The sequence below is a fragment of the Podarcis tiliguerta genome (assembly GCF_965153285.1).
Source record: "Podarcis tiliguerta genome assembly, chromosome: 5".
Lineage (NCBI taxonomy): Eukaryota > Metazoa > Chordata > Lepidosauria > Squamata > Lacertidae > Podarcis > Podarcis tiliguerta.
Window position 1 is genome coordinate 85599460 of NC_139538.1, and position 57206 is coordinate 85656665.

At 46.6% G+C, this 57206-nt stretch overlaps 2 protein-coding genes across 3 annotated transcripts; both read left to right on the plus strand.

Moving 5' to 3' along the window:
• The first annotated feature begins 446 nt into the window (after positions 1–446).
• LOC310677416 (broad substrate specificity ATP-binding cassette transporter ABCG2-like) lies at positions 447–35540 on the plus strand. Its single transcript, XM_083440381.1, has 16 exons — positions 447–744; positions 3702–4001; positions 6954–7013; positions 9162–9276; positions 10597–10749; positions 11544–11701; positions 14666–14817; positions 20229–20357; positions 21068–21333; positions 22546–22628; positions 23862–23951; positions 30433–30557; positions 31394–31548; positions 32095–32184; positions 33536–33639; positions 34853–35540. The coding sequence occupies exons 2-16, from the start codon at positions 3712–3714 to the stop codon at positions 34998–35000; spliced, it is 2118 nt and encodes a 705-aa protein (XP_083296507.1). The 5' UTR covers positions 447–744; positions 3702–3711; the 3' UTR covers positions 35001–35540.
• Positions 35541–50745: 15205 nt separating this feature from the next.
• Positions 50746–55232, plus strand: BLOC1S2 (biogenesis of lysosomal organelles complex 1 subunit 2). 2 transcript variants are annotated; one of them, XM_083440656.1, is made up of 5 exons: positions 50746–50907; positions 51728–51844; positions 53511–53630; positions 53947–54051; positions 54743–55232. In XM_083440656.1, the coding sequence occupies exons 1-5, from the start codon at positions 50835–50837 to the stop codon at positions 54772–54774; spliced, it is 447 nt and encodes a 148-aa protein (XP_083296782.1). In that variant the 5' UTR covers positions 50746–50834; the 3' UTR covers positions 54775–55232. The 2 variants fall into 2 exon arrangements, with proteins under 2 accessions (XP_083296782.1, XP_083296783.1); XM_083440657.1 differs by lacking the exon at positions 50746–50907 and adding an exon at positions 50976–51064.
• Positions 55233–57206: the final 1974 nt, after the last annotated feature.

Below are 57206 nucleotides of genomic sequence, written 5' to 3' on the forward strand. Positions count from 1 at the left end.
ATTGAAGTGTCCCCGGATTCATTGAAAAAAATCTGGTAACCTTACGGCCTATTATGGAATAGGACATCTAGAGAGGAGGGTATGTTATTCTAGGGAGAGTGTGTCAAAACCTACCTGTACTTCACCGCTGGTTTACACTGCGAAGCAACGCAAAAAGAGATTGCAAGGGGAAAGGGTTTTTTATTTCTGCCCAATTTATAAATTGAGGCAAGAACAGGGCACAGGTTCAAACGGCAACCTGGAGAAGCAGGAGGAATTCCGGCAGTCATGTTCGCAACCTGCATGCAGTTTCCTACACGGCTTTTCAGGGATAAACGTGCAATCATCAGTGGGAGAAAGGGGACGTCTCCAAATTCAAAACCGGAAGATTCTTTTTCCTACATCTCCGACGATCTTCCGAAACCCCCCTATCTGCCAAAAGAAAAAGACAAAAAGCCAACCACAACAAAAATACAGCTAAAATTCTCTTTACAAAGGCAACGCTGACTCTTCGCTTGTGACTTCTCCTCCAGTGACCTCAGGGGAGATTGCGTGACAGCAGTAATTTGACACTCCCATCAGCATCAGAAGCTGCTAATGAGTGAGAGTTCCTCAAACAAAAGTTTATGTAAGTTGCCTTGAACTGAGTCAGCAGCAACCAGGGGATAGCGGTTTTCACCTTCAGTTCTGCTGGGGAGAAGAGACCTGTAGGCAGCTGAGCTGAATCGGACCGGGAGCTTTTGGGCAGCAAGCAGAACCAAAGAGGTACTGAACCGCTTGGGCATTGGAAGTAGAGAGGATGCTATGTAATGGCTAGCTTGCCTGTCACTCTTTTCGCCTCACTGCTATCTGCAATTTGTGTTTACTTACTTGGACTAAGTTTTCAGAGGACTGGGAGTCTGCCGAGAAAGCAGTACTCAACACTAATGTCTCACAACAAATGTAGCTGATTTGTAAGAAAGACCGTACAGCCTGAAAAAAGAGACAAGGCATGTGCTTTTGCAAACCAAGAAAATCTTTAATGGTTTTTTAAGAGCCCTTTTTGCCCCCCCCCCTTGGAATGGGCTAATGCAGAAGACACGGCTGATCATGAGTTCTTTGTTTGTAACTTGAATTTGCACTCGCATCAGTTTGCAGAGGATGATCCAGTTAAAGGTTTCTTTTTAATCATCTTGACTTCTGAAAGCCTGTCTGTGCTCCTCTCTGCTCTCCGAGTTTTCTTCATAAGTAAAGAAACAGAACGAGGGCAAAATAATATTCAGAATTAATAACAATTTGCAGATTTGTTGTTCCGTTAGCTCAGTCAGTAGAGCAGGAGACTTTTAATCTCAGGGTCGTGGATTTGAGCAAAAGATTCCTGGTTTGGATGAGATAATCTTTTTGGTCCCTTCCAACTCTACAATTCTATAATTCCCCAAAGAGTTGCGTCGGGCACCTTCATTGTCCAGCTTCCAGAAAATACTTAAGATGCTCCTAATTACCCTGGCTTTTGTTTTAGGACTCACCTTAATTTTGTGATTGTAAGCTTTCAGTATTGTGTTTTAACGCTGTAACCTGTTCTGGAACCTCAGGGTGAAAGACAGGTAATAATAAGAATATAGTTAACCTGTATTTTAGGGCCAGGGCCATGGCTCAGTGCTAGAGCATCTTCTTTCAATACGTGAGGGTCCAGGTTCGATCCCTGCTGTTTCCAGGTAGAGCCAGGACAGAAAGAACTCCTGCCTAAAATTCTGGAGAGCTCCGGCCAGTTATAGTGTGTAGACCAGCCTTTGGTCCCCAGGTGTTGTTGTACTACAACTCCCATCGTTCCAAGCCAGCATGCCTGGTGGTCAGGGGTGGTGGGAGTTTTAGTTCAAGAACATGGGATGGGGAAAGGTTGAGAAAGGCGCGGGGGGGGGGGGGGGGATATTCAGCTAGGTGGACCAATGAGCCAACTCAGTATAAGTCTGCTTCCAGTAAAGTAGGCTGATATTATCGCTAGACTGCGGTGTGGGATTGCGGCCACAGTGGCAGGATCGGAGGTGGATAGTGGCTTGTGTGAATTCGTATTGGAAGAATGAGTTGATCTGGGGATGTTCCGGCTTGCAGTAAAATTCTATACATGTCTGCTCAAAGGAAAGTCTCACTGAGTTCCGCAAACCTTATTCTGAATTCAGTGGGGCTTCTGGATAGACATATATTATTATTATTATTATTATTATTATTACGTAACAAATCCATTGAGCATTAAAACATCCCTAGTTAAATAGACAATTAAAAATGTGTAACAATTAAAAGAGTGAAAAAACAGCTGAAACAATAAAGCCAAAAGTTCAGTTCAGGGGAATCTGTGCTTTAACAGGTATGTCTACAGGAACCCGCAGAATGCCAATACTGATGGGACTCTTGTAATTATCTTATAGGATTGCACTGTCAGAAATGTAAACACTGACCACCGTTGTATTTCTTCCATTGTCTATTGTCTGTTGTGGAATGAATGGGAACCGCACAGAGGACTGTGCCCACTGTTTCATTCCTGTTTCAGTACTTATAACAAGCTCTCGAATTTCTAAATGAACACCTAGCTCCTATTAGAATACTACATACTGAGCAAAAATGAGGTCAGCTGGTTTGCTTATACAGTGGAATGAAGCTTGATTAGAATTATTCATAAATTTATATCTATACAACCATATCATAAAATATAGATGGCTCAGGTCCGGTTGTCTAGGGCAAAGAATTAGCTCTTATCTTCATGATCCCTGGTCTGTGAAACAGGAAGTGTAATCTCAGTTACAAAACTGCTGTAAGAGAGTACAGGTAACTCAAGCACATCTAACTTGAGCACATTCAGCTTTCCACCATGCTCAACGTTCATGGGGCATTGCAGCTAACACTGGGGCAGGTCACCAAGCTATTGCCCCCTCATTCCAGTCTGTAGGCAGGTGGTACTAAGGATACATGCCTTGCCCTGGGCACTGGCAACCCACGCTATGCCACTGGTTTTACGTGCTTAGCAAAAAAAAGGGGGGGTTAAGAAAAGGAAGGCATCTGGGGGAAAAGACTTTGGCAATCGCACCCGACATTGAACCCAATGTATTTTGACTATACACAATTTTGGCTTTACACGCTTTCTCCAGAGCGTAACCCCTTCATAAATTGAGAATTGCCTGTATCTCAGTGGGATAATGGGGCCCAATCCACCGGCAGAGAAAGAACCCAGCTGCCATTTGACTCCCCTCCTCCCTGAATGGTCTCCATCCAAGCAATAATTATAATAACTATGTCACCTTAAGAAATTGTGCCTGTGCTTGTTTATTTTCTTCTTCCAATCCCTTTTCCCTTTTGTGTTGTGTCTGTTATATTTGCAGAAAACCCTTAAGTAATCTTTCCGTAAAGCCTGGTAGATTTTAGGCATGTTATTTTGGGGATGACGATAATATGTGCCTTGAAAGTGCTGTAGAAATGACGGGATTCTTCACATTTCTTGGAATCCTCAAAGGCAGTGGCGTAGCGTGGGTTGTCAGCACCCGGGGCAAGGCAAGTAATTTGCGCCCCCTAACCCGTGGATTTTAGTAGGGGCAGAGAGCTGCGAGTGCGAGCGCCCCCCCCAGATGTTGCGCCCGGTGCGGCCGGCCCCCCCCTGCACCCCCCACGCTACGCCACTGCTCAAAGGGAGTGCTTCAAATCCACTGCAAGTCTTCTGTTCAAAAGCGAATTCAATGCATTTTAATATATTTCAGGCAGGGACAGATGGGAACCTTGGAGAAAATCGAAGACTCTGTCAGCGTTGGGCCGATAGAGTTCGACACATGCAGCAACGGTGCAGGAACAACCGCTGTGTCCAACCCTAGGAATGTATCTCCTGGGAATGAACCAGAACGAGGGGGTCCGTTCCTGCGTTCAGTCCCAACTAGAGAATCTCTCCGATCCCCTCGGGGGTCAGTGGTGAGTTTCCACGGCATCCAGTATTCCATCAAGCAGTCCCGGGGACCCCTGTGCAAACGGAAAGTGGTGGAAAAGAAAATCCTGCATAACGTCTAGTAAGTGCATGCAATATGTGTCTTAACAGAGAATTTTGGGGGAAGTAATAATAATAATAATAATAATAATAATAATATTTTATTTATACCCCGCCCACCCAGCTGCGTTTCCCCAGCCACTCTGGGCGGCTTCCAACACAATATTAAAATACAGTAATGCATCAAACATTACCGTATTTTTTGCTCTATAAGACTCACTTTTTCCCTCCTAAAAAGTAAGGGGAAATGTGTGTGCGTCTTATGGAGCGAATGCAGGCTGCGCAGCTATCCCAGAAGCCAGAACAGCAAGAGGGATCTCTGCTTTCGCTGCGCAGCGATCCCTCTTGCTGTTCTGGCTTCTGGGATTCAGAATATTTTTTTTCTTGTTTTCCTCCTCCAAAAACTAGGTGCGTCTTGTGGTCTGGTGCGTCTTATAGAGCGAAAAATACAGTACTTAAGGAGCTCGTCTTCCTGATTCATTGAGAGCTCAAGACAATAAATGTATTCAGATAGTAAATGGAATGGGTGGGCTGAAGTTTTAGGTATCATTTTTTTTGGGGGGGGGGAGTTCTCAATATCAATTGCTTAGTTAATGACACCATTCTGAAAGGATCACTGCGAATATCTTTGCTGAGATTTTGTGTGTGGAGAGAAAAGCCCAGCTTTAATGTGCTGGATCTGCCTTTGGGAGGTTCAGGTCTACAGCAAGTCAGCTGGGAAGCAGAGCGAAGAGACAATATGACATAAAGACAGGGAGAATACATTATTGAAGCAGGGCCCTCATGTGTGACAGAAACAGGCACCTGGAATAGGTCAAAAAGGAGCATCCAATCCCATTCTTCGGCTCTGCCTCAGTATGAGACACAAGCCCATCCTCCTCTGCCTATAAGCCTGTTGTGATTTAATTCTGTTGTTTTATTTGCTGGAGGAATGTGTACCACATGTTAGATATGTCATTTCCCTTGGGGAGACTTGAGCTTCCCATCAAGAGAATGGGTTTCTCCCTTCAGGATGCTTGTGCTGGTCCTAGGGGCTAACCAAGAGGCGAGGTCCGAGTCCAGTCCGAGGTCGAGGGTGCAGTATGGAGGCTGTCCGTCAAAGCTGTAGCTGGCTCCAAGGCAAGGAGTCGGGTGTGGTCTGGAACTCTGGCAGAAGAGCAGGACAGGGTGCAGGCAGGAACGGGCTACCAACAATGTTGCTCCCGCAACCTGGGACTGGGGCTGGCTGGCTTTTATCTGCCCTGAGGCATATGGCGGCCCCGGTCCACAGGTGACTTGCCTCTCCTGGCCTGGAGGCGAGCACTCCTCCTGCGGGAACTTAGTTCCCTCCGCCTCTCTGCCCTGAGCCTCTGCAGCTCAGGAGAGGCTGGAGGGTTACCGGACCCAGAGGCAACCTCAGCTTCCCCTGACGGGGCTGAGAGTGGAGCACCTGCAGGCAATGGGTCCTCCACCCCCTCAGGAGCCAGAGCAGACTCAGCTGGTGCCTGCACCTGAGGATCCAGCACAGGTGAGGACCCTTCAGGCTCAGGCCCCAGCCCCGGCTCAGCTGGTTCTGGAGGCGGGGACTCCTGTGCAGGCTGGGATTCCTCAGGTTCAGCTTCTGAGTCTGAAACCCAGGCCATCACAAGGCTGCTGCTGCTCAGAGCCACTAAATTACTCTGCAAGGTCCACATTATGCAAGTGCCAATCTGATAGCTCAAACAATTATATGGGCAGGCACATGAAAGAGCATCCAAATCTGGAAAACAATAGAGTGTTATGTGCACAAACTTCCTCAAGCCTTGAGAAATTCTAGGGGGATATCCTTCCTTTCATTTGACTTCCTTTTTAAAGTGAGAAGATTGGAAACTAATAATAATAATAATAATAATAATAATAATAATAATAATTTATTACTTATACCCCACCTATCTGGCCAGGTTTCCCCAGCCACTCTGGGCGGCTCCCAGCAGAGTATTAAAAACACAATAAAACATCAAACATTAAAAACTTCCCTAAACAGGGCTGCCTTCAGATGTCTTCTAAAAGTCAGATACCGTATTTTTCGCTCCATAAGATGAATTTGTTCCTCCTAAAAAGTAAGGGGAAATGTTTGTACGTCTTGTGGAGCAAATGCGTGGTCCCTGGAGCCGATTTGCCCAGGGGCGAAAAGGAGATTGTGCTTTGCTTTTTTTTTAGAAAGAGGGAAGCGGGTGTTGAAACAAAGCCACTGAGCAGCTGATCAGCAAGCGATCGGGAGGGGAGATAAGGGACTCTAGCGATAAAGGAGGCTGTCTGGGAGGGGGGAGGTAAAAGCACATGGATCCTCAGGATTTTTGCATTGAGTCACCCCAAATTCACCATCAGATCACATAGCATGTTCATGGCTACAGCCTGCACCAAAAAAATCACACATCCACTGTTTCGTGGGGCCACAATGGTGCAAAAACTTGGTTACAAAGCACAGATCCACATGGATCCTCAGGATTTTTGCATTGGGCTGCCCCAAACTCACCGCCAAATCACATATCATGTCTGTGGCCACAGCATGAACCACAAAAATCATACATCCACTGTTTCGTTCAGAATATTTTTTTTTCTTGTTTTCCTCCTCTAAAAACTAGGTGCGTCTTATGGAGTGAAAAATACGGTAAATCTGGCCCTGGGAAGGGCATAGGTTTCTTTCTATATTTCCATACATATGGGCCAGAAACTTGGTATTTTAAAATGGAAGAGGAGGTATTGAAGAATCCAGATTCAACACCAAATATAGGATTTCACAAACACCTGTGGGCAGGTGGAGGGATAAAATTATGAGCAGAATAATAGCAGGTGAACCATTTATATCACCAACAATTCCAGAATGGAAATTTCAGTAACAAAACGTTGGTGTGGCAGAAGACATGGGAAAAGGATCTGATGTCATTATGCCACATAGATCACGCAGAAAACAATTGATAAACTGAACCTTCTTTTTATTCATTTTTACTTCTAGTGGCATCATGAGACCAGGCATGAACGCTATCCTGGGACCAACAGGAAGCGGCAAATCTTCGTGAGTATATCTTAAGCCCAAATTCCAAGTGGGAAATCTGTTATCAGAAAGCTTTGGTTTTTGGAATTATTGTTATTTAATTAGGAGCTACTAGCACATGCTTTGAAGGTGGGTGAGGATTTTCCTTTCTCTGTCGAAACCGCTTGCCCAGAAGCCTGTCCCCACCCCCTGCTTATGGAACGGAGAACAGTTTTGGGGAAGAAGATTAAGAAAGAAGAAAGGTCCAGGAAAGAAAGGATTACAAATCTCCCTTCCAGACACACTTCCTCAGGTTTCAAAGCAAGCCTGTGAAGCTGTGAATTGGCTTTAAAATCCTAATTGCGTATAAATTGTGCTTGAAGAATGCTATTTGAAGTCACATGTAATTGGGGGTGTCATTTGAAAGGGGGGGTCAGGGTGCCTGTGCTTTAAACAACTGCATATCCTCCAACATTTCTCCAGTGAAGAAAGGGGTGCCCTATTCCATCAACCTCTCTGGGCAGCTTCCAACATATATAAAAACACAATTGAAATATACTCAGAGTCGCAAAGTGATTTCATGCTCTTTATTCAGCTCATAGTGGTGAGGAGGAATGAATAAAAGTCCCCTCAAAGTATCTGCCTTATATACATTATTTACACAATGGGCTGCACATGATTGGCTAATTCCGGAATTCTACTGTAGGCCAATCAGGTTGTGGATTCACTTCTATCTGGAGCATGATTGGGTGGTTCCTGCCAACCAATCATACTGCTGCATTGTTCTAGGACCAATCAGACTGCTGCATTCTGAATCCTATTGTTCTAGGACCAATCAGACTGCTGCCTTTTGGATCCTATTGTTCTAGGACCAATCAGACTGCTGCAGTTTGGATCCTATTCAACTCAGTACATAACAACAATAAAACATCTAACATTAAAAAAAGCTTCCCTATACAACGCTGCCTTCAAATGGCTCGGGGGTTGGATAACTCTATACCCTCCAACAGTTCTCCGATGAAAATAGGAGCGTCCTGAGGAAAAGCGGGACATTCCAGGATCAGATCAGAAATTGGGACGGCTTCTGTAAATCCAGGACTGTCCCTGGAAAATAGGGACAGCGGACAAAAAAAGGAAATGAGGCTTTTCTCAGTCTGCAGATACAGCGATGGCAGCACCAGCACAGCTGCTGAATTTCTTCTTGTCATGCAGTTATGGCGCAAAAGGAGCCCTGCCAGACCAAAGTATTGGCACCACTACTTATTCATAGCAATAATCCACTACAGTGGTACCTTGGTTTACAATCATAATCAGTTCCAGAGGTCCATTTGTAAACCAAAACAGGTTGTAACCCAAAGCGTGCTTTCGCCAATAGGGCCCAAAAAAATTGTTCATAATCAGAAAAAAATGGGTTGTAATGCAAAAAAAAGGTTGCAAACCGGGGCACGCATTTCCGGGTTTGACATGTTTGTAATCCAAAACGTATGCAAACCAAGACGTATGCAAACCAAGGTACCACTGTAATAACCTGTTTCTCCAATGTTCCATTTAAGAGCATCATTTGCTTGCTTTCCAATGGGCTTCCTTAGCACAAGATTTGAATTCCTCATTGGTTCGTTTCATATGATTATTATTTTTTTGCTTATCAGTGTTTTTAGAGTGAGAATGTCTCTTCCAGAGCTGGTTAGGAATAACACAGTCCTCAGAGTTTGGGTCCAGAAAAAGACCTCGCTGTGTTGTTCATTATTATCCCTGTTGGAAATCATAGTCTCAAAAGCAGGAGGACTTGACAGAACACTTTACCATCTCTAGCCTCCTAGAGACGCGGGTGGCGCTGTGGTCTAAACCACTGAGCCTTGGGCTTGCCGATCAGAAGGTTGGTGGTTCGAATCCCTGCGATGGGTTAGCTCCCATTGCTCGGTCCCAGCTCCTGCCAACCTAGCAGTTTGAAAGCATGCCAGTGCAAGTAGATAAATAGGTACCACTGTAGCGGGAAGGTAAACGGCGTTTCCGTGCGCTGCACTGGTTTCGGTGTTCCGTTGCGCCAGAAGCGGCTTAGTCATACTGGCCACATGACCCGGAAAAACTCTCTGTGGACAAATGCTGGTTCCCTCGGCCTGTAAAGTGAGATGAGCGTCGCAACCCCAGAGTCGTCTGCAACTGAACAACTGTCGCGTCCTTTACTTTTAGCCTCCTAGATGTTTTGGCTGCTCGAAAAGATCCTGCTGGCTTGTCGGGGGATGTTCTTATAGATGGTGTCCCACAACCTCCCAATTTCAAGTGCATCTCAGGATATGTAGTTCAGGTGAGTGTCTCAGACTTTGGGATTTTGCTTCTGCTATATCTGTTTCCCCCACCACCCCAGTTCTGCACGACACAGTCAAAGCACTATCATACCACATCAAATAGCCACGGCTTCCCCCCAAAGAATCCTGGGAACTAGAGTTGCTGAGAGCTGTGAGAGTCCTCTTCCCCCTCACAGAACTACAACTCCCAGCGTTCCCTTGGAAGAAGGACTGACTGTTAAACCACTTTGAGAACTGTAGCTCTGTGAGGGTAATAAGGGCCTCCTAACTGTCTTTGACTAAAGTCTTTGTGGGCAGAAACTGGAAAGTGCTAGAAAATTCTGGAAGATTCTAGAAGGTTTATTTCCAATGCAAATATTGTTTTGACTATCTCAAGGTCACACTGAGCCAGGAGAGAGAAATTCCTGCCCTCAGCGAACTGCTCTCTATCACTCTCTCTAACTTTCATTTGTACCTTGTGTGTCTGAAGTTTTTTGTAACAAGCCTTTGCCTTTTAGGACAGTGGTACCTTGGTTCTCAAGCTTAATCTGTTCCGGAGGTCCGTTCCAAAACCAAAGTGTTCCAAAACCAAGGCATGCTTTCCCATAGAAAGTAATGCAAAATGGATCAATCCGTTCCAGACTTTTAAAAACCACCCCTTAAACAGCAATTTAACATGAATTGTACTATCTAACAAGACCATTGTTCCATAAAATGAAAGCAATAAACAATGTACTGCAGTCACACAATCAACCAACCAGTAGCTGAATTGGGTCCCACACAGTCACCAAAAGAAAACAAAATGAGTCGTAAAAATACAAAATAAATAGCAAAACAGACAGACCTCAGCATAACACTGAAAACGGAAGTGTGGCACTCAAAACGGAGCATGTTCGGCTTTTGAAAAAAGTTTGCAAACCGGAACACTTGCTTCTAGGTTTGCAGTTTGGGTTCCAAGTTGTTTGAGTACCAAGGCGTTTGAGAACCAAGGTACCACTGTAAAAGTTTTTTCTTTTGGACCTTTGACTCTGCATGGTCTTTTTTTATTTACTGCAAGACTCTGTCTCTGTCAATAACAACTCTCAGCATCCTTAACAAACTAAAGCTCCCAGGATTCCTAGGGGGGAAGCCATGACTGTTTAAAATGGTATGATGCTGCTTTGAATTTATAGGGCAGATGGGGCCTAAACAGAGAGTAGACCCATTAAAATTAAGGGGCTTTCTTGAAGTAAGAGTCAGCTGCTAGTGCATTCAGTTTCTGCACCTGGAATGGCAGGGCAGAGGGAAGAAGGCTATTCCTTTGCATGTGCTCTCTTACAGTCAAAATATTCTGCTTTCAGGATGATGTTGTCATGGGAACAATGACAGTGAGGGAGAATCTGCTCTTCTCAGCAGCCTTGCGGCTTCCGAACTCTATCAGCTTTCAGGAGAAGGAAGAGCGTGTAGTCCAGATTATCAATGAGCTGGGGCTGAGCAAAGTGGCTGATACTAAGGTGAGCACATCTTGGGGGTAATTTAAAAGGTTTTGCTGATATTCCCATAGCTGTTAGCACAAACGTACCGTATTTTTTGCTCTATAAGACTCACTTTTTCCCTCCTAAAAATTAAGGGGAAATATCTGTGCGTCTTATGGAGCGAATGCAGGCTGCGCAGCTATCCCAGAAGCCAAAACAGCAAGAGGGATTGCTGCTTTCACTGCGTAGCAATCCTTCTTGCTGTTCTGGCTTCTGAGATTCAGAATATTTTTTTTCTTGTTTTCCTCCTCCAAAAACTAGGTGCATCTTGTGGTCTGGTGCGTCTTATAGAGCAAAAAATACGGTATTGTTAATAGTGTGACCCTACCCACCTCATGTTAGAGAGATAAGTTTGGAAGAAAGATCTTTACTCTCTTGTAGCAGAGGGGTGATTGCTCAAAGCACCTTAAAACTTGGTTAGATTTACTTATGCCTTCACCCACCTTTAAACAACTGTTGCCCACAAAATACTTAGGCTAGAATAAATCACAGACACTTAGCTTTCCAAATAAGTGAAGCTTTATATTCGCAGAGTTTTTGCAGAAGTTACAGCAAACAAGTCTCTATCTGCCCTCTATCCACAGGGCTTCTTGCTTGTTCCAGGAAGCACAAAGAAAAAGGGGTTGGGACAGAGGCTGTTTTCGTGCACACAGAAGTGTCAGTCAGTAACTGTATAGCTTTCTAACTTCTCAGCTTGAATACCATAACACCACTTACAGGTGTTTTTCCAGTGTCTGATGCACACTTGGTATGCCTAAATTAATTTTTTGCAGGTAGGAACTGAACTGATTCGAGGCGTGTCTGGGGGAGAACGGAAGAGGACTAATATAGCAATGGAACTGATCACTGAACCGCCAGTGCTATTCCTAGATGAACCCACCACAGGCCTCGATGCCAGCACTGCCAACGCTGTTCTCCTCCTGCTAAAGAGGTAAGAAGCACTATCCCTTCTGGAAACTCTTGGAAGTGCTTAAGGATAATAATAATAATACAGTGGTACCTCGGGTACTTAATCCGTTCCGGAGGTCCGTACTTAACCTGAAACTGTTCTTAACCTGAAGCACCACTTTAGCTAATGAGGCCTCCTGCTGCCGCTGTGCCGCCGGAGCACAATTTCTGTTCTCATTCTGAAGCAAAGTTCTTAACCTGAAGCACTATTTCTGGGTTAGCGGAGTCTGTAACCTGAAGCGTATGTAACCTGAAGCGTATGTAACCCGAGGTACCAGTGTAATAATTATACAGTCATACCTCAGGTTACAGATGCTTCAGGTTGTGTTTTTTCGGGTTACAGACCCACCGAAACCCGGAAGTACCAGAACGGGTTACTTCCAGGTTTTGGCGGTCGCACATGTGCAGAAGTGCTAAATCGTGCTTTGCGCATGTGCAGAAGCACAACCCGTGCGTGCACAGACGTGGTGCTGTGGGTTGCGAACATGCCTCCCGCACAGATCACATTTGCAACCCGAGTGTCCACCGTAGTTTTGATTATGAAACAATTTTTCAAAATTGTTTTTGCGGGTCTTTGGGCCATAATAAAGAATGTGTGATAATAATAATAATAATAATAATAATAATAATAGCAATGCCATATATATATATATATATATATATATATATATATATAGGAGGGTATGGTAGGACATATATATATATATGTATATGTATATATGTGTGTGTGTGTGTGTCCTACCATACCCTACAAAATTTCTCCAATGAAAATAGGGACTCCCAGTGCTGTTTTTCTAGAAAAAGAGGTGCCGGAACTGTTCTCTTAGAGTGTTCTCTTAGAGTGGCAATGGCGCTCACCTGAGAGGTGCCAGAACTGTGTTCTGGTGACTCCCAGCTGGGGGAAAAATCCCTGGGGAATCCTACTCCATACCTTCCGACATTTCTCCAATGAAAATAGGAACATCCTAAGGAAAAGAGGGCATTCCGGGAACAAATCGGACACCAGGACGGCTTCTGCAAATCTGTGACTGTCTCTGGGAAATAGGGACACCTGGAGGGTCTGCAATGATGGACCAATATATAGATATATTTATTTCTACCCTGCCTTTCTGCCATCATTGTCCTCAGATTCACAGAGGATAAAGGCCATCTGTGGCACCAAGCATGATGCATATTTTCTACCCTCCACTGTCAGAATACCAGCTGCTGGAGAGGAGAAAGAGATTGTGCTCAGGTCCTGGTCATGGACTCCCCATAGACACCTGGTTGGCCACTGTAAGAAGAGGATTCTGGACCAGATGGGTGTTTGGTCTAATGCAGCAGTGATTTCCTTCTGATCTTAAGGCTCTGTACATAGGGTCCCCTAGGTTAGGCATCCCCAAACTTGGCCTTCAAAATGTTTGGGGACTACAATTCCCACCATCCCTGACCACTGGTCCTGTAATAATAATAATAATAATAATAATAATAATAATAATAATAATAATAAATTTATTATTTATACCCCGCCCATCTGGCTGAGTTTCCCCAGCCACTCTGGGCAACTTCCAATCAAGTGTTAAAAACAATACAGCACCAAATATTAAAAAGTTCCCTAAACAGGGCTGCCTTCAGGTGTCTTTTAAAAAAAGATAGCTGCTTATTTCGTTCACATCGTTTCACAGGGTGGGCGCCACTACCGAGAAGGCCCTCTGTCTGGTTCCCTGTAACCTCGCTTCTCGCAATGAGGGAACCGCCAGAAGGCCCTCGGTGCCGGATCTCAGTGTCCAGGCTGAACGATGGGGGTGGAGACGCTCCTTCAGGTATACAGGACCGAGGCCATTTAGGGCTTTAAAGGTCAGCACCAACACTTTGAATTGTGCTCGGAAACGTACTGGGAGCCAATGCAGATCTATCAGGACCGTGTTATGTGGTCCCGGCGGCCACTCCCAGTCACCAGTCTAGCTGCCGCATTCTGGATTAATTGCAGTTTCCGGTTCACCTTCAAAGGTAGCCCCACGTAGAGCGCGTTGCAGTAGTCCAAGCAGGAGATAACTAGAGCATGCACCACTCTGGCGAGACAGTCCACAGGCAGGTAGGGTCTTAGCCTGCATACCAGGTGGAGCTGGTGGACAGCCGCCCTGGACACAGAATTAACCTGCGCCTCCATGGACAGCTGTGAGTCCAAAACGACTCCCAGGCTGCGCACCTAGTCCTTCAGGGGCACAGTTACCTCATTCAGGACCAGGGAATCCCCCACATCCGCCCGCCCCCTGTCCCCCCAAAACAGTACTTCAGTCTTGTCAGGATTCAACCTCAATCTGTTAGCCGCCATCCATCCACCAACCGCCTCCAGGCACTCACACAGGACCTTCACCGCCTTCACTGGTTCTGATTTAAAAGAGAGATAGAGCTGGGTATCTAGGGATGATGGGAGTTGTAGTCCCAAAACATCTGGAGGGCCGAGTTTGGGGATGTTGCCCTAGGTGCAGTGGCGTAGCGTGGGTTGTCAGCACCTGGGGCAAGGCAAGTAATTTGCCCCCCCCCCCGCTGCACTGTCCCTCCCCCAGATAGTCCCTCGCTCTCCGCACCGCACCACACGCCTGGCACCCTCCCCTCCACAGTGGGCGGCGACCCGGCGGCTCGGATCAGATTCGCACAGCCAGCACTGCAGTGAGAGAGAGTGAGTGAGCCAGGTAGGGGCAGAGAGCTGCGAGTGCGAGCGCCCCCCCCCAGATGTTGCGCCTGGTGCGGCCGGCCCCCCCTGCACCCCCCATGCTACGCCACTGCCTAGGTGGTCAGCCATCCAGGCATTGAGAAACCCAACCTTGCTTAGCTTTAGAAAGGCGGCAGCATCCTGTTTGTAAATTTAAGGCCTGGGGGCAGACTTGCGCGGTTTTTGCATTTTTGCCATCGTCCTACCTCATCAAGAGAGCTAAAACTTAAAAGGTGCGGCTTTTCATCCTAGGCTCTCCAGAAGAGGTAGAACCATCATTTTCTCCATCCACCAACCTCGCTATTCCATCTTCAAGCTGTTCGATAGCTTGACGTTACTGGCTTTGGGGAAGGTACTCTATCATGGACCCGCAAAGGAAGCCCTTGGATATTTCCAGTCTATTGGTAAGTTTGCTCTTGTTATTGTTAGTTTCTGTTTCTCACTAGGCAGCTGCTGGGAGTCACAGGACTCTGTTTACATTCCAGAGACCTTGCAGTCTCACGGAAAAGGGAGACGGGATGTGACGTTAGTGGTTTCCTGTTTCCTTTTTTCCTTTGTTCAGTTGCTCTCTGCTTTCGAAGAGAGAGGATGTATATTTCTTAGCTGTCTGCATAGTAAGAAATAAAACTCTACACAATGTAGCCAAACCTCTCGTCTCTTCCCTGTGCTGGGAACCCTGCTGGATCGAATGTGCTTGAGGCCTTATCAAAGGCTCAGGCCATTAAACATGTCGGAGGCGATTTCAAAGGCTCAGCTCGGAGGAAGATGAGGCCTTATCGGCTTGGCCGAGTGGAGATTCCGACAGTTATTATAAGAGTTTGTAGGCGCGAGAATGTCAGCAAGACTCACCAGAGCAGGGATTAGAAAACTCAAGGGGTTCACTGAAGCTTTTGTAGACAACTGAGAGCTGCCAATGGCACGCAGATTTCATGTCAACATCAAGATTCGCCTCGGAGACCCTAGCAGAGAGACTTCTGGGACTGTCTCTCTCTCTCTCTTTTTTTAAATAATTTTTATTGATTTTAACATATAAATTATAAAATGTAGCACAAAACTTATCACTAATACAATATTTTTAGACTTCCATCAGCACCTCTGATGATCCACCGTTTTAACCACTTCTTATGCATTTCTTAACTTTATATTGCCTTTACATCTCTTAACAAATCATCCTTCCCCTTCTCCATTTTTGCAATACTTCCAATAATACTCCTCACAAAACTTCTTGCAAACCTACAAACGTCGTCTGATCTTCGCAAATACTTTTCAAATAGTCCGTAAATTTACTCCAGTCTTCCGTGAATTTCCAGTCCCGCCGGTTTCAAATCCTTCCTGTTAGTTTATCTAGTTCTGCATAGTCCATTAACTTCATCCTCCATTCTTCAATCGTCGGTAATTCTTCTTGCTTCCATTTTTGGGCCAGTAATATTCTTGCTGCATATAAAAAGAGCTTACATTCCTTTCTATTTATACCACTCCCCACAATGCCCAGTAAAAATGTTTCTGGTTTCTTTATAAATGTATATTTCAACATTTTTTTCATCTCATTATATATCAGGGACTGTCTCTGTCTCAGCTGCTTGGGCTGACAGTGGGCGCTTCCAGACAAGCCTTTTAATGGCCAATTGCCATGTCTCCTTTACATAATTGTATGGGGATTCCAGGAAACAGCACGAGCCAGTTGGGATTCTTCCATTCTCTCCTTCCCCCCACTGCTTCCTCCATCTTTCTTCTTGCCACAAAAAAACCCCTGAAGGAGGGAAAGAGCACGATAGCAGTGACATCTCTCTGCAGGTGTGAACAAGATAAATTATGATGAAGGCATAGTGAGATTTGCCCCTAGGGAAGAAGGCTGTCGTGTTGGGGATTGCCCTCTCTGTTGTTAGTACAGTGGTACCTCAGGTTAAGTACTTAATTCGTTCCGGAGGTCTGTTCTTAACCTGAAACTGTTCTTAACCTGAAGCACCACTTTAGCTAATGGGGCCTCCTGCTGCCATCGCGCCACCAGAGCACGATTTCTGTTCTTATCCTGAAGCAAAGTTCTTAACCTGAAGCACTATTTCTGGATTAGCGGAGTCTGTAACTTGAAGCATATGTAACCTGAAGCATATGTAACCCGAGGTACCACTGTACAGTCATACCTCAGGTTACAGATGCTTCAGGTTGCATTTTTTTGAGTTGCAGACCGCCGAAACCCGGAAGTACTGGAACGGGTTACTTCCGGGTTTCGGTGGTTGCACATGCGCAGAAGCGCTAAATTGCGCTTTGTGCATGCGCAGAAGTGCCGAATCACAACCCGTGCGCAGACGCGCAGCTGCAGGTTGCGAACGCGGAGGGTTGCGAACGTGCATCCCGCACGGATCACGTTCACAACCCAATCGTCCACTGTAGTGCTGAACACACACACACACACTTTGAATCCAAATGTACAGGATTGCTTCACCTTGCTTTTGTTCCTCTGGTGTCAAAATTAAGCATAGAATCATAGAGTTGTAGAGTTGGAAGGGACCCCTAGGGCATTGATGGCGAACCTTTTAGAGACCAAGTGCCCAAACTGCAACCCCAAACCCACTTATTTATCGCAAAGTGCCAACAAGGCAATTTCACCTGAATTGGTGCTTAATCTGCAGTAGCTTCCACTACTCTGACTCCTATTTAGCCCTTAAGAAAAAAGGACCTGGTTACCATATTGCATTGTATCTGGGGAATTTGTGTGAAGTCTAGACAAGCTCTCTGCATTGAAAGAGAAGATGCATATAGATCTTTTTGCCGTTCATTAACCCAACAATTAGAGGGATGCGGGTGGCGCTGTGGTCTAAACCACAGAACCTAGGGCTTGCCAATCGGAAGGTCGGCGGTTCGAATCCCCGCGACGGGGTGAGCTCCCATTGCTCGGTCCCAGCTCCTGCCAACCTAGCAGTTCAAAAGCACCTCAAAGTGCAAGTAGATAAATAGGTACCACTCCAGGCTTCAGCGAAAGCCTGTGTTCGCCCCATAGGACGCACCCACATTTCCCCTTCATTTTTGGAGGGGAAAAAGTGCGTCCTACAGGGCGAAAAATACGGTACTTAGTTCCTGAGCCAGGTCACAGGTTGACACCCTATTCATATCTTAAATGTGCCCTTGAGACAGGATTTGTGAAGGAAAAGACAATGGGGAGGCTTTCCATTTCCTTTGACTTTGCATAGAAAACATCTGGTCAGTTTGGGAATCCAAAATGGTTTCAGGTCGGTCTTCCTGTGCTGATCTATGTACGTGCTTTGTTGGTACACTTATGAACATTTAACATATATCTAAGACCTCAAAATTCCTATCACAGGATAAATAATCATAGAAAAAGAGGCCCGCACACGTCAGCTTCCATAGCACACTTAGATATCGAGCCTCCCTTGTGTGTTAAGGTGTGGTTTATATGGGTTGAAGACAACTCCCTATTCCATTCTTAAGTAAAGAAGTTGGGTTTCCAGCATACAAGTCTGGGGCTTAAGAGTTGTGGCATTGTTTCTCAGCTCTGAGTAACAGTTTTTATTTATTTATTCATTATTAGAACTACAATTTATTACCTGTTGTTTACTCCAAGGTTCCGGGGCAGGTAACAAGGGAAACATATGGTGTTAGTCTCGTTCATACCTGTGTTTAAAACCAATTTGCTTAGAATTTGTTACATAAATGTGCTCTGGAACGCAGCTGTGGTGACTCACGTCGTCACCTGTGTTGTTGGGGAAATACCACTCCCATTGAGGTAAAATACCGTATTTTTCGCTCTATAAGACGCACCAGACCACAAGTCGCACCTAGTTTTTGGAGGAGGAAAACAAGAAAAAAAATATTCTGAATCTCAGAAGCCAGAACAGGAAGAGGGATCGCTGCACAGTGAAAGCAGGAATCCCTCTTGCTGTTCTGGCTTCTGGGATAGCTGCGCAGCCTGCATTCGCTCCATAAGACGCACACACATTTCCCCTTACTTTTTAGGAGGGAAAAGGTGAGTCTTATAGAGCAAAAATACGGTAGGTGCTAGCAGTGGGGAAGTACAACTTCCACAAAAGTTTTTATTTGACATAACTTACTTGATTGATTGATTGATTTCTTGTTTTTCACTGCTGCTTTTCCTTCAAATGAATCTCAAAGCAGCTTACCAACAATAAATAACAATATAATAGGTAGAGCATGAGACTCTTAATCTCAGGATCCTGGGTTCGAATCCCATGTTGGCTGAAGGATTCCTGCATTATAGAGGGTTGGACTAGATCAGGGGTCAGCAAACTTTGCCTGTCCCTCAGACCTTGTGGGGGGCCAGACTATATTTTGAAGAAGAAGAAAATGAACGAATTCCTATGCCCCACAAATAACCCAGAGATGCATTTTAAATAAAAGCACACCTTCTACTCATGGAAAAACACCAGGCAGGCCCCACAAATAACCCAGAGATGCATTTTAAATAAAAGGACACATTCTACTCTCGTAAAAACACGCTGATTCCCAGACCGTCCGCGGGCCGGATTTAGAAGGCGATTGGGCCAGATCCAGCCCCCGGGCCTTAGTTTGCCTACCCATGGACTAGATGATCCTTGTGGTCCCATCCAACTCCATTATTCTATGATTCCATGATCACAAATGCAGGATAAATCATATAAAATAATTAGCAAATGAACACAATTTTCCTCCCTCTATTCACTAAACATTTTTCTTTAAACGTAAGTTGTTCTTGTTCTCTTATTCTATATGTTAGGTCCGCAAGCTGCTCATATTCCATCAATTTAAGTTGCCAATCTTCCTTAGTTGGGACTTCGCTCGTTTTCCATTTTGGGGCTAACAAAACATGAGCCCATAGAGTGGCATACATAAATAACCTTTTCCAGCACCTGGGAATTTCCGTCTGAGTTATTCCGAACAAAAGGAACTCTGGTTTGTTTGTTTTTTAAAGTACTTAAAACCATTTCCCCCCATTAATTATGAATTATTTCCCAATATAGCCATACCTTGGTTTTCGAACAGCTTAGTTCTCGAACGTTCTGGCACCCAATCGCCGCAAACACGGAAGTCAATGTTCCGGTTTGCGAACCGTTTTTGGAAGCCGAACGTCTGACGGGCCTTCCGCGGCTTCCGATTGGCTGCAGGAGCTTCCTACAGCCAATCAGAAGCCGCGCTTTTGTTTCCAAATGTTTTGGAAGTCGAACGGTACGACTGTACTCTTTTACCCTTTTCCAGGTCCACCACATATGAAAGAATGTACCCTCAGTCTCATTAGCATAGAATCATAGAGTTGGAAGAGACCACAAGGGCCATCGAGTCCAACCCCCTGCCAAGCAGGAAACACCATCAGAGCACTCCTGACATATGGTTGTCAAGTCTCTGCTTAAAGACCTCCAAAGAAGGAGACTCCATCACACTCCTTGGCAGCAAATTCCACTGTTGAACAGCTCTTACTGTCAGGAAGTTCTTCCTAATGTTTAGGTGGAATCTTCTTTCTTGTAGTTTGGATCCATTGCTCCGTGTCCGCTTCTCTGGAGCAGCAGAAAACAACCTTTCTCCCTCCTCTATGTGACATCCTTTTATATATTTGAACATGGCTATCATATCACCCCTTAACCTCCTCTTCTCCAGGCTAAACATGCCCAGCTCCCTTAGCCGTTCCTCATAAGGCATCGTTTCCAGGCCTTTGACCATTTTGGTTGCCCTCCTCTGGACACGTTCCAGTTTGTCAGTGTCCTTCTTGAACTGTGGTGCCCAGAACTGGACACAGTACTCCAGGTGAGGTCTGACCAGAGCAGAATACATTACATCTCCGACGCTTACTCTCTTTCTGTCTTTACAGGGTATGAGTGCGAGCCTTTCAATAACCCAGCTGACTTTTTCCTGGACATAATCAATGGTGACTCCACGGCTGTAGCTGCAAGCAAATGTGGTCAGAAACTTAAGAAAACCGACGATCAGGAGCACGTAGGTAAGAAGCTGACATCGGGGGAGGTTCTTGATCACCACTGGGGATCCAGAACAGTGGTACCTCCAGTTTTGAATGAGATCCGTTCCGGAGGTCCAGCCACATACAGAGGAATTCACAACCGGAGGACTGTTTCTGCACATGCGCGCACAGAGCACTTCTGTGCATGTGCGAGCGGCGAAACCTGGAAAAATACTTCTGGGTTTGCCGCTTTCACAACCCAAAGTTTACGTTATCCAAGGCTAACGTAAGCAGAGGGACCACTGTACTATATTTCTGAAAAGCATTCTATTATATAGTCCTAAAAAACGGGGGAGATGTGAGTGGCGCTGTGGTCTAAACCACAGAGCCTAAGGCTTGCCGATCTGAAGGTCGGTGGTTCGAATCCCCGCGACAGGGTGACCTCCCGTTGTTCGGTCCCTGCTCCTGCCTACCTAGCTGTTTGAAAGCATGTCAAAGTGCAAGTAGATAAATCGGTACCGTTCTGGTGGGAAGGTAAAGGCGTTTCCGTGTGCTGCTCTGGTTTGCCAGAAGTGGCTTAGTCATGCTGGCCACATGACCCGGAAGGTGTCTGCGGACAAACACGGGCTCCCTCTGCCTATAGAGCGAGATGAGCCTGCAGCCCCAGAGTCGTCCGCGACTGGACTTAACGGTCAGCGGTCCCTTTACCTTTAAAAAACGGGGGGTGGGGTCCCTTTTTTGTTTCCCCCCAGAAACCAGTAATGAAAATGGCATGGAAGAGGAAGGCGTGGAGAAGACACTGGTGGACTCCTTGCACGAGAAATACCTCAGCTCCTCCCAGTACGAGAGCATGATGGAGCAGCTGAAGAAATATGAAAATCTCCACGGGCTCCCTCAGAAGAAGCCGAGGCTCATGAATCAAGTGACCTATGCCAACGGCTTCCTCACTCAGCTCTACTGGGTGTCTCAGCGCTCCCTCAAAAACCTCATCCGAAACCCCCAAGCTTCTGTGGCGCAAGTAAGGAGCAGAACCATCTGCTATTGTGGACCCTCAAGTGAGAACGTCTGGTGCATCCGGAAGCGTGTCATAGCAGGGTGCTTGTGGGGATTTTCTTTTTAAAAAGGACAACAAATTTGTTTGTGCCAGATTTTCACTTCTTGAAGCATGGCAACCCTAGCTTATGTTGATGTAGCATCATCTCATCTCCCTTCAAGCAAATCAAAATGCATGCTCAATAAGCAGGCAGTGGCGTCGCAACGGGGGGGGCCGGGGGGGCTGTGTGCCCTGGGTGCCATGTCTGGGGGGGTGACAAGAAGGCAACCCACAGGGGATCGCCCTGCCGCCGCGACGCGAGCAGCCACCTCGCCGCCGTTGTCGCATGTGGAGGATCCTCCGTTCGTGGCTGCAGCCACGAGCAGAGGATCCCAGCGCCGGCGGCAAACCACTATGTACAGCGTATATGTGGCGTCACATGCATGCACGGTATGTAACAATGGCACACATGCGCTGTACATTGCGGTTTGCTGCAGCCGCGAACAGAGGATGCCAGTATCATCCGTACAGCGCGGGAGCGCCGGCAGCAGCAAACCGCTATGTACAGCACATGTGCGACGGCACTATGTACAGCGCATGCATCGTACGTAGCGACGCCGCACATAATAATAATAATAAATTTTTATTTATACCCCACCCTCCCCAGCCATGACCGAGCTCAGGGCGGATAAAAACCAATAATAAAAACAAGTTGATTAAAACACAATTTAAAAGATTAAGATACAACATTAAAACATTAGGATACAGTCTCTTCATAGGAGGAGAAAGGAAAAAGAGAGAGGGGGAGGGAATCAAACTGATTCCACCAGGCCGGAGCCAGTGTTGAAAAGGCCCTGGCTCTGGTTGAGGCTAATCTAACTTCCTTAGGGCCCGGGACACTACGGTGTTGCTATTTATGGACCTTAAGGTCCTCCGTGGGGCATACCAGGAGAGGCAGTCCCATAGGTATGAGGGGGCCTACGTATCGACGCCTCGCCCCCGGTGTTACAACGCCTTCGTTCGCCCCTGTAAACCTGTTATCAGAAAGCACCCTGAACGAATTCCGAGCCTGTGGATATCATTGCCTTCCTTGTTTGTTTTGTTCAGGATGGTCAGATACCCTTTGACCGTTGCATTCTGTTGCTGTGCCAGTGGACGGGTACAGAATTAATCTCTTTTTCCTTTCCCACATTCCAGGTCCTTGTGACAGTTGTCCTGGCACTGATCGTGGGAGCCATTTTCTTTGGTGTAAAACTTGATCAAAGCGGCATTCAAAACCGGTAATCCCTATTTGCTTTTCTCGAGGTTTATTTTCCATGACATCATTATTAATTTTTAAATAACTTTTGTTAGTTTTACATCTAATCACATTGGGTCATATATAATTGGCTCATATATAATTGGCTCATATAGAATCACTATGGCTCAACTGAGCCATTTTAGGTAATGGTATAACAAGAATAGGAAAGGGAGTAAAAAACAAAGATGCAAAAATTAATTTTGTAAACCTTTAGCCGGGAGAGAGGGAAGTTGTTCCCTCCCTCCCAGCTAATGGTTTGCAAAATTACCGTATTTTTCGCTCTATAGGACGCACTTTTCCCCCTCCAAAAATTAAGGGGAAATGTGTGTGTGTCCTATAGAGCGAATGCAGGCTGCACGACTAAGCCCAAAGCCAGAACAGGGAGACGGAGCGCTGTTCTAGCTTGGGGTTAGCTGCGCAAAGCCTCCGCAAGGCAGCGGGGGTGAAGGCACCCCGCTGTTCTGCAGAGACTTCAAAGGCTGTGCTCTGGGGGCTTCAGGCAGATATCCGCAAGCCTTTGGAGCACGGCAGGAGTTCCCGCTGCCTCCAAAGGCTTGCGGATGGCCGCCTGAAGCCTGGAGAGCGAGAGGGGTCGGTGCACACCGATCCCTCTTGCTCTCCAGGCTTCGCTTCGCTGGAGAGGTGCTGCACAGTTTTCCCTCTCTGCGCAGCACCCCTTCAGTGAAGTGGGAGGAGAAATGGAAGGGGCTCCATTTCTCCTGCCGCTTTGCTGAAGGGGCGCTGCGCAGAGAGGGGGAGAATTTTTCTTTTCCTGTTCTCCTCCTCCTATGGTCCGGTGCATCCTATAGAGCGAAAAATATGGTAATTTCCTTATTTTTATAGTTGAAACAAACGCAGCCATATGACCTATGAGCAGTTCTTGAAAAGATGCTCCAACGCAGTGTTCCCCAACCTTGGGCCTCCAGCTGTTTTTGGACTACAATTCCCATCATCCTTGACCACTAGTCTTGCTAGCAAGGGATGATGGGAGTTGTAGTCCAAAAACAGCTGGAGAGGCCCAAGGTTGGGGAACACTGCTCTAACGTACCCTACTCTAAGGTCAAGAGCCATCTCAGTTTAACAGCAGAAAACCACGGTGACTTGCCTGCATAAGAAATAATATGTGTTCCTACCATAGGGTTCAGTGATCCTACAGAAAGCTTCCGAAGGAGTTAATGAAGGTAGCTGCCTTACTTTTGGTTGTTTCTTTCAGAGTTGGATCTTTGTTTTTCGTAACCACAAACCAGTGCTTCTCCAGTGTGTCGGCAATCGAGCTGTTTATCAGGGATAAGAAGTTGTTTGTGTAAGTATCAAACCTCCTCTAAGGAAATGGGGAGGCAGCAGGGAAGGGCAGATGGATTTGTTAGTGGAAAAGAGGGGCTGGTCGATATGATGCAACAATCTTTATTGTCATTGTCCCGTGCAGAACAATGAAATTGAAAAAAAATCTACTTCAGACATTCAAAAACCAACAAGCCTGCTATCCCAGCTATCCCAGCCTGGTTAGCCCCCTAAAAACTCTGATACCCCATAATTAAATATAATATACTCCAATAGAGACTACCCTAAAGTAAAGGTAAAGGGACCCATGACCATTAGGTCCAGTCGTGGCCGACTCAGGGGTTGCGGCACTCGTCTCGCTTTATTGGCCTGGGGAGTCGGCATTTGTCTGCAGGCAGCTTCTGGGTCATGGGGCCAGCATGACTAGGCCGCTTCTAGCAAACCAGAGCAGCACACGGAAACGCCATTTACCTTCCCGCCGGAGCGGTACCTATTTATCTACTTGCACTTTGACGTGCTTTCGAACTGCTAGGTTGGCAGGAGCAGGGACCGAGCAATGGGAGCTCACCCCGTCGCGGGGATTTGAACCGCCAACCTTCTGATCGGCAAGCCCTAGACTCTGTGGTTTAACCCACAGCGCCACCCGCGCCCCAGAGACTACCTTACACTGCATTTAAAACCAAAATCGCATTTGGATAAAAACTGTTTCTCAGACAGCTAGTCCTGGTCTTTATAACCCTGTACCTTCTTCCAGAAGGCAGAAGCTGAAAGAGATCATTTCCGGGGTGCCTACTATCCTGCACTATTTCTGCAGCTTTCTTATGACACCTGGAAGCCTAGATTTTATAGAATTGTAACGTTGGAAGGGACCCTGAGGGTCTTCTAGTCTGACCCCCTGAATCCAGCTGTCCCATATGGGGATTGAACCCGCAGCTCTGGCACTATCAGCGCCGTGCTCTAACCAACTGAGCTATCCCCTTTCCTTGAAACAAGTTCCATTTTTTATTTCTAGTGTCTGGGATAATGCAAAACCCTAGGCCAGGAGTCGGCAAAGTTTTTGTGGCTTGGGGCTGTTCATGGTCTCGCAGACGCCGCTGTGGGCAGTAGTGTGTGTGTGCGTGCGCAAACACTATTTCTGGCGCTCCTTCCGGTGCAGAGGAGGCATGCACAGCTTCCCATTGGCTGCAGGAGCTTCCTGCAGCCAATGGGAAGCCCGCCAGCATCGCGGAACGCGGTCCCCGTTCTGCTCCGTGCCGATTTAGCACGACACACGGGAGCCGGCCAAGTGGGAGGCGGGGGTCCATGGGCCGGTTAAACAACCCCCATTGGCCACTTGTGACCCATGGGCCTTGGGTTGCTGACCCCTGCCCTAGGCCTAGTTTTTACTGAGAATCATAGAATCATAGAGTTGGAAGAGACCACAAAGGCCATCGAGTCCAACCCCCTGCCAAGCAGGAAACACCATCAGAGCACTCCTGACATATGGTTGTCAAGCCTCTGCTTAACGACCTCCAAAGAAGGAGACTCCACCACACTCCTTGGCAGCAAATTCCACTGTCGAACAGCTCTTACTGTCAGGAAGTTCTTCCTAATGTTTAGGTGGAATCTTCTTTCTTGTAGTTTGGATCCATTGCTCCATGTCCGCTTCTCTGGAGCAGCAGAAAACAACCTTTCTCCCTCCTCTATGTGACATCCTTTTATATATTTGAACATGGCTATCATATCACCTCTTAACCTCCTCTTCTCCAGGCTAAACATGCCCAGCTCCCTTAGCCGTTCCTCATAAGGCATCGTTTCCAGGCCTTTGACCATTTTGGTTGCCCTCCTCTGGACACGTTCCAGTTTGTCAGTGTCCTTCTTGACACTTGATTTACTGAGGTGGTAAATCTGTGGGCTGAATCCCTTCAGAGTGTAGTCCTTCCCAGTGCTTTTTTTCTTTAAAAAAATGTTTAGGGGTACAGTGGACGCTCAGGTTGTGAACGTGATCTGTGCGGGATGCACATTCGCAACCCGCAGTGGCACATCTACACACACATGGGTTGCGATTCGGCACTTCTGCGAATGCGCAAAGCGCGATTTAGCAGTTCTGTGCATTCATGACCCCTGAAACGCGGAAGTAACCCATTCCAGTACTTCCAGGTTTCAGCTGTCCATAACCCAAAAAAACACAACCTGAAGCAGCTGTACAGTGGTACCTCGGGTTACACACGCTTCAGGTTACAGACTCCACTAACCCAGAAATAGTGCTTCAGGTTAAGAACTTTGCTTCAGGATGAGAACAGAAATTGTGCTCCGGCGGCGCAGCAGCAGCAGGAGGCCCCATTAGCTAAAGTGGTGCTTCAGGTTAAGAACAGTTTCAGGTTGAGTACAGACCTCCGGAACGGATTAAGTACTTAACCCGAGGTACCACTGTACTACACTCTGTATTCATTCAATACAGCATGTTGTTTCCCCTGTATTTCTGCTCTGCCATGTGCCTCGGACGTGACTTCTGGTGTTTCACGAGGCACCAGAAGTTGTGTTGGGGGCCATGCGGTGTGGGTACTGGGCTCCCACCCAAAGATTTTGGTGGGTGCTCGAGCACCCAGGGTTCCCTAGAGATGGCACCCTTGGAGGGCAGGGGAGAAGATGAGGGTGATGGAGAATGAGCAGAGATATGATAGACATCTTCAAGTATATGAAGGGCTGTCACATGGAGGAGGGAACAAGCTGGTTTTCTCCTGCTCTGGAGAGTGGGACCAGAACCCATGGCTTCAAGTTACAAGAAAGGAGATCCCAACGAAACATCAGGAAGAACTTCCTGACAATAAGAGTTGTTCAATAGTGGAACGGTCTCTCTCCCTTAGGAGGTTGTGAACTCTCCTTCCTTGGAGGTTTAGAAGCAGAGGTTGGGTAGCCATCTATCATAGATGCATGCATGACCCCCGAAACCCAGAAGTAACCCATTCCGGTACTTCCAGGTTTCTGCAGTCCATAATCTGAAAAAAACGCAACCTGAAGCGTCTGTAACCCGAGGTATGACTGTACTCTCAGTCTCAGTCAGTTTTATTGCCAAAGGCTGCCGCAATGTACACAGAATTATTTGACAATTAAAAGAAAATATACTGAATTGGTAAAAAAAGACTTAAAACATTTATATTATTAAAATATTGCGCACTCTAAACAAAGCTATAAAAGTACCCCAATGTACAAATAAAAACATTAAACAATAAAATTCATAAGCTAAAATCATCACATGGCCACTAATGTTAAAAACAATATCAATTAATACAGTGTGCAATTTATACTCAGAGTTTGGTGACAAAGATAGAGCATAGCCTGAGGTAGATAGATAGGATCAAATAAATCCATCTCCTTTACAGTTAATGGCTACCTTGGCTATATAATTTGCTCTAATTTTCCTAGCAGCAGTTGCAAAAAGTGCTACCCGCCAGGTCACATACTTATCTGTGTCTGCAAGGAGATATAACATCATATCAAGGGGGTTCTGTACTCTCATTCCGTGTCTGAGACTCAGGAAACCCCAGGACAGGAAATAAGGCTGCGGTTGGGGGTAGCAACGGAAGTGACAATTCACCGTGCTATTCAACAGAACTGGTGATTCACCCTTTCCCTGACATCTAATGCTTTATGTTGAGATGCCTGCATTTGCAGGGGCTTAAATGAGATGACTCTCAGGGTCTCTTCCAACTCTCTTTTACTCTCGCAAGATGGAATGTACAGTGGTACCTCAGGTTACATACGCTTCAGGTTACATACGCTTCAGGTTACAGACTCCGCTAACCCAAAAATAGTACCTCGGGTTAAGAACTTTGCTTCAGGGTGAGAACAGAAATCGTACTCCGGCGGCACAGCGGCAGCAGGAGGCCCCATTAGCTAAAGTGGTCTTCAGGTTAAGAACAGTTTCAGGTTAAGAACAGACCTCCGGAACAAATTAAGTACTTAACCCGAGGTACCACTGTATTGCCCTCGGCTGTACTTGAGGGACGATTCCAACAGATTCCACACAAAAACGCTTATGTCCCTGTGGAGATGGCAGTCCCGAATCAGCGGCGCATGCCCTTCTGGCTTGCCCTCTTTATAAAGGCTTGAGGAATGAGATTATCACCCTTCTTTTATTGTCCATTCCGGGTCGCCCAGCCACTGCCACAGTGTCCTTTCTCTTGGCAGATCAAGATGAGCGGGTGACAGCAAAGGTTGCAAGGTTTTAAGCTGGGGCAATCAGAATAAGGTCCACTATTTGACTGTTGATTCAGGACCCTAAAGTGTATAATTGACTTTATAATTTCTATTCTTTATATATCGTATTGTTGTTTTATTGCTATGGCCGATGGCTGAAGCAAATAAAGGTTCATTCATTCCTTCATTCATTTCCTCCCAACTCTATGATTCTATGAGTTAGTAGGAAGTTTCAAAGCACAGGGGTGGCTAACCTCATTTGGGCTGAGGGCTACACTCACCCATGGCCAATCCTCCAGGAATTGCATATAAAAATGGGTGTGGTTGAAGTTTATAAGCAGGCATGACCATTTTTTTATATAAAAAAGGGGGGTGTAAAAAACAAACAACCTTTTGGGAGTACAGTACAGTGATACCTCGGGTTAAGAACTTAATTCGTTCCAGAGATCCATTCTTAACCTGAAACTGTTCTTAACCTGAGGTACCACTTTAGCTAATGGGGCCTCCCGCTGCCACGGTGCTGCCGCCACGTGATTTCTGTTCTCATCCTGAAGTAAAGTTCTTAACCCGAGGTGCTATTTCTGGGTTAGCGGAGTCTGTAACCTGAAGCGTCTGTAACCCGAGGTCCCACTGTACAGTGGTACCTTGGTTGTCAAACTTAATCCGTTCCAGGAGTCGTTCGACTCCCAGAACAGTTTGAAAACCCAGGCGTGGCTTCCGATTGGCTGCAGGAGCTTCCTGCACTCAATCAGAAGCCTTATCAGACGTCCGGCTTCCAAAAAAACGTTCACAAACCGGAACACTCACTTTCAGGTTTGTGGCGTTCAGGAACCGATTTGTTCAGGAGCTAACAACCAAAGTACCACTGTATTGCAGCTGGAAACATATGGGAGCAGTGAACAGTTCTCAGTATGTTAACTACATACTGTCAGTTCACATTCCATGTGGACCACTGCAGTGTGAGAACAGTGCAAGTAGAATACCCTTCACTGATAAAACATGGAAATCCATCAAAGAGCCGAACCGAGTCTGGTAAAGCCTGATGTGATAATTGGTCCTTGACTTCTTGGAAGCAAATCCCATCAGCTCATGAAAATGGAATTTCTGTAGCTCTGGGCAGTATTTCAACACTAGCGTGAGTTTGAGAAAACTGTCTGGAGGATCAGAACGCAAACGAACCAAAGCTGAGCAGGTCTAGTGGTGATGTTTCCATGAGGGAGATTGCTTGGGAATGCTGAGAATGTCTCCTTGAGCTCCATGTCAGGAATGAAAACTTAGAAGTGATCCTGACCGTGTATTTAAAAACATGTACATTTTATAATTAATATCACTAGAGGGATTGCAACTCCAGATGAAGAGAAGAGAATCGTTTATTTGTTAGAAGTGAGCGGGAGATATATTTCATTAAGCAAGACAGAGCATCAGTGGCAGATGTGAAACTCTGAGTCTGATAAAATTTTGACAGTGGAACCGACTCCCTTCATTGGAGGTTTTTAAGTAGATGTTGGACGTCCATCTTTAGTTTAGGCTTTAGTTGAGATTCCTGCATTGCAAGTGCTTGGACTCAATGATCCAACTCTGTTGGAACTCCGTTCCAACTTCTATGATTCTATGAAATGGTTCCTTTCTCTTCTCCTGATTTTGCTGTTGTTTAGTCGTTTAGTCGTGTCCAACTCTTCGTGACCCCATGGACCAGAGCACGCCAGGCACTCCTGTCTTCCACTGCCTCCCACAGTTTGGTCAAACTCCTGTTTGTAGCTTTGAGAACACTGTCCAACCATCTCGTCCTCTGTCTTCCCCTTCCCCTTGTGCCCTCAATTTTCCCAACATCAGGGTCTTTTCCAGGGAGTCTTCTCTTCTAATGAGGTGGCCAAAGTATTTTCCTAATTAGGTAAAGGTAAAGGGACCCCATACCGTTAGGTCCAGTCGTGGCCGACTCTGGGGTTGCGGCGCTCATCTCGCTTTATTGGCCGAGGGAGCCGGCGTACAGCTTCCGGGTCATGTGGCCAGCATGACTAAGCCGCTTCTGGCGAACCAGAGCAGCGCACGGAAACGCCGTTTACCTTCCCACCGGAAGGTATTTATCTACTTGCACTTTGATGTGCTTTCGAACTGCTAGGTTGGCAGGAGCAGGGACCGAGCAACGGGAGCTCACCCCGTCGCGGAGATTTGAACCGCCAACCTTCTGATCGGCAAGCCCTAGGCTCTGTGGTTTAACCCACAGTGCTACCCGCGTCCCCTATTTCCCTAATTAGCAAGTCCTTAAATTTCTCTTATCATGTGTGTACCTTTCCAGTAAGCCATGTTCATTCCTGTCCTCACAGCCACCAGTATACCAGCGGATATTACAGAGTCTCTGCATATTTCCTTGCCCTGATGCTTGGAGACCTGCTACCCATGAGGACTATGCCTGCAATCATATTTTCATGTATAAGCTACTGGATGATTGGTAAATAATAATCTGTATTTTTGTACGCTGTCATACCAACGAACAGGTCAACCTCATGCTTCCTTGCTGGGACTCTTCATATGCACAGAGGCCTCAGCAGAGGAAAATATCTCTGTGCAGCCATACCTCTAGCCTGCGCTATTAACCATTTCCATTCTTTTATAAAAAGTTTGTTATCTTGATTTCTTATTTTTCCGGTAACTTTCGCCATTTCCCCATATTCCATCAGTTTTTGTATTCATTCTTCTTTTGCTGGGATTTCTTCTTCTTCTTTACTTTTTTGGGCAAGTAACATTCTTGCCACTGTAGTAAAAATGGTAAAGGGACCCCTGACCATTAGGTCCAGTTGTGGCCGACTCTGGGGTTGCAGCGCTCATCTCGCTTTATTGGCCGAGGGAGCAGGCGTACAGCTTCCAGGTCATGTGGCCAGCATGACGAAGCCGCTTCTGGCGAACCAGAGCAGCGCACAGAAACACCGTTTACCTTCCCGCCGGCGTGGTACCTATTTCTCTACTTGCACTTTGAGGTGCTTTTGAACTGCTAGGTTGGCAGGAGCAGGGACCGAGCAATGGGAGCTCACCCCGTCACGGGGATTCGAACTGCCAACCTTCTGATCGGCAAGTCCTAGGCTCTGTGGTTTAACCCACAGCGCCACCCACATCCCACTGGCCACTGTAGTAGCATAAATTAATAAGTTTCTGTACAGTTTGGGTAGTTCTGTCCCTATAGTTCCCAAAATGAAAGCTTCTGGGTTTGTTTGCTTTTAGAAATATCCTTTCCAGTCTTCTACTTCGTGATTTGATTGTTCATTGCACCTATCCTCTTCCTGTTTTCAGGCTACCAGGCTGATGCGGGCCGATTCTTCTTCTTCATGCTGACTCTTGTGCTGTTGTGCTACACATCCACCTCAATGGCCCTCGCAATCTCCGCAGGGATGGATGTAGTAGCTATTGCCAACTTACTTATCACCATCTGCTTTGTCTTCATGCTGGTGAGTCTTGCATGTGTCACGTTGAAGGAATGGGTTTCCCAAACCCAAAACTGACTGTGCAGGCAGTTTGAAACTGCACCAAAATCCCTATTTTTCCTTAGCTAAAATGCTTTAACTTGAGCTCTTGAGCCAAAACCCAGCAGTATAAACAAGTGCTCAGAGCCCTCTCCTTTATCAGTTTGTGACGGCAAGGATGGCCTTGACTGTACCAGTAGAACAGGGAAGACACATCTGTGCTTTATCTTATATCCTGACCACAAACACGGACAGACCTAGTCCGGGAACAGCGCCAGAGTGTGTTTCTGGAGTTGGTGACCTCTTGCTCCAATTAGATCAGCTCTACTACAACCATGGCTGCCTTTTCTGCAGTTCCATATTTTGGAAAGTTCGATCCCAAATCCTGACCTCTGGGAATCCCACCGCAGTTCGTGCGATAAAAGGAGTTGTTGCTGAATGGGCGGAAGTGTTACGATGGGTAGTTGCCTCGGGGCCTAATTCTTTAAATAGTGAATTTATTCGCACTGTTTCTCTCTCTCCAAATTCCAGATATTTTCTGGCTTACTGGTGAACCTTCCCACCGTCATGGGTTGGCTGAACTGGTTGAAATATTTCAGCATTCCCAGATACGGCCTCACGGTGAGTATGCTACAATTAACATAGATTGAGGTGGTCCCCTCTAAACCCTAGCAATTTATAAATGGTAAGATTTTGCTTGGTTGGGATATTGATGGAAGTACAAGCTGCAGGACTGCACCAGACAAGGAATCCTTGGGCTGGCTTATACAAAGCAGCCTGGCTTGTCTTCTGTTTACATGACAAAAGGGGTTGATGGGGAGACAGATGTTGGCAAGGTCATGGGGTATGTGTTTGAAGTGACAGGAAGAGAGAGTTTTTAGCAGGGGGTTCTGGGAAGAAGAAGAAGGAAGAAGAAAGACTGGGATCCATCTTGGGCAGGCTGGCTGAAGGCTGGCTGGGTGTGCTGGTCCCGTGGGCTAACCGAGAGGCGAGATCCGAGTCCAGTCCAAGGTCAAAGGTGCAGTATGGAGGCAGTCCGTAAAAGTTGAAGCTGGATGCAGGGCAGGTAGTTGGGTGAGGTCAGGAGCTCCGGCAGGATAGCAGGACAGGGTTCAGGCAGGAACTCACAACCAATGAAGTTGCTCCCACAACTTGAGACTGAGGCTGGCTGGCTTTTATCTGCCCCGAGGCACAGGGTGGCCCCAATCCTCAGATGACTCGCCTCTGTTGGCCTGGAGGCGAGCACTCCTCCTGCGGGAACTTAGTTCCCTCCGCTTCTCTGCCCTGAGCCTCTGCAGCTCAGGAGAGGCTGGAGGGTTACCGGACCCAGAGGCAACCTCAGCTTCCCCTGACGGGGCTGTGAGTGGAGCACCTGCAGGCAATGGGTCCTCCATCACCTCAGGAGCCAGAGCAGACTCAGCTGGAGCCTGCACCTGAGGATCCAGCACAGGTGAGGACCCTTCAGGCTCAGGCCCCAGCCCCGGCTCAGCTTGTTCTGGAGGTGGGGACTCCTGTGCAGGCTGGGATTCCTCAGGTTTAGCCTCTGAGTCCGAATCCCAGGCCATCACACTGGGAGAGATGCCTTAGACTCTAGGGATGCATGGCTACATTGGACAGCTTCTATGCATCAGATGAGCCTCAAGTTAAATATCAAATATCATATTTCCAAAGGAGCAACCTGAACAATAAATAAAATATTGATACTTGTAAGCTGGGGAAGTCATGAAACTCTGTGTAGACATATTCCTGCATTGCAGGGGGTTGGACTAGATGATCCTCAGGATCCCTTCCAACTCTATGTTCTTATGATCTTATGATCTTATGATCTTATGATCTGCTGTTGATGAAGTTGCACAGATTGACCATGGCTGTATTAAAATCAGCAAATATTCAGTTGTTAAAACAAGCTGGTTTGGAGATTCTCTTTTTGGTATTATTGCGGCTCTATTTTCCTCTCTGGCTTCCTACACAGGCCCTTGAAGTCAACGAGTTTAGAGACCTGCATTTCTGTGCAAACGCCACAGAATCCTTTCCATTCCAAAGCTGTCCCCCAAGTTCTACTCAGACCAGAGAAATGTGAGTATCTCAGCTGGACGTGGGTGGAGCACATACATTCTCTTCCAGAAGAATTACTATCCTTGTCAGTTTGGGGTTGCTCCCTAAGAAAAACTCTTCCTAAATCATATCATATGCATGTCGTAGTGCGTTCTTAACAATTCTATTGAAAACTAGTCATTTTTTTCCCCAATAATGGAAGAACAGTCCCTCTCATCAAGGTCACATATAAAGAACCCAGAAACCAAACTCACAAAGAGTATTGATAAAGACTGACTCCTGATTTAAAGAAAGAGTACCTGATTAAAACTGCAGCCCTATATCACTTACCAGGGAGTAAGATCCATTGTGTGGAACTGGACTTATTTTTGAGAAGACTAAATTGATGAAAACTCGTATGATTAATGGATCGGTTAAACCCCTTGGAAGATGGAGGTTGCCATCTGTAGTTTTCATCTCTTTGGGTCAAAAGCCTTGGGTTTCTGGGAAATACCCATCCATTCCTACCCCCTGGACTGTGCCCCACTCAAGAATTTCCCTCCTAAAGCCATTGTGTGCTTGTACAAAATATTTCAGTTCCCCTAAGCCACATCCTTGTGTGTCGATTACTACATTTTGGCTACAGAAGGCTCCTCAACATTCCACATGCGGGTGGCACTGTAGTCTAAACCACAGAGCCTAGGGCTTGCTGATCAGAAGGTCGGCAGTTTGAATCCCCGCGACGGGGTGAGCTCTCGTTGTTCGGTCCGAGCTCCTGCCAACCTAGCAGTTCGAAAGCACGTCAGAGTGCAAGTAGATAAATAGGTACCACTCTGGCGGGAAGGTAAGCGGCGTTTCTGTGCACTGGTCTGGTTTGCCAGAAGCAGTTAATCTTAAAACATAACAATACAGAACTGCAGCTAATCTTAATACATAACACTATGATTCTATGAATTCAATGAAAAAGGGTCTAACTTCTCCCGGTGCTCATTTCCCACAAATTATTTGCAGTGGGCATTGTCAGAGGTGCATAAAGGGGTAGAAAATACCCAGAAAAAAATGAAATGAAGAATGCAGCAAGAGTTGGCCTTTGGGAGAAATTGTGTGTATTCACAATGGCAACCTTGGTAGCCTTGAATCAGTAAGCATTTGTTTTCTGTGCTTGGGGATAGAGAAAGGGTTGTCTTTCTAGCGCTGCAGCCTTGCTTCAGTTAATGAATAACATTCTGAATGTGTGTACTATCCTTTTTGACAGGTGCTATGGTGAACAATACCTCTGTGGACAGGGAATAGAGCCTACCAACTGGGCAATGTGGGAGAACATTGTGGCTCTTAGCTGTATGACAATCATCTTCCTCCTGATAGCATATGCCAAACTGCGGTTCATGAAGAAGTTCACCTAATGCAGAAAAGATGACCTACAAGACGGACATTTAATTCTTCCTAGGTCCAACCGGGAAAAGTCTTTGTTTCAATTAACTGGGAGGACCATACTACACCAACCACATTTTTTTACATTGCTGATATTTAATCTTTCTTGTAAAGGAAGCAATTCATTTTAACTGATTCGTTTTTTATATAGAATTCTGTCATTCACTTTGACGTTGAGATTAGCTTGTATATTTCTCAGGAAATTTGTTTTGATCTGTAATTAGTTTTCTTTGGGGAAGGGGGAGCACTTTGTAAACTGAGTTTGGGGACTCAGCTGCAATGAAAACGTTTTAAGTGTGTGGTAAAGTGCATTATGCAAAGCTGACACTAGATGGCGATAGTGAGCTATGGCAAAATCTGTATATTTTTCAAAATGTGTTTTTTTTTAAAAGCATTTTCGCAGCGTTTTTTTTATATGTGTCTAGATTCCACCTGGGTAAAAAGGGCAGCAGCAGTTAAATCTAAAGAAAACAGAGGGCAAGGGGAAATCAATAAAGGAGGTGAACCTAAAACGGTGCTTAAGAAAAAGTATCTTTTTATTTGAGAAAGCACTCCCGGTTGAAAGTCCTAGTGTGTTTCAAGTGTAAGCTGCCTTCCTCAGGAGTGCAGTGGGAAGTGACCTCCCAAAAGGTGAAGGGCAAGATTCAAGCACCCTGTTCTGCTCGTGAGAAGACCCCTGCTTGTGCAATGGGGCTTCCTCGCTCCCCTCATGCACCCCATCAATCTGCTTTGGAGGGTCAGAAGGGAACCCCCCCCCCAAACAGAACACAGACGGAGCAGAAGAAAGACTGTTCCATTAGGCCAGCAGAAATACCCGTATTTTTCTCTCTATAAGACGCACCAGACCACAAGAAGCCCTGTGGAATGGCTCCCAGCTCAAGTGTATAAAATCTCTCTAAAAGGGAGATTTCACAGCCTGCATCTTTTCCAACCCAAAGATTGCATGATCCTTTCTGTAAGGCAACCAAATCATTTTCTTTTTAAGTTATTTGTTCATCTTTTTTTCGCTACCAGCAGATAGAGACTTGTTTGCTGTAACATCTGCAAAAACTCTGTGAATATAAAGCTTCACTTATTTGGAAAGCTAAGTGTCTATGATTTATTCTAGCCTAAGTATTTTGTGGGTAACAGTTGTTTAAAGGTGGGTGAAGGCATAAGTAAATCTAACCAAGTTTTAAGGTGCTTTGAGCAATCACCCCTCCGCTACAAGAGAGTAAAGATCTTTCTTCCAAACTTCTCTCTCTAACATGGGGTGGGTAGGGTCACACTATTAACACTACCGTATTTTTCGCTCTATAAGATGCACCAGACCACAAGATGCACCTAGTTTCTGGAGGAGGAAAACAAGAAAAAAAATATTCTGAATCTCAGAAGCCAGAACAGCAAGAGGGATCGCTGTGCAGTGAAAGCAGCGATCCCTCTTGCTGTTCTGGCTTCTGGGATAGCTGCGCAGCCTGCATTCGCTCCATAAGACGCAAACACATTTCCCCTTACTTTTTAGGAGGGGAAAAGTCAGTCTTATAGAGCAAAAAATACGGTACTTATGCTGACAGAATGATCTCCTTAGCGCTGTGCTGAATTCCACCTAAATAAACTTATCGTTCAAAAATTATTGTACGTCCAACTGGCAGGTGGATAGCTGGAAGTCTGTTCCTATCTGTTCTTGAGCTATCCCTTTTTCTTTTTATTCTATGATTATTTCCTTTAACATTCTCTCTCTCTCTCTCTTTAATATTCTCTTACTGTATTATGGTAATATTGGAGGCAGTGCGCTAGGCTGGGAAGGGAGGAGGTCGGCTGGGAAAAGAAAGAGATGGGAGGGTGCATCCTTCTCCGTACGGGATAAAAGTTAGGATATATCGGTGAGAGAGGAGTCTTCTACAGTGGTACCTTGGTTCTCAAATGCCTTGGTACTTGAACAACTTGGAACCAGAACGCTGCAAAACCGGAAGTAAGTGTTCAGGTTTGCGAACTTATATTGGAAGCTGAACATGCTCCGTTTTGAGTGTCACGCTTCCGATTTGAGTGTGACGCTGAGGTCTGTCTGTTTTTGCTATTTATTTTGCGTTTTTGTGGTTTTTCCATTTTGTTTGCTTTGCTTCTCAATATTCTATGGTTGGCCTCTGTTATTTTCTCCTACCAATAGGGAACCTATGTAAGGACTCTATATGGGCTCTTGGATACCCCATAAGGGAAAAGGGCAATTTTTATTTACAACAAAGCCCTACCAGTCAGTGGGAGCAACACCAACCTAAACGGGCCAGTGATCTGACTCTCTGTGGGCCAGCTTCCCGAGTGCCTGTTGACAAAGGCATTGGTGTCTACATGAGATAAGCCCAGGAGATCATTAACCTGTGTGTTTACTGAGGGCTTATCCACACTTAACCTTTCCTGCACTCCTCCCAGACACCATCTCATGCCCTTCAACATTTCTCCAGTGAAAACAGAGACGTTCTACTCCATCCCCTCCAACATTTCTCCCATGGAAATAGGGACATCCTAAGGGAAAACGGAACGGCGTTTCCGTGCGCTGCTCTGGTTCGCCAGAAGCGGCTTAGTCATGCTGGCCACATGACCTAGAAGCTGTACGCCGGCTCCCTCAGCCAGTAAAGTGAGATGAGCGCCGCAACCCCAGGGACCTAATGGTCAGGGGTCCCTTTACCTTTTAAGGGAAAACCGGGCATTCTGGGATCAAATCAGAAACCAGGACGGCTTCTGTAAATCCAGAATTGTCCCTGGAAAATAGGGAAGCTTGTAGGGTCTCAAAGCTTCATATCTGAGCACCCTCTCCCCACCCCGTTCCTAAGCTTTCCCATAAAGCTATGGGTTTCCCAGTAGTGGTGTATGGAAGTGAGAGCTGGTCCATAAAGAAGGCTGATCGCTGAAGAATTGATGCTTTTGAATTATGGTGCTGGAGGAGACTCTTGAGAGTCCCATGGACTGCAAGAAGATCAAACCTCTCCATTCTGAAGGAAATCAGCCCTGAGTGCTCACTGGAAGGACAGATCCTGAAGCTGAGGCTCCAATAATTTGGCCACCTCATGAGAAGAGAAGAATCCCTGGAAAAGACCCTGATGTTAGGAAAGATGGAGGGCACAAGGAGAAGGGGACGACAGAGGACGAGATGGTTGGACAGTCATGTCGAAGCTATGAACATGAGTTTGACCAAACTGCGGGAGGCAGTGGAAGACAGGAGTGCCTGGCGTGCTCTGGTCCATGTGGTCACAAAGAGTCAGACAGGACTAAATGACTAAACAGCAACAACAAGCTTTCCCCTCAAAAATTCACTCTTTAAAACTCATTTGGAGCAAATGTCAACACACGTAAAACCCAAATTGACGTTTGCTCCAATTCAGCTTTAAAGAGCAGCTTTCGTAGGGGGAAGCTTAGGACAAAACAACAATAACAATGCTTGGACAGGGAGTGTTAAGGTGCAGATTTCTGTCTGGAAAGAGTGGGGCAAAAGTTAAGTGTGGATAATCCCTTTATGCATGTGGTTAATATACAAGTTTACTTAACCCAAAGGTTAGGTTTTATTATTTAAAACACACAGGTGACAGTTGTCATTGAAAACATAAAAAAGCAGCTGAGATATACTCAGAGTCCTGTAGTGATTTCATGCTCTTTATTGCAGCTTGTAAAACAGTGATTGAATTGTCCCCCAAACCTCAGGCTTTTATATACATTATTTACACAAGGAGTCCCATCTGATTGGCTGATTGTGCTTTCCTCCTGGAGCTTGATTGGTCTTTTGCTGCGGGCCAATCAGCTGTTGCATTCTACGATCCTACCAGCCTAATAGGCTGATTAACTTCCTCCTGGAGCCTGATTGGTCTTTTCCTGAGGGCCAATCAGTTGTTGCATTCTACGATCCTACCAGCCTAATAGGCTGATTAACTTCCTCCTGGAGCCTGATTGGTCTTTTCCTGCGGGCCAATCAGTTGTTGCATTCTATGATCCTACCAGCCTAATAGGCTGATTAACTTTCTCCTGGAGCCTGATTGGTCTTCTCCTGCAAGCCAATCAGTTGTTGCATTCTACGATCCTACTTGCCTATTGTTATAGGATCCAAGCTTAGTACATAGCAGCAAAAGATTACCAAACTGAGTGTGCATCCTAGATGACATTATAGGTAAGGAGCTGCTTAGTTCAGAGAATCATAGAGTTGGAAGGGACCCTGAGGCTTCCTCTAGTCCAGGGACATCCAACTCCCGAGAGACTGCGATCTACACCCAGGGGGGAAAAACTGGCAGTGATAAAACTCCTGAAATCAAATCAAAGCCCCTCTCCCTGTTAGGAAGTACAGTGTGAAAACCATTTTACTACCTGCCAAGTGAGGACAGCATACAACAGCCTAAGTATCCTTGCAAGAGAAACTTGTATAAGAACTAGCCCCAGGGCACAACATTACCCAGGAAGACAAACTCGCACGCTATTCTACATAAGGACCTCCCATAATACCATACCTTAATACCGGTTATGATTTAAAGCAAAAGAAAGGATGAAACAACTCATTCTAAAGCCGAACAGTTCTCCTGAGGAATATATAACACTTATAACATAGTCTCCACTTGTTCTAGCATGCTGAGACACACGTGAGATGATTAGGAATCTGAGCGAACATGCAGTAAGAGAGGTCTAGAGGAAGCCTGAGAGACAAATCCACAAACCTAACTGAGGATCATATTTAGCTCTGATAACTGAATGCAGTGTATTCCTGACTTTTATGGGACACCATTGCACAGCCAACTTTCACAAATCCAAACCATATGAAGTTCCTAGTGCCATGCTGAAATCTTCAACTTCTCAAAGGTTTTCTTCCCTTGCAAATGAGCCTTCCATTTTTTCCGCCTCGTTCTCGGGGGCACTCGAGAATATCCTCGATCATTTTCTCATGCGTTTTCTTTCTTGTGAATTCACGAACGACGATCAGAAATCATGTGGGATCCATTTTAAGCCACAGCACTAGCAGATATCGCCATAGAAGATAGCTGAGAAAGAGGGGAGGCAGGAAGGATTTTAGAGAGCATTACAGTGGTACCTCGGGTTAAGTACTTAATTCATTCCGGAGGTCTGTTCTTAATCTGAGACTGTTCTTAACCTGAGGTACCACTTTAGCTAATGGGGCCTCCTGCTGCCGCCACCCCTGATTTCTGTTCTCATCCTGAAGCAAAGTTCTTAACCCCAGGTACTATTTCTGAGTTAGCTGAGTCTGTAACCTGAAGCGTATTGTCAGGGAACTGCCATCGGCAGGACAGGAGGTGCAAAGGCTCTCTGAGGTAGAGAGAGACGTAACAGCTGAAGAGGGAACCAGTAGGGGGCGAACAGGAACGTCAAGGGAAGGAGAGTCGGAGGAATGGCTCAGAGACGCTTCCAGCGAAAACAGTGGGGAGGTCTCAGGACCTCCTATAGGGACACCCGTTCCTCGCCGGAAACTGTCACGCAGAGAGTCCAGAAGACGTGTTTCCGTTAAGGAGCTTTTATGTTGGAAACGTTTCCGAAAGCAACCACTTTCGGATTCTGCTAGCGATTGACGCAGCCATGCTGGAGGGGCTCCGTCACAGGCAGAGGTTTGAGAACTTGTTCAAACTCTGAGGGACTTGCAGTTTACGCACAAGCAGCTCTTCATCCCATCACAGCAATCCGAAAGTCACCGAAAGCTAGCTGGTGCCAGGGAGAGGCATCATGAGCGAACCAGCCGGAACCGGAGGAGCAGGAGCAGCTGGAGGAGGTCCAAGCCTGGAGGAAAGGTACAGGACGTTGGAGATCCAGCTTGCTTTGCAGACGGCGAGGCTGGAGGAGAGGAGGGCTCAGGATGCAGAAAGGGGGAAGGAGAAAGCCACCCCGCTCACCAGAAAGATGCCAGGATTGGTGCAGAAATTTGGGGGGGACCCCAGAAACTATCATGCCTTTAGGACAGAGATGCAATACGCTCTCAATCTGCAATTTGATGACTTCCCTGATGAGGAATCGCGAGTGGCTTTTGTAATTAGCCATCTCGAATCAGGGGCGAAGGACTGGGTTAGACCCTTGATGGCAGCAAATAATGAGATCCTAAAGGACACGATGAAGTTTTTTCGTGCCATGGACCTGATGTTTTCCAGCGACATTGAGCAGGGAGGGGTGCGAAGGCAGTTAATGGCTTGCAAACAGGGGAACCGGACTGTCCGTGAGTACTGGACTGAGTTCACTATGTTGATTCATAGATTGGGGTGGGACCTGTCTGCGGAGCCCATTCAGATGCTTTTCGAAGAAGGGCTCTCTTCGTCCTTAAAAGATGAACTTTCCCGGGCCCCCAGAGCGGAGTCTATGGACCAGCTGACTAAATCCGCGCTGGCCATAGGAGCGCGCCAGGAAGCGAGGGCTTTGGAGAAGCGGGAGGGGAAAGGAGAACGTTGGAGGGAGCTCCGCATTCCAGACATTCCAGAGCAGCCTTTCCCGCCGGCAGAGCCGATGGAAGTTGGAACAGCGCGGGCGCGCGCAGTTTCAAACCTCGGTGAAGGGCGGAAGAAGGAGGGAAAGAGCGCCAAGAAATGTTATCTCTGCCAACAGCCAGGACACTTTGCCAGAGTCTGTCCACGAAGAAAGGAATGGCAAGGCATGGCAGGAGCTGTTGGGGGAGAGGAGGAGGAAAGCAAGGAGCAAGTAAAAGCCAACGCCTGGCTGCCACCGTCGGGGCACAGCAGCCAGGCCCAAAAGCAGTGAAAGTGCCCTCACCAGAACCTCCCAGACCTGCTCTAGTGATAGAGGTGTTGCTAGAGCTGCCAAACGGACACCCCCTACAGATCAAGGCCCTTCTGGATTCAGGCAGCTCCTGTAATTTCATGAGTAAGGAGTTCGCAGCTGAGCACCAGATACAAACCCTCCCCTTAAGTAAACCCCTGCAGGTGACCACGATTGACGGCAGAGAGCTGTTGGGAGGAGAAGTGAACCAACAGACAGTCCCCATGATAATGAGGGTGGCAAGGCACACCGAGAGGATAGCGTTTAATGTGGCCACCTTGGGAGGAGCTCCCATCATTTTGGGGATGAGCTGGCTGGCACTACACGATCCTCTAGTGGGCTGGCATCAGAGGGTGGTCTCCTTTGGGTCAGCGCATTGCCTAGAACACTGCAAGCAGGGGAAGGATCCAGGGGGAGCCAGGCTCACCCTAGCTGGGATGGAGGTAATGAATAAAGGGGAGGTGCCTCCGCAATATGCAGATCTGAGCAACGTATTTAGCGAAAGGGAAGCGGACAAACTGCCGCCGCATAGACCCTTTGACTGTCAAATCAACCTACTCCCTGGGGCTCAACTCCCAGTGGGCAAGCTGTACGCCATGTCAGACAGGGAGATGCAGGAGCTGAGGGAGTTCATTGACAAAAACCTGAAGCGAGGTTTCATCAGAGAGTCCCGAGCGGTGGGGGGCAGCCCAGTGTTTTTTGTGGACAAAAAAAACACAGATAAGCCGAGACTTGTAGTGGACTTCAGGGCCCTAAATGCCGTGTCGGAACCCCTGGCTTTTCCTATGCCCCGAATTGATGACATTCTGACCAGGGTGAGGAAGAGGAAGATTTTTACAGAACTGGACCTGCGGGGGGCGTACAATCTGATACGCATAAGGAAGGGGGATGAATGGAAGACCACCATGTTCACCCCTTTGGGAGCATTTGAATACCTCGTAATGCCCTTCGGTCTCCAAGCCGGCTCCGCATGTTTTCAAAGTTTTATCAACCACGTCTTGGGACCTTTGCTCTACAAGAATTGTGTGGCCTTTTTAGATGACGTGTTGGTGTATTCGGAAGATGAAGAGCAGCATGTGAGGGACGTGAGAGAAGTGTTGGGCCGGCTGCAAGCCAATCAGCTGTGGGTGAAACTGGAGAAGTGCCAGTTTCATGCCAAGGAGGTGGAATTCCTGGGGTACCGCTTGTCAGACAAAGGATTGGCCATGGATCCAGGCAAGGTCCAGGCGGTGCTGGAATGGAAGACACCGAAGACCAAGAAGGATGTGCAAAGATTCCTGGGGTTTGGGAACTTTTATCGGAAGTTCATCAAGAACTTTGCACACTTGACGGCGCCCATCACCGACTGCCTCAGTAGCAAGAAGAAATTTGTTTGGACGGCGGAGGCGGAGCGAGCTTTTGAAGAACTGAAAAGGGCTTTCGCCTCGGAAGAACAACTTCTGCATGTGGACCTACAGAAGCCCATGAGAGTGGAAACAGACGCGTCAGACCGAGCGGTAGGGGCGGTACTTCTTCAGCCGGGAAGGAATACGTCGGAGTGGAGACCGTGTGCCTTCTTCTCGAGGAAGCTGAATAAGTCCGAGCGGAACTACACGGTGCATGACAGGGAACTACTCGCCATTCACGAAGCGTTCCGGAGGTGGAGACATTTATTGATTGGGGCACAACACAAGGTGCAAGTGTGCACCGACCACAAGAATTTGGAGTATTGGAGAACAGCTCAAGTACTCAACCAACGACAAGTGAGATGGGCACAGGAATTTTCCAAATTCCACTTCGAGATTTGTTATGTACCAGGCCCAGAGAACGTCAGGGCGGACGCTCTCTCACGCAAACCAGAGTATTTGGAGGGGGAGGGGGCAATCGAAGAAAGACATGTCATTCCTGAGGACCGCTGGGTGTGTGGGGCGGCGCTGGTGGGGAGACGAGAACTGGTAGAGGAAACGGAAAATGACGAATATGCCCAAAATAAGCTCAGAGGTCTCAGGGGAGAGGGTGAGAGCCCGGAGGGTTTTGAGGAAAGAAACGGGGCATTGTATTACAAAGGGGCACTGTATATACCAGAAGGTGAATTGAGAGGGAGGGTACTCAAGCAGTTGCATGATAGTCCCACGGCGGGACATTTTGGACAACACAAGACCATGTGGATGGTCACCAGGGAATTTTGGTGGCCCAAGGTGAGGGAAGATGTAAAGGAGTATGTAAGAGGGTGTGACCAATGTCAGAGGGCCAAGGGGGAAAGAAGGGCGCCGGCAGGGTTATTAGAACCATTACCCACGCCAGAACGGCCTTGGGAGGCGGTATCAATAGATTTTATGACGGATCTGCCCAAATCCAAGGGGGAAACGGCCATTATGGTAGTAGTGGACCTGTTAACTAAGATGTGCCACTTTGTAGCATGTTCACATGCAGTCACAGCGGAAGAAACAGCGAAGTTGTTTGTAGAACACATCTTCCGGCTGCACGGCGCCCCCTTGAGGGTGATCTCAGACCGCGGCAAACAATTTACTTCCAGGTTCTGGAGGAAGCTCATGAGCTTGCTGCACGTGGAAGTCAATTTTTCGACTGCCCGGCACCCTGAAACCAACGGGCAGGCGGAAAGAGCAAATGGCATCCTCCAACAATATCTGAGGTGTTATGTCAATGACAGAGAGAATGATTGGGTCGAAAAGCTGGCGCTGGCAGAATTTGCCTACAACAATGCGGAGAATGTGTCCACAGGGATGAGCCCCTTTTTGGCCAATTACGGGTGTCACCCCAGGGCATTCCCAGGGGAGGGAGGCGAGAGATGGAGCGTCCCAGCGGCCGAACATTTTGTAGAAGAGATGGAAGCGATCCATCGTCAGCTTCAGCTCAACTTAGAAAGGGCCAAGGCACAATATAAGAAGCAGGCAGACAAGAACAGAAGGGAAGGTGAAACAATAAGGGTGGGGGATCAGGTGTGGCTGTCCACCCAAGGGTTGCCGTTCAAAGGGGGTTGTAAAAAATTAAGACCCAAGAGATTGGGACCCTTTGAGGTCATTCAGCAGGTCAACCCAGTGGCTTTCAAACTCCGGTTACCCAGCCACATGAAATTGCACCCAGTGTTCCACAGGTCGTTACTGTCACCGTACAAGGGGGGAGGTGAAGGGGAGTACACCAGGGGACCAGTCTTGGAAGAGAGGGAAAGCAGTAACCATGTAGCGGAAATCCTCGATTCCAGGTGGAAGGGCAATCAGGTGGAGTATTTGGTGGCGTGGGAAGGGGAACCGGAGTCAGAAAACACCTGGGTGACTGCAGAGGAGGTCAATGACGAGGTTTTAACAGAAACGTTCCACCAAAGATTCCCGAGGAAACCACAGCCGGTAGCAAGGTTTAGGAGGGAGTATTTCGGCACCACAGACGAGGAAGAGGAACTGGAAGGATTCGCGGAGTCGGAGTTGGAAGAAGGAACGGACTCAGATGACGAGGAGTACCGAGAGACTAGGAACAACAACAAGTGGAGAAAGGTGTTCGAAACTTCGGACGATGAGGAAGGTTCTTTCCGGGGTTTTACCTCCTCCCAACCCGTAGGGGAGGAGACGGGAGGGGGTGAAGGGGGCCCTGGAGGGGAGGTGGATGTCAGGGAACTGCCATCGGCAGGACAGGAGGTGCAAAGGCTCTCTGAGGTAGAGAGAGACGTAACAGCTGAAGAGGGAACCAGTAGGGGGCGAACAGGAACGTCAAGGGAAGGAGAGTCGGAGGAATGGCTCAGAGACGCTTCCAGCAAAAACAGTGGGGAGGTCTCAGGACCTCCTATAGGGACACCCGTTCCTCGCCGGAAACTGTCACGCAGAGAGTCCAGAAGACGTGTTTCCGTTAAGGAGCTTTTATGTTGGAAACATTTCCGAAAGCAACCACTTTCGGATTCTGCTAGCGATTGACGCAGCCATGCTGGAGGGGCTCCGTCACAGGCAGAGGTTTGAGAACTTGTTCAAACTCTGAGGGACTTGCAGTTTACGCACAAGCAGCTCTTCATCCCATCACACGTATGTAACCCGAGGTACCACTGTAATATGAAATCCTACAGTCAACCTCTGGTTACAGGAGTTCAGATAGCAGTTAGGTTTCAAAGGACTAAACCAGGCTTCTTCAACCTTGGCCCTCCAGATGTTTTTGGCCTACAACTCCCATGATCCCTAGCTAGCAGGACCAGTGGTCAGGGATGATGAGAACTGTAGTCTCAAAACATCTGGAGGGCCAAGGTTGAGGAAGCCTGGTTTAGTCCTTTAAAAACTAACTGCTACCTGAGCTCCTGTAACCAGAGGTTGACTGTAGGATTTCATATTACAGACCATTTGTCTATCTGTATCAGGTTCACTTCAGTAGTGATGAATGGAAGTGAGAGCTGGACCATAAAGAAGGCTGATTGCCGAAGAATGGATGCTTTTGAATTATGGTGCTGGAGGAGACTCATGAGAGTCCCATGGACTGCAAGAAGATCAAACCTCTCCATTCTGAAGGAAATCAGCCCCGAGTACTCACTGGAAGTACAGATCCTGAAGCTGAGGCTCCAATACTTTGTCCACCTCATGAGAAGAGGACTCCCTGGAACAGACCCTGATGTTGGGAAAGATTGAGGGCACAAGGAGAAGGGGACGACAGAGGATGAGATGGTTGGACAGTGTTCTCGAAGCTACAAACATTGACCAAACTGCGGGAGGCAGTGGAAAACAGGAGTGCCTGGCATGCTCTGGTCCATGTGGTCACAAAGAGTCAGACACGACTAAACAACTAAACAACAACAACATCAGGTTCACTGAGAAATGTGCATAAAAGGAGTCTTCTGGGGAAATAGATACAGATGTGCATCTAGACACACATCTGCCATCATGATGCTCCTCCAACCTCCACTGAGCTGGCTGGCTGGGATTAAACACCCTCATCTGAGACCACTACATTGTTATTATACAGGCCTTGGTATAGATATTGGAAGCAGCTGGCGCTGTGGGTTAAACCACAGAGCCTAGGGCTTGCTGATCAGAAGGTTGGTGGTTCGATTCCCCGTGACGGGGCGAGCTCCCGTTGCTCGGTCCCTGCTCCTGCCCACCTAGCAGTTTGAAAGCACTTCAAAGTGCAAGTAGATAAATAGGTACCACTCTGGCGGGAAGGTAAACGGCGTTTCCGTGTGCTGGTCTGGTTTGCCAGAAGCGGCTTAGTCATGCTGGCCACATGACCCGGAAGTTGTGCGCCGGCTCCCTCGGCCAATAAAGCGAGATGAGCGCCGCAACCCCAGAGTCGGTCACGACTGGACCTAATGGTCAGGGTCCTAGGTATAGGCATATAGGGTTGGATCATAAGTCTGTGTCTTTAAACCAACATTTTATTAATGTTGGATTGCGATGCAGGGTTCAATATTTTAGTGGATTAAAAATTAAGTCTTTTTCCGATTGGTGGAATGTAAATAAAATCATATTCATTCCAGGGTTAAAACCACATGCACATAATAAAGGCTACTGAATATAATACATCTTCACTGCTTGTTTATTGGTGAGGGAGAAGGAGAGGTGGACTTAGGGATAACACAGACAAATATAGGGCAATGGAAATAAGCATAAATAAGTGTCAGTTTGGTAGCAGAAAGTAAACCAAAAGAGAGCCCAACACACACACACACACACACACACACACACACACACACACAAAACTCCACTGCAGGCTGTAATCTAGTTAAATTTCCGCCACCATTGTCCCCTCATTCCAGAACCCATCTAAATGCAGACATGTTATAATCTATTACAGTGGTACCTCGGGTTAAGTACTTAATTCGTTTCGGAGGTCTGTTCTTAACCTGAAACTGTTCTTAACCTGAGGTACCACTTTAGCTAATGGGGCCTCCTGCTGCTGCCGGGCCGCTGGAGCACGATTGCTGTTCTCATCCTGAAGCAAAGTTCTTAGCCTGAAGTACTATTTCTGGGTTAGCGGAGTCTGTAACCTGAAGCATATGTAACCTGAAGCGTATGTAATCCAAGGTTCCACTGTATAGGGGAAGGTCAAACAGGGGAAGAGTGGGAAACTGTTGCAGGTATTTGTACTTAGTTGAAAAAGGATTGTGCAATACAGAGAACCAGAGCCACGACTGAGCGGGCCAGTTGCGCCAGACCAAACAGCCCCATCACAGCCAGCAGCCTCGGAACACGAGCCAGAACCAGAACCCCTGACCAAGAAACACCCCGGGCCACAACGCATATGTAGGCAGCTGGTGTACCTTGAGGACTACGAATGAATGCAACCTCCGGGCACGACTGGAACTTAGAGGGAAGGGGTGTTATGTACTGAGCTGAATCCTAGATCAATAGGATCCAGAATGCAGCAGTCTGATTGGTCCGCAGGAGCCACCCAATCCAGCTCCAGGTGGAAGTGAATCGGCGACCTGATTGGCCTGCAGGAGCAACAAATCAGGCTTCTGGAGGAAGTGAATCCACAACCTGATTGGCCTACAGGAGCAGCCCGGAATTAGCCAATCATGTTGTGTAAATAATGTTTATACAGTGGTACCTCTAGATACGAGCGGGATCCGTTCCGGAGCGCCGTTCGCATCTAGAATTAAACGTAACTAGCCACGGCGCGTCTGCACACGCGCACGATGCTTTTCGCCGCTTCTACACATGCACATGATGTGATTTTCAGAGTCTGCTCATGCGCAAGCGGCGAAACCCAGAAGTAACACTCTCCGTTACTTCCGGGTTGCCGAGGAGCACAATTTGAACGCGCTCAACTCGAAGCATATTTAACCCAAGGTTAAATAACCCAAGGTATGACTGTATGGCTAAAAAGGCTATTGGGCAAAAAAAAAAAAAAAAAAAAAAAGCCCTGTGCATCGTTTCTGACAGCCAAGTGGTCGCTGCTTGGCAATGCTTGTCTGCCTGGCACATGATTTTTAGTATGTGTTTGTGTGTGTGTGTGTACACTCACATATATATAATCTTTTATATCTATAAAGTTTTACATAACAAATTTAAATTCAAACAACAACATAATCATTTAGGATTCTCTGAATCCTTCGACTTCCCTCTGCCCTCCCTTCCGAACTTAAAAATGGAAAGTGTAATGCTGGTGGTCAACAAAAGAGGTTTAAAGACTGTCTCAAGGCAAATCTAAACACTGAAAACTGGGAAACACTGGCCTGCAAGAGCTCCAGTTGGAGAACAGCCTTTACCAAAGGTGTCATGGGCTTTGAAGACACTCGAACTCAGGACACAAGTGGGAAACGTGCTAAGAGGAAGGCACACTTGGCAAATCCACACCGTGATCAACTCCCGCCCAGAAACCAATGTCCCCACTGTGGAAGGATGTGTGGATCCATAATTGGCCTCCACTGTCACTCACGGACTCACTGTTAAAACCGTGTTTATGGAAGGCAATCTTACTCGGCTACAAGTGATCACCAAAGAAGAAGAAGAAGCCCATTATCAATCTATTTTCAACTACTTCCCTTATTTTCTCTATTATTATTTTTTAAATCCATTTTTACCATTGTTTTTTGTGAATTACAAGCATTACTCAAATCCTGCCAAAGTTTTTAGTTGTTTACAGTGTTCTCTTAAATACATTGTAAATTTCCCCCATTCCTTCTTAAAGTTCTTCTCTTCCTGGTTTCTGATTTTCCCGGTCCATTTCGCCCTAGTCCATCATCTTCATCAGCCATTCGTCTCTGGTTCAGAACTTTGTCTTCTTTCCATCTCTGGGCCAGTAGTATTCGCACTGCTGTCCCTTCGGAATCTCTGCACCTAAAATGCCTAGTAAAAAAAGCCTCTGGTTTTTCCACAAACGAACCACATGTCGTGGATGTGCAAAATAAGAAAAGCATTCTGGGAAATGATTTACAATGAGCTGCAAAAAATGTTTAAAATAATGTTTGTGAAAAAGGTCTGCCTGGCACTTGTAGTCATCTCTGACATGGCTTAATGACTGGGCTAATCCTGCCTGGACCTATGCAAGGATGGTAGTGGAAAGGGGTTCCGAGCCAGATTTAGGTTTGATGAGGCCCTAAGCTATTTAAGGTGATGGGGTCCTTTATATGTCCAGCTGTCCTTTGTCAACAACAAATTGTCACTGTTTTTTTGTGTTGAATATATGCTATATGGTAATTTATGGACATAATAGGTATCTAAAGCCATTTGCACATAACAAAATATCAAAGTAATTGTTGAGCTGAAATACAATTAAGAAGTATATTTAAGCTCTAACTTAAAATGATTTTTTCTTCATAACAAACTTAATGCAAACACATTGGCATTTGGCAATAACAAAAGCTCCTTTCAAAATACAATTTACAAAGATTCATGATCTAGTCTCTAGAAACATGAAATCGTAATAGCAAACCAGTGATATTTTAGGGAGCAGGCTAGCAGGCGGGGCCCACGACTTACATCACAGGAGCCTACACAACACAAAACACACTTGCTGTATGTAGTTTTTATTTATTTTATTTGTTTTTTATTTTGGAAATGTACATCCAGTTGTTTTTTCCCTTTAATTTTTGGGGGCCCCAAGAGAGTGGGGCCCTAAGCTAGAGTGTGTTTAGCTTATACGTAAATCTGGCACTGGTTCCGAGGGTCATCTAGTCCAACCCCAATTTTTTTTTTTTTTTTGCCTAAGGTAGGACTCGAACCCACGACCCTTAGGTTAAGAGTCTCTCCCTCAAGGGCCGGCGGGAGATTCGCGTGCAAACCCCGTTTCCCCTGTTAAAACTCAAAAGCTGAGACGACGCCCCTCATTTGAGAACTTCAACCCGCTTTAGGCTGTGGGGAGTGAAATGGTACCAAGCGCACCCAGAAGCCCGCTCCGAAAATAACGGAGCTCCCTCTACCCAAATAATCATTACGACTTCTGCGGACGAAACCTCACCCAATCCGTTCGCAGGGAAGAGACCACATGACACGCGCGCGCACACACACTCACCCCTTTTCCCGAACCCCCCGGCGCGCCTGTTCCTGACGCATGCGCAGCGAGCGGCGGAAGCGGTGCATAAGCAGAGGGCGTCTGGCGGAAACCGGAAGTAACCGGTGGTGGGTTTTTTTTTTCCCAAGCGGCGGAAGTGCGGGGGGGGAGGTGGGTTTGGAATGGCTGCCGCCGCCGCCGCCGCCGCCGTCCCGCCTGAGGAGGCCTCGGAGGCCAGGCGACAAGGCCCCAAGCGTAAGATGTAGTGGGTGGGGCCTCTGGTCACGTGGTTCCAAGGGGGGAGGGGCTTTTCCATCACCTCAGCAAGGTGTGTGTGAGGGGACTCCATGCACCGAGACGGACCCATTGGGCCCACCTACCTCAGTACTGCCTGCACGGGCTGGCAGCAGTGGTGCTGATAATGCCCAGGTCGCGGGTTCAGTCCTATGCCCTTTTAAAATGTGTGGGTTTTTTTGGGGGGGGCTATTGGGTTGTTTTTATTTATATTATTATTGCTTTTATTCTGTCAACTGCGCTGAGAACCCCAGGTATAGAGCGGTATATAAATTCAATTAATAATAATAATCCCCGCAAATTCTTGCGTTGCAAGGACTTGGACTAGATGATCCTTAGGGTCCCTTCCAACACCACAACACACACACACACACACACACAGAGGGAATCTCTCCCAGCCTTGCCTGGATCATGCAATATATTTTTTTAAAATGTGTTTATAGTCCACCTTTTTTTCCCTCCACAGGACATAAAGTGGTGTTTGTTGTTCTCTCGTCATTTCACTTAACCCCCACCCACAACAACCAACCTGTGAGGGGTAGGCCTGGGCAGTGTATTGATACATTGCCCAGGACCGGTTTGAGAGCGTGATGTTATATCCCCCAGTGTTATATCCTGTGCAGCTTTCAGGCTGTTGCCCAGATGGAGGCTGCAAACTAATCAAGTCTGCTTGATGTTGTTGGTACAGTGCTACATGTCAAGGATTTTGCGTCAGCGGATATAGCTGGTAAGCAGCTAACCTCTTGTTTCCCTGTTTTCTTTTATTAAAAAATCTGAACAGAGGATCCTGCTGTTGAAACAGCAGAAGAAGCAACAGAACCAGCCGAGGCAGATATCAATGAACTTTGCAAGGATATGTTCAACAAAATGGCCATTTACCTAACAGGTGAACTGACAGGTAAGTTTGTATTAAATATAACACATTGCAGTATCATTGGGGTGTTTCTATGCCAGAGAGGCCTGCTGAGTCCTGTGGGGCTTGCTTCCAAGTGAGAACGTCCAGAGCATGGGTAGGCAAACTAAGGCCCAGGGGCCGGATGCGGCCAGATCACCTAAATCCGGCCCGCAGATGGTCCGGGAATCAGCATGTTTTTACAAGAGTAGAATGTGCCCTTTTTATTTAAAATGCACTTCTGGGTTATTTGTGGGACCTGCCTGGTGTTTTTACATGAGCAGAATGTGTGCTTTTATTTAAAATGCATCTCTGGGTTATTTGTGGGGCATAGGAATTCGTTCATTTTTTCTCTTTCAAAATATAGTCCGGCCCCCCCACAAGGTCTGAGGGACCCTGCTGAAAAAGTTTGCTGACCCCTGCTCCAGAGTCTTGTGTCTTCTACCTTCCCCAAGTAGAATCAGAATTTCTTAAGAAAATTCTCAAAACCAAGCCACATATACCAGCTCAGCTCTAAGATTCCCATGTTTTCCAGGAATGTCACTATATCACACAAAGGAGTAGAGTTGATCCATGTAGCATGGCTTTGCTAGGAAATTCCCAGAAAGTTGCTGTTCTGCTTGTGCAACAGACTTCTACTTGCACAATGGCACTTTCCCATCCTCTCCCCTAAGGCCTCTCATACCCTCAGTATATGTTCCAGAGGTTGAGAGTCCTTTCCTTGAGCAGATTGGGGATGTCCCATTGCATGAGCAGAATACAGTACTACTTGCACAGTGCTGGATGCAACACACTTTTAATTTTCTTCTGGGTCCGCATGAGTCATGAATGCATGTCTGGAGGATTGCAGTGAAAAAAGAGACCTTTACTATCATTCCTAAATCATAAATACGCTGAAATATGCATGGGTGTCAGGCATCCATATAGAGTTCTTTTGCTCATACCTTTGCTTGCATGTTGAAACAAGGTGGGCAGCCACGGTTTACCAGGCATCTGGTTACATTTCAGCTGAGAACCTTTACTTAATGGCTTCCAAACAAGCAAGCCAGAAAATAAAACCAATTGGTTTCTCGATTTTGTCTTGTTTGGAATCCATTCACTATAGGCGGAAGCTGTAAATTAACAGTGGCTTCCTGACTTGTTCTCTCAATTGCACAAAGGGAGGGATGAAGCAGAAGCAATGGGAGTATAAAGCTTGTTATCATCGTGGTTTATTAAGCTGAAATTTGATTGAGCATGGTCGTAGAGTAGGAATCCAGCTCCCTGCTGATGCTACCCTTGCGCTGTACAGTTCCCTGATAGAGGCAGAGGTTAGATAACCACAGAACAAAGGAGTGTTCACCTTCTTTTGAGGCAGTTTGTTAACAGCTGGTGCCACCAAGAAGCTCTTCTTGGTGTTTAATCTAAACCTCCCCTTCTCGTTACTTGAATCCACTGGTTTAGGTCCTACTGTCCCAAGCAACAGACAACAAATTTGCTCAGTCAAATTTGATCTGAGGTTTAAATTCCATGTTTAAAGTAGTCAGAAGAGTGGTCAACTTGAGAGAGGGGTGAGCCTGTTGTGCTCCTCCATTGAATTTTAACTGAGGTTAAAATGGCATATTGTAAATAATTTACATTTTTAAGGCTGTGTCTCTCCCCCCCCCCCCTCTTTCTCTCGTTCATTTTAAAGCCACTAGTGAAGATTACAAACTCCTGGAAAACATGAACAAACTGACTAGTTTGAAGTACCTGGAAATGAAAGATATTGCAATAAACATAAGTCGAAACCTGAAAGATTTGAATCAGAAATGTAAGTAGGTTTTGAAAATTGAGGTATGCATTAGATTTGATGGCGCATTAGACTCGAGTAAATACGGCATTGAAAAGGATTTTGGGTGACCATACTGGGGAGGCCTAGAGAGCCTTTTCCCATCAGAGTAGACAATAGTCAGCTACCTGGGCTCAGCTGCGTAATCGTTCCATTCTTATTTTTATTTTGCAGTTTGACAGTTTTGAAAATATACAAATCTAGTGACCGAAGAGGTGACACAAGTGATACGCCTTCAGTGAGTCAGCAACTAATCCTTATTGTTTTTCCCCCACCCTCACCTCTCACTTCCTCCAAGATGCTGGACTTCAGCCGTATCTGGAGCAAATCAATCTGATTGAGGAGCAGGTAGCAGCATTGGAACAGGCCGCATATAAGCTAGATGCATATTCAAAGAAACTTGGTAAGTACTTGTGACATTGCTAGAAAGTGTGCAGAAACGGTGCCTATTTTACCCCTTTTCCACAAGGAGGGGGGTTGCATCCCCTCCATGAACCTTGACAAGTTTTACCCTTTTGAAACAAGATATACAGTCATACCTTGGGTTGAATGCGCTTTGAGTTGAGCGCGTTCGAGTTGCGCTCCTCGGCAACCTGGAAGTAACGGAGCGCGTTACATCCGGGTTTCGCCGCATGCGCAGACGCTCAAAATGACGTCATGCGCAGAAGCGGCAAAAAGCGATGCGCGCGCACGCAGACATGCCGTCACTAGTTCGTTTACTTCTAGATGCGAACGGGGCTCCGGAACGGATCCCGTTTGTATATAGAGGTACCACTGTATCTGTGGAGGTCGCTGTTGTGCACTAATAGATTTCCAGGGTCCCATTCAGGTTTCTTAAAGAACTGACACTACATAGTGGTAAAATGTACCCTGAATCATATTATCACAATAGCCAGAATACTCCATCTGTGGAGAACTTTTTGAAATTGAAAGAGGTGAGCGGAACCCGGGAAATGTGCTATCCACTGAAAACAGCTTCTGGATGTTGAGTCTCTATGTCGAAGTGGCACTACATGAGGCTGTGACATAGGTCCTGGGTTCATAACTGAAAGGGAGTTTGCTCTCCCTAATGGCTGTGTGTTTGTCTTCCGCAGAAGCAAAGTACAAAAAACTGGAGAAACGGTGAAAGAAGTGCATTGCGTGACAGGACTTTTCTTCGAGAATACATGGCTTTCTCCTCTGAAGAAAACTGAACTTTACAAAACTTGTACTACAAAACTACCGTTGGAGAGAGTCATGTGGGCAGTCTAAGGAACAGTGGTGCCCCACCCCTTTGTTTGAGGCTGAGTCATCTTCCCCTTCTTGTAGAATCTGTTGCTTTTTACTATTTTTGTCACTCGTTTTACAGAAAACTATCAGTAGAAGCTACTGTTAATGGCTTCAGCCAGGGCCCTGCAGTAGCTTAACTGGGCAGTTCTGTACCTCCTTCCGTATTGAGCAAGTCCCTTCTATGCTCTTAAAATTGCTTCGTTTGTGAACATGGAAGTTTCCAGTTTGCCGTGTTGGCAGGTGACGTGGTGTGGCCTTGCAGCAAAGCATCTTCTCTCGCCGTGCTTTTTTGAGAAATAAACACCTGGAAATTAAGGCGGCCCTTTTCTTACTCTTTCTCGGGGGGGACAGAATTATCTTCCACTTCATCCAGTGCGGTATGAGTGTTGACTCTCAGAACTATGCATGCGGCTCCTCCAGACTGCTGTTTGTTTGGAGCCTGGTTAGATATGGAAAGAACTGGCTGTAGCTTGAGTCTGCCTGACTCAGCAATTTTTCAACATGGACAACTGGGACAGGAGTAAGTTGCAATCTGTAGCTTCCGCATGTGGGTACCAACTTGATACTGAAGTGGAGAGTATGTTACAAAGAACTGGATGGGAAGATGGGGCAATGGGTCAGCAGGGGTCATGTGATCAGGAGAGGAGAGAGCAATAACATGAATTAATTAAATTAACATTATGCTATTGTTGTGCCAAGGCTATATATAGAATTTTGTGTTTGAAATCTGCATTGGTACACCCCACATAATTCTAAGTTTAGAAGAACTCTAGATTTTGTCATGATACATCGAGACTAGTATCCTAGCAATATTTTCTCAGGTCTGGATACCATCTAGTAATAATGAGCCCCTCTTCTCGTTCACAGTCCCATGTTTGCTTTGGAAAATTGGTGTAGTTTTTTTTCTAATCATGTCTCGTAGCTTCCTCTCTGGTTGCCACAGCTGTGTTTATTGGCTGATTATGGATGCTGATTATATAGGAATGCACTGGCAAATACCTTCCCTGGAATCTCAATTGCCAGTTCTTCTACAAAGGCTGAAGTCTAGAAGTCTAACTCCGGGTCTACCCCTGTATCAGGAATGTCCAACAGGTTGATCGCGATCTACTGGTAGATCCCCGCAAGGTTTTGGTAGATCGCAGTCGATCTCCGGCTCCCTTTCCTTAGCGTCACTAAAACTGACTCCTACCATGCCCCCTCGGCCCGCTCTTGTATGATCTCTGGAAGGGAAGACAGAGCTTTCTCTGTGCTGCTGTTGTGATCCACAGCGATCTTTTTGTGAGTGACTTGAGCTCTCTGTCCCGTCCCCTCTAAATGGGCTTCTCTCCCCCCCTAAAAAAAAGCTCAACAACCTTGAGCTGAACACCCCCCCCCCAAAAAAAAAAAACCACGGGGTAGATCACTGCCAGTTTTTAATTCTGAAAGTAGATCTCAAGAGAGTTGGCCACGCCTGCCCTATATGTTCTGAAAATCCTATCAGCAGCACTGCCTCCTACAGTTCCTTGGATGAGTCTCAATTACGGCACTTGTCTCTCCTAAGAATATGCAGAGCCTGTGCAACAAATATTTTGGGGAAGAGACATGGTTGATGACTATCTAGTTTGAGAGGGCCTCATAAGTACTCATAAGTAGCCTCATTACCTTAATGAGGGCTGTGAGGGTTTTTCAGCTGGTCTATAAACTTCCAGTGGTTAAAGATTTCTATCTGCAACATGCAGCTAAAAGATTCTGAGACTCTCTGCTGTGAAGCTCCTGCATTAACAATCTCAACACTTTGGGAGTGGACGGCTCTTAAGAACAGTTTGGGGGGAGGATTTGCTGCCTCGACTAGTTTCCGACCCAGTTGTTGTTGTTGTTTAGTTGTGTCCAACTCTTCGTGACCCCATGGACCAGAGCACGCCAGGCACTCCTGTCTTCCACTGCCTCAAACTCATGCTGGTAACTTCGAGAACACTGTCCAAACATCTCGTCCTCTGTCGTTCCCTTCTCCTTGTGCCCTCCATCTTTCCCAACATCAGGGTCTTTTCCAGGGAGTCTTCTCTTCTCATGAGGTGGCCAAAGTATTGGAGCCTCAGCTTCAGGATCTGTCCTTCCAGGGAGCACTCAGGGCTGATTTCCTTAAGAATGGAGAGGTTTGATCTTCTTGCAGTCCGTGGGACTCTCAAGAGTCTCCTCCAACACCATAATTCAAAAGCATCAATTCTTTGGCTATCAGCCTTCTTTATGGTCCAGCTCTCGCTTCCATACATCACTACTGGGAAAACCATAGCTTTAACTATACGGACCTTT

Coding starts and splice junctions, on each gene's coding strand:
- LOC310677416 (XM_083440381.1), top strand. CDS start 3,712: ATGGGAACCTTGGAGAAAATCGAAGACTCTGTCAGCGTTGGGCCGATA. Junction 4,002..6,953: donor AAAATCCTGCATAACGTCTA/GTAAGTGCATGC, acceptor TTTTACTTCTAG/TGGCATCATGAGACCAGGCA. Junction 31,549..32,094: donor TCTGCTTTGTCTTCATGCTG/GTGAGTCTTGCA, acceptor TCCAAATTCCAG/ATATTTTCTGGCTTACTGGT.
- BLOC1S2 (XM_083440656.1), top strand. CDS start 50,835: ATGGCTGCCGCCGCCGCCGCCGCCGCCGTCCCGCCTGAGGAGGCCTCG. Junction 50,908..51,727: donor CAGGCGACAAGGCCCCAAGC/GTAAGATGTAGT, acceptor AAATCTGAACAG/AGGATCCTGCTGTTGAAACA. Junction 53,631..53,946: donor GAAAGATTTGAATCAGAAAT/GTAAGTAGGTTT, acceptor ACTTCCTCCAAG/ATGCTGGACTTCAGCCGTAT.